This window comes from Physcomitrium patens, chromosome 3, assembly GCF_059467195.1.
Source record: "Physcomitrium patens ecotype Gransden chromosome 3, ASM5946719v1, whole genome shotgun sequence".
NCBI classification, from domain to species: Eukaryota; Viridiplantae; Streptophyta; class Bryopsida; order Funariales; family Funariaceae; genus Physcomitrium; species Physcomitrium patens.
The window spans coordinates 12,644,208-12,713,995 of record NC_143412.1 but is presented as its reverse complement, the minus strand read 5'-3'; the positions used below and the strand labels follow the sequence as shown (position 1 = coordinate 12,713,995).

At 37.0% G+C, this 69,788-nt stretch overlaps 6 protein-coding genes and 1 long non-coding RNA gene across 25 annotated transcripts; 4 read left to right on the top strand and 3 right to left on the bottom strand.

Moving 5' to 3' along the window:
- Positions 1-3,149: 3,149 nt before the first annotated feature.
- LOC112279424 (trans-cinnamate 4-monooxygenase) lies at positions 3,150-7,190 on the bottom strand. Its single transcript, XM_024513839.3, has 5 exons — positions 6,581-7,190; positions 5,997-6,277; positions 5,121-5,764; positions 4,868-5,001; positions 3,150-4,721 (listed from the first exon to the last, which is right to left on the bottom strand). Exons 2-5 carry the CDS (start codon positions 6,231-6,233, stop codon positions 4,126-4,128), a joined length of 1,611 nt encoding a protein of 536 aa, XP_024369607.1. The 5' UTR covers positions 6,234-6,277; positions 6,581-7,190; the 3' UTR covers positions 3,150-4,125.
- A 22,434-nt stretch (positions 7,191-29,624) lies between these two features.
- On the bottom strand, positions 29,625-36,192 carry LOC112280490 (uncharacterized). 6 transcript variants are annotated; one of them, XR_012217240.1, is made up of 14 exons: positions 35,304-36,190; positions 34,891-35,016; positions 34,487-34,589; positions 34,122-34,223; positions 33,778-33,911; positions 33,411-33,544; positions 33,108-33,289; positions 32,589-32,630; positions 32,111-32,166; positions 31,645-31,866; positions 31,354-31,465; positions 30,420-30,994; positions 30,118-30,304; positions 29,625-30,012 (listed from the first exon to the last, which is right to left on the bottom strand). XR_012217240.1 is itself a non-coding variant. In XM_024516031.2 (12 exons), exons 1-12 carry the CDS (start codon positions 35,633-35,635, stop codon positions 30,881-30,883), a joined length of 1,659 nt encoding a protein of 552 aa, XP_024371799.1. In that variant the 5' UTR covers positions 35,636-36,190; the 3' UTR covers positions 29,625-30,880. The 6 variants fall into 6 exon arrangements, 1 of the variants encoding a protein (XP_024371799.1); XR_012217243.1 differs by having other exon boundaries at positions 29,625-30,304; positions 31,354-31,442; positions 35,304-36,192; XR_012217239.1 differs by having other exon boundaries at positions 29,625-30,304.
- Positions 36,193-36,292: 100 nt separating this feature from the next.
- LOC112280491 (ADP-ribosylation factor-like protein 3) lies at positions 36,293-39,855 on the top strand. Of its 6 annotated transcripts, none has more exons than XM_024516033.3 (10): positions 36,297-36,729; positions 37,042-37,167; positions 37,550-37,594; positions 37,926-38,024; positions 38,246-38,306; positions 38,511-38,566; positions 38,858-38,903; positions 39,039-39,142; positions 39,240-39,303; positions 39,423-39,855. In XM_024516033.3, the coding sequence occupies exons 2-10, from the start codon at positions 37,165-37,167 to the stop codon at positions 39,506-39,508; spliced, it is 564 nt and encodes a 187-aa protein (XP_024371801.1). In that variant the 5' UTR covers positions 36,297-36,729; positions 37,042-37,164; the 3' UTR covers positions 39,509-39,855. The 6 variants fall into 6 exon arrangements, 5 of the variants coding, with proteins under 5 accessions (XP_024371801.1, XP_024371802.1, XP_024371804.1 ...); XM_024516034.3 differs by having other exon boundaries at positions 36,297-36,743; XM_073533029.2 differs by having other exon boundaries at positions 36,303-36,380.
- Positions 39,856-41,285: 1,430 nt separating this feature from the next.
- LOC112279314 (signal recognition particle 19 kDa protein) lies at positions 41,286-43,963 on the top strand. 5 transcript variants are annotated; one of them, XR_016502118.1, is made up of 6 exons: positions 41,286-41,416; positions 41,689-41,894; positions 42,281-42,380; positions 42,623-42,859; positions 43,417-43,496; positions 43,614-43,963. XR_016502118.1 is itself a non-coding variant. In XM_024513640.3 (4 exons), the coding sequence occupies exons 2-4, from the start codon at positions 41,709-41,711 to the stop codon at positions 42,763-42,765; spliced, it is 429 nt and encodes a 142-aa protein (XP_024369408.1). In that variant the 5' UTR covers positions 41,286-41,416; positions 41,689-41,708; the 3' UTR covers positions 42,766-43,007. The 5 variants fall into 5 exon arrangements, 2 of the variants coding, with proteins under 2 accessions (XP_024369408.1, XP_024369407.1); XR_016502116.1 differs by having other exon boundaries at positions 41,579-41,894; XR_016502117.1 differs by lacking the exons at positions 43,417-43,496; positions 43,614-43,963 and adding an exon at positions 43,194-43,407 and having other exon boundaries at positions 41,579-41,894.
- Positions 43,964-45,147: 1,184 nt separating this feature from the next.
- On the top strand, positions 45,148-50,597 carry LOC112280459 (putative protein phosphatase 2C 60). Of its 4 annotated transcripts, none has more exons than XM_024515981.3 (11): positions 45,148-45,465; positions 46,847-46,967; positions 47,418-47,487; positions 47,879-47,987; positions 48,368-48,530; positions 48,796-48,921; positions 49,094-49,217; positions 49,376-49,452; positions 49,584-49,636; positions 49,856-49,910; positions 50,099-50,597. In XM_024515981.3, the coding sequence occupies exons 1-11, from the start codon at positions 45,356-45,358 to the stop codon at positions 50,252-50,254; spliced, it is 1,164 nt and encodes a 387-aa protein (XP_024371749.1). In that variant the 5' UTR covers positions 45,148-45,355; the 3' UTR covers positions 50,255-50,597. The 4 variants fall into 4 exon arrangements, with proteins under 4 accessions (XP_024371749.1, XP_024371750.1, XP_024371752.1 ...); XM_024515982.3 differs by having other exon boundaries at positions 45,148-45,714; XM_024515984.3 differs by having other exon boundaries at positions 45,148-46,168.
- A 1,646-nt stretch (positions 50,598-52,243) lies between these two features.
- LOC141045130 (uncharacterized) lies at positions 52,244-54,018 on the bottom strand. Its single transcript, XR_016502114.1, has 2 exons — positions 52,651-54,018; positions 52,244-52,459 (listed from the first exon to the last, which is right to left on the bottom strand). It is a non-coding gene; the product is annotated as an uncharacterized LOC141045130 (long non-coding RNA).
- Positions 54,019-57,373: 3,355 nt separating this feature from the next.
- LOC112279312 (putative glucuronosyltransferase Os03g0107900) lies at positions 57,374-61,963 on the top strand. 2 transcript variants are annotated; one of them, XM_024513636.3, is made up of 4 exons: positions 57,645-57,824; positions 58,201-59,378; positions 59,822-60,464; positions 60,894-61,963. In XM_024513636.3, the coding sequence occupies exons 2-4, from the start codon at positions 59,006-59,008 to the stop codon at positions 61,351-61,353; spliced, it is 1,476 nt and encodes a 491-aa protein (XP_024369404.1). In that variant the 5' UTR covers positions 57,645-57,824; positions 58,201-59,005; the 3' UTR covers positions 61,354-61,963. The 2 variants fall into 2 exon arrangements, with proteins under 2 accessions (XP_090104944.1, XP_024369404.1); XM_090248818.1 differs by having other exon boundaries at positions 57,374-59,378.
- The last annotated feature ends 7,825 nt before the right edge of the window (positions 61,964-69,788 follow it).

The window sequence follows — 69,788 nt, the reverse complement described above, 5'->3', positions numbered from 1 at the left end:
TAGTCTTCTTGTTTTTGACAATAGCCATTCTAGTTAATATTATATTACTTTTTGAGTGACTTTTTAGTTTTCTTTAGTAACATAAGAGTATATTGAAGATTCTCTTTCTTTGAGATTCATGTCCCTGGCACCTATTTTATTTAGCTCCATTCAATTTTGTTCACATCTGTTTTGTCCTATTTTATGATGAAACTTTATATTGATGTAGATTAGAAAGATCTTAGATTTTTGAGATAGACTAGTTCTATTTCACGTATACTCCCTTTATGTGGCCATGTATCTATTCATTTTTTATTTAACTATAGAAAGTCTCTCTTACTATTAAAAACATGTAAGGTGCTACTTGACAACCTTGTCAAACTTTACATCTAATTAAGAAAGTAAGAATCATATACAATTCAACTTCATTCGTCCATTCATATACATTCATTCAAAATGAGCTTGAGGCCATCCATCCATCTATCCATCCGTCCAGCATTGAATAGCGCTAGTGATCTCCATGAATCTCTGAGCTGCAGCAAATATAAATTAGAGCTATGGGGCTCCAATCATGTGGAGAATGAGGTTTAGGAGTATGTCTACTTATTTGTCCTGCTCCTAAGAAATGTAGTCATGGCCTGCTTATCCTGAGCTATTTGCCAAACCCCCCCCCTCCATTCCAACTTTTGTCGGTAATAATGAAGGTCATGCCAAGGCAAATAATAAACAAATATAATAATAATAATAATAGTAATAATAACTCCTGGATTAGGTCAATGATGTATTTATGTGTATTTTGACAGAAAGCCTCATTGGACTTCAAATCTCACCACCACCTTCGTCTCAAACAAAAATATATGTATATGTAAAGAAAAAGAGAGAGAGAGAGAGAGAGAACGTGGCCGGAATTAGGGGAAAAAGTGAGTGGAAAAAGGAAAAAGCACGTCGAGCAGGAAAAGTGAAAAGAGATGGGAACGATTCACCGCAGCGTGGAAACGCTCAAGCTCCCCACGTTCCCCACGCAGCTTGTGGGTTGCAAGGCTCCATGTAAAAGGCAGCTATCTCCATGGCTGTTATGCAACCACGATGCATGAAGGCGGGAACGGAGGTTCAGCAGGGGTCGGGCACTTCATAGGAACAGATTCCGGAATCAGGGAATCTTCTTGCATTCCACTGATGGGCAAGCTTGGTTCCCATCATCTGGATAAAGGGTGGCATTTCCTCTCCGGACAACCCCCCCCCCCCGCGCATGCTGCTGACAAGATGCTTCGTTGAGGCATGGGGTCCCATTCACACCGGGCAGCGGAGCCAACTCTAGAGCCGGGCAGCCGGTCAGAGCAGTCTGAAGAATCTAAAGTGGCACGCTTGAGGAGGCCATGTTCCGCAAAAAATCTTAATGGCTTTTTGCATAAGAACATCTTGTAAAACTTAAATCTTTAACCCAATATATATATATATATATGACCACAAAATTCTAACCTACATCTTTCCTACTAATATTTTAGGGGCTCCCAGCATATGGTAGTCCATCAATAAACTATTCACAAAAGGTAAGGTAACCAGTCAATATTTATGTTTGTAAAGACTCAAGGATGACGGATGGACGAGGTATAAAAATCAGAGTGCAAGCTGGGTATCTGTTTTCTAAAATTGGCCATCTTCACTCTACAATTCTTTTGTGTTAATATTGCATTTGCTGTGTGGCCACAAAGCACTAACAAGTGACACAAGATTGAAACTTCTACAATTGGGGTGTAAATTTTGTTGCATTGGATATTATATGTTGTTTCATTTTACTGATTAAAGGCAATTTAACTATAAAACACATCAAATTAATAGACAATTGAGTTTCTCAAAAATTTGTAATAATTTTTTTTTGTCTAAATTTACTTTATATACATATATACATGCATCCATGTATTAAATTAAACGTCATTCAAAAACTCCATAATATCTTATTTTCTATAAAATTAGGATTTAAAAAAAAAAAATCATATAAGTAAGCACAAACAAGAGAGAGGATTGTATACATTAAATCTTGCAAGAAATAATATAAAGAGTAATTTTTTTTTCTTTCCTTTAAATTTTTTGAATATATATTTTTTTTAATTATATACTTTTGAATTTTTTTTAAGTGTTGTATCACTAAGCACAAGATTTTTTGTATCCTTCACAATTTTGTAAAAATTCTTAGAAATTAATATTATTTATATATCTTATAATAGTTACTCTTTTATTTATTTATATATATATATATATATATATATATTTTTATATACACACAAACATACATTCATATTTATATTTACATTTTGATATTCTTAATAGTAGTTTTATAATTTAAAGTCAATTTCAATGAATTCATATGTATAACCAAAAGACTAATTTATAATACTAGATTTTTTTGTTCAAGTCAAAAAAAATTGCATTTTGATGCATTTCTAATTCTTAATTGCAAAATACTTTCATTTGTTTTAAATTAGTACTTCTACAAAAGCATTACAATTTACCTTATTGCCTATCATGTCTTCTCTTTCAATTGTTCTAATTATAACCTTAAAGCTTGAAATGCTCTTTCATTGCACAAATGTTTTTAAAAGAAATTATCTATTGAATTGCAAACATTCTTTCAAGTACAAATAAGAACGAAAGCCTTCACAATCAACTGAATAATCTAAAAAAACATTTATCCATTTGACAAAATAAACTACTTTTTACCACAAAGATTTTCAAAATAAGATAATTGTACTGTAAATGTAATATATTGACAATCACATTCAACCACAAATTCTTCTACCCATTCCAAACATGATCTATTTTCCAATAAATTTGCAATAACTTTAATATTCTCAAGACATAAACATGTATAAACTTGTAATTTTTAAAAAGAAGACAAAAAGGAAAAAAAAAAAAAAAAAAAAAAGGGATTGTTCAAAATTCCCTAAGCAACATGATAAAACTCTTTTCCCCAACCATAAGTTTATGTTTTACAAGGACATATTTCGATGATTCAGATGCTGCCACAACAAATTTTATTTTAAATATTATTAGTCCCATCACTGTCATTTTCTTATAAGCAACCTTTCTTAGCAGAGTCTAGATACCGATCACGCTACACACCAAACCCAGTTTTTGTACAAGGATTGCCCAGGTGAACGAACACACTCATATTGATAAAGATGTGCTTAAACACAAACACACACAAGTACACTCACACAAGCAAGTCTAGCATGATTGCTTTCAGTTTCAAGCCCAGTTGGAGGACAACAGCAACTGCCAAACAGCTCTCACTGCTGCAAAATCACATGAAGACTCTTCAGATTTGACACTGGGTTACCTGATCTGTAGGCACAAGGGTTCTGCTCTCTAGAGATTTCAATACAATTTGTTGACTAGTGACTGTTCTGAAAACGGTTTGTGGGCAAGGTTCTAGAACATTCGTCAATGCCAGTCAAGAGTTCCAGGTTCAGTGTTACCAAAACTGGACTTCAGTGCAGAGTTTTTCAGTCTTATGCAAGGCATATGGCAGGACTGAGAGAAAGAGAGAGTACCACACCGGTAGTGTGTTGTTGCTGGGCATGTCTCAGATCATGAATTACTCTCCATACTGAGGTGGAGTTCGAGCTTGATAATGAGAGTAGTAGTGATGAGACTAGCGAGGTCATCTTCATGGTTCGCTTGGCTAGAGTTCCTGGTGTTGGATGAGCCAGCGGAATGTGCCAGAATCAGCAAGATTGTCAGCTCACGAGCTCGTCATTTTTATTGCGCCAGAAATCAATTTGACGCACACCAGTGTCATTGGGCTTTACATGGTTCAAAAGGGTGAAGGATGTGAACTGTGATGCTCGACAACCTGCTCAACAATCTAGCTCGTTGGCCTGTTGCATCAAGAATTCTGCATATCTCAAATTGCAGGTCCAGCAGACTTTCCTTCCACCTTACCTGCTACAGCTCACGTAACAGCAATGCGAGACTCTAGAGGGAAGGGGTGTTAACTACGGCGTCTGCTCTTCAATGGTAAATTTCTACATTTGTATTTCACGATGCTGCCTCTTTCAGCTGCACAGGCTGGGGAATTCCTAGAAAATTTCTGTACAGGTTAATAGACATGTATTTTGAATTTCTTCTTTGTGTACAGAGGATATCCTAGGCTCTCGGCCTTGTGACAACAGTGGAATGCGTGGCCATGTGGAGGCTGAACTGGCCTCCAGACTCGGTAACGTCAACTTTGGTCATCCCAGGAGGGGGAAGAAGGTCAATTTTTTGTACAAGGCGCCCCAGCACAATAGCCAACAAAGGCACGGCAATAGCAGAACCTGGGCACGACCTTCTTCCGGCACCGAAAGGAAGGAAGCGGAAATCTACAGTCGTAGCTTCTGAGGTCGCTGACAAGAATCTCTCGGGCATGAACCTCTCTGGTTGATCCCAAAACTTGGGATTGTTACCGATCCACCAGGCATTGACAAGAATCTTGCTCTCCGGGGGTATGTCGTAACCGAAAATCTTAGCCTGCTTCACGTTCATGTGAGGAACAAGTAGAGGAATGGGCATGTGCAACCTCAGGGTCTCCTTGACAACAGCAGTGAGAAACGGCAGCTTGCCACTGTGTATGTCAGGTTCAGAAACCAAGTGACCGTCACCGAGAACTTCGTCCAGCTCCTTCTGGACTCGTTTTTGGACCTCTGGGTGGTTTACAAGCTCAGCTACACCCCACTCGATTGATAGCAAAGTTGATTCTATTGCTGCACAGATGGGACACATTGGCACATTCATTGTTAGCCGTTGTCGGTGCAAGAGCAGGCTCGTTTCACTATACTTTAAGGGAGGTGGAAGTCAATCACGACTACAAAACCGCTACAATTTGAAGGACTCAGTAGTAGATTCGGACCTGCTATATTAATATTTTCAATAAGGTAAAGTACATTGTTCTCGCTGATCTCTCCCTTCTTTTGAGCCTCCAGGATATGGTCTATGGCGCACTTTTCTCCGGCACCTGCAGCCCCAACAGCATTCACCAGCTTCCTGCACTTCCAGGCAGTAAATTATGTCAGAGTCGGTTTCAGCTTTAAATTCAGCCAGTTTGTGTGAATACAGTACAATTCAGTTGTGTGTTTCTGCAGTGACTGAGACCCTTTGCTTACCTCCGCTCATCAACGAAGCGCTCTTTGAACAACGTGAGCCGTCTGTCTCGCACATCCTGGCACACCTTCAAGTAACCTCTCAGGAATGGCCGCAAGATAGGAATAAAATCAGCGTAGTTGTACTTAGAGTTTTGAGCTGGCAAACGGCAGCGTTCGCTATTCAAGCCTTTCAGCTTCAAATACAACGGGTCGTGCTCGTCTGCAAACCGAGAGTTGAACATCATTCTGTACATGATGTTGTACATCATCAGCTGGAACCGGTGCCGAAGGACAACTCCTGTGGTTGCTGACTCCGATCGAGCCTCCACGTCCCTAATGCAGTGGTCCACCTCGTCTTCCCAAGCAAAGTGGGCATGCTTGACAACTTTGTGAGTGACAAATGGAACTGTCATTATCCTCCGCATGCGACGCCAGTGGTCGCCATAGTTGGTAAAGACTATGTCTTGGCCTTTCCCTGCAAAAACGTCGTAGACAGCATTGCGGGTCCGAGATGCAAATTCAACACCATGAGTGTGAAGAACCTCCTTGGCAGCTTCAGGAGACGAGACGACCACGAATCTCCTCCTACCCATTCTGAGCATGAAGACGTCACCGTATTTTTGAGCCATTTCCGCCAACTTCCTATGCTTTAAATCGTTACCAACCTGCACAGCCAGAGGTGTGGAGGTATGAGTGTTGAAAAGTGACAAGTGACAGGGTGAAGAAGGGCACAAAAAGGAGAAGTCAGACATTCCTTGTGTGTACTTTGGAAACAAAACAAAAGTTGAATGTTTGTCGACGAGACAGACTGAAAACAAACAGAATATTCCAAGAAGCCTATAGTCAGTATAAAGGGTTTATAGGTTGTCCAAGTTCAGAGATGTATTGGAGACTGACCTGCAACCAATTTCCGACGATGGGAAATGCAGCTGGGCATGGTGGAAGATTCATGTTACGGCCCTCCCTTCTTAAGCTAACTACGATCACAATGAACACACCCAGAAGTAGGGCCTGCATCAAAAGACTTGAACTGAAGGCGAAGTCCAATAGTATTCTGGACTTAAAATCTACCTTGGCTACCACACCGAATACTAATATCACCAACAAGACTCCAATGCCCATTGGCTTCCCCATCACGATCCACCAGCCTTGAAGGAGCAACCAGAAATCGTCAATGTCTACAAAAACATGGAGCGAAGAACTGATCAGAAGAAATGTCTATAGTTTGCAATGTAGCTTGCAAACACTGTGCGTATGGGTGTGTTGTGTATTACTTCGCGACGTTGAATTGCAAGATGTTTATTAGTTACATGAGAAACTCGCAGGGCTAGCTTCCTAAAAACCGATATGCCAAGACGTCATTCCACGATGCAACAGTCAACAAACTTGCCATAAAAAAACAGCATTGCAACTAGAACATATTCTCTGCCAAGCCGATATAAACTGACAATTGCTACTAAATTGAACTCGAGGTCACCAACCTTGGGTTCTGCTTTTGTGCTGACAAGTGAAATTCTGCTCAGTTAAAGAAAGCTGCTTGCTACGACTAATGGAGGAGACTTCATCTCGGGTTTTACACCAGAGATTGACCAAAACTTGACCCAGAGATTCTCCATCCCAAACAAACGTGGTGATCCCAGTCCATAGCAGATACAATCTTCCGGCGCCGGAGTTTGAGTGCTCATCGGAACAATAAAGCGTGCTATCTTGTCATTTATACGTCCTAATCTTCGACATTTAAACTGGCAATGCAGGTGCGGCTGTCTACAGCTGCTCACTATTATAGGGGACTACTCATACATCTTCAACTCTTCAGTTCGGAGCGCCGACCGAGGAGTACCGATTTTCGGCCCCTGCACCGTAAGCTGGACTGGAGCTTCTGGTGATTAAAACCAGCAAGTGGTCGGTGCCCGCTAGGATAGCAAGCCGCCCACATGATTTGTAACTGATTGATGGGAGAGTCAGGAGATGCTTTAACAAGGGAGTGGAAGCAGAGCAAGTGCCATTTGTCACGCTAACTTCTGTAAAGGAACCCGTTCATCGATCTCATCATTGACCATCACTAAAACTGAACATGATGCTCGGCGGCTAGAAAGATTTCAAACGTTTCTGCTTTGGCTCACACTGCTAACTCCTTCGTTACACCAGCATATATGCACGCCTCGCAATACGCACACAACGTATTCCTTATTCTTATCCCCCACGTGTATATTCAGTGCCATCTTACGGGCGGGTACTGCTTCCCCTATTCGACGTTGTTTTGGTAGGGCCAGCCCCATCGTGTGATTATAAATAACATCTTTCCTGTTGCTAGTGAGTTATTTTTACAACACAAGTAATTCTCCCGAACCCGGAGTCCTAAGCCATGTTGGGTATCCAATTTTTAGGGGAAAGTAAAGGCATTTCATATTAATAGACTCTCCTAATTGTTAAGGTATCCACTGTTCACCTTCACGGCGGTTTACTTATCATGAATGCCCTGATTAAGAATCAGTATTTCAACTCAAATTGGTCATCGCAATGTTTTTACTGCCAACGTATCAACCAACCACCCACCCAGTGGAGATCAGTTCTCTAGGTACTTTTGAATGAGATCCATTCAATTGTTTCACAACAGAGTCTGTAGCAGTACATGGTTGTAGTGTGTTCAAATTTTCCTGCATAAATAATACTGCTAAAATCGAGTAAAGCATCATAACAAAAAGGGAAGGAACCCCTGAGTGTGATGCTGCCGACGCATATCTGGATAGTTTATTTATATGAAATTGCACTGGGCCTACTTGTGATAGCGGCGCCAGAAATCAACACTGGCTACGTGGAAGGCATGTAAATGTCACGTGTCTCGCACTGTCCACGAGTTGCTTTTTATAACCAGATGTTGTCGGCCATCAATTACGAATGGTGGTCGGTTACTAGAGAGAGATCCCAATCCTTCGTCACACAGGCCCCAGTTTCTCAACCTCGAGAAGTTAAATGAAAAAATAGACAGACAGCTGACTGACACAACATCACATCTTCTAGGATTCCAATTGCAAACAGTCCTGAATCTTTTTGCACCCCCGAATGTTACACCTCAGCTGCTGCACCCCCCAAAGCACACATGGGAGTAACGCACATGCTGCAAAAGCTACGTGCTGTGAAGACAAGCTTTCCAATGAACACGGGAGAATTTCTGCAGATTAGCATCCCAAAATGTGCTTTGCACATGAAGCATCTGTAATCTGGATTGCCTGCATTAATCCTTAAGGGAGGCACGAGCCTTTCAAAGCTATTTATACCGCACCGCAACCACTTTCTGGTAATAATAATCCCTCCTTAATCAATCACGGTTTCTACATGGCTGCCCAAATTAAGGAGCCTGAAGAAATGAAGTGCATGGCGGAATGAGATGAAGGCCTTGGTATTGTCAAGAAACCGAAACAAGATAACGACTATTTTTTGATATCGTAAGCAAAAATTGGACCTTGAACATTGACTTAACTTACTCACAAAACTGAAAACGTTCCCGCAGTGTCTCGTAATAGCGACAGCAGATTTCAGTACATGATGTTCTCTTGTTGTGACATTACTACACGAGAGTTACAGGCGGGAAGTTACACTTAAACAGGGGTGCAATTTTGCACATGGTCTTGAATCCGAGGACATTAATAGTGCCAAGGTTTCTCGGTGGGGAATCAATCTTGAACTGCTTTCTATACTGCCCTAGTGAGGACTTGGTCATGAGGGTTCTTAAGAAATCATTAGTGTGGGTGATAGGACGTTAATTATGCAAGATATACTTAGATCTTGTGCGCAATTCATCTCCGAAACTTCTCCCAAAACCCAGAACTCGGCACTGACTGAATTTGGGGATATTATGCATGTGCAAGATCTTCCACTGACAACTAACGTTACACGCTGTGTAAATATGCATTCAGATCGGATGTGGAATCTGTGCATAGATATTCCCTTTACTTCAAAACTTATCCTGTGGCTGACTCGACTTTCCCATCCTTCTACTTGGTTGATGCCCTCGAACTCATTTACCTGCACTCGTGTGTGTATATATACGCAAATACAGACACTAAAGTGCCGCTTTACCATTTTGTGCCGTGGAGTTCAACAGTGGCTGCATGCTATTTTATCACTTCAGGACCAAATTACCTTTGCTGGATGCCTCCTGCAGTCCTTATCGGTAGAAGGGGCTTGGGCTGGAAACTGCTCATCTGTGATGGTTGCAGTTGTCTTTGTTGTTGTGCGTTTTGTCATTTCTAATCGATGCAAAATTGATGCAAACTGCTTGTAAATTCTTGTTTGTGCTTAGATTTGTAAGAGTTGTTGTGAATAATTGATTGATTGTATTATAAACAAAATTATATTATGTTTGATTTAGTACTTTTGCTATTATATAATAGTTTTGATATTTAAAGGGGAATATTAAATAGATCCATGATTTTACTAAATTGATCTACACAATATGGTTATCATGCTGAATGTGGTTGATTTTCATTGGTTATCAAATTTTTGTTTTTTCATTTTTGTATTGTACTTGTTTACAATTTAACTATAGCAAGATTCTTCAAAAAAAATAAATTACAATGAGTTTCTTGAAAAAAATATATATTTAATGGGTGTATTATTTTGATCTTTAAATATATATAGATATATATATACATATATATATATATATATATATATATGAATTTTTTTGTGACTAAATTAGCAATATTTATCTCATTCTTCCACCATTCTCTTGTACTCAAGACCAAGCAAAATCTTATTTCAAATATGTCAATATTATTTTAATTTTCTTCTCAAACCTATCTAATACTAATTACTACTTGTAGGAATATTTTAAAAATCCTTTAAAAGGTCTTTAATTTTATGAATTAATTTAAATTTTATATTGATTCTATATCATTTTTTATGCCATATAGTTTTTTGATCAAAATTAATATTTCATATTCAAAATGTATATATTTCTACCATTTTATTATACAAAAATAGAACCCAAACCTTAAAGATAGTCCTTTAAATTGATCATTTAAAAGTTTTAACTACCATATTTTGATTAAGTTTTTTTCAATTAAAATATTTTTTTTCACTTCTTATTTTAAATTTTCTAATTAAACCAAACAGATTGTTTTTAGGGATAATTCTCATAAAAAGTATACAATAATAATTTGAATTGATAAATAGTCTATTTCAACACAAATAATTTTATTATAGACTTCTATTTCTTAAAATTTTGTATACAATTAATAACTTATATAATAAGACTAAAAACCTAAAAATAAATAATACTAATTAAATATCTATTTGGTTAGATGAGGCTATTTATTTTTTAAATACAAAATTAATACTTCTAAAAGTTTGATTTTTTTTTTTTGTGAATTGTGATTGTTTCATCTTTCTTAGCTTTAATTAAATTCTTATAACATAAGATCTTCACCTCTCAAAGTAAAAATCACCTCACTTATTATTTTGCATAAGTTATTATTATTAAATCCTAGCTATATATATACATATATATATATATATATATATATTTAATTAATAGATATAACTTTAGTTAATCTATTTTTACTTATTTATTTATTCTTCTAAATATATTATCAAATATTTTTGTAGATATACATATTTACTCTAATAATTGCATATATAATTAGGTAGAAATAGATAAATATAAATTAATTTCATAGTATCTTCTAAAAAAGCTTTCTAAAAGCTTCATAGATACAGTTTTGACTTTATACATATTTGATTGGTAGGTTAGAAACTTAGTCAATAAATTAATTACGTATCATATGTGTTAATAGCTTATAGAATAAGCTAATTATGTGGTATATATATAAATAACTTCCCTTGCAAGTTAAGTTATGTCTCTAGCAAAGTCAACACATGTTGGAAGTCTTATAGAATTTTCCTACATAGCTCTTAATTAGAGAGTATATATAGAAGCAAGAGTGAAGCCTTCTTTAATCTTACCAATACCTTTCTAATTTTTAGTCTTATTTCAAGACTTTCTAGTCTTTTTGTCTTTAGCAATAGCCATACTAATTCAATATATTACCAACTTTTAGTGATTTTTTAGTCTTTTTAAGTGACATAAGAGTGTATCAAGGATTCATTTTTTTGAAATTCATTTCATTCACAACTTGATGAGAGAGATAACTCATTATTCTTATCTTACTTTAGAAGTGAGTGGATTATTCTATATCTATAATTATATTTTGAAGGTCGCAAATTATCCACCTTTTAACAAATAATTTAGTTTTCTAATATTAATTATTTTTCTTAAAAAAAGTAGATTATCTTTCTTTATGGAAATTTTTATTTAACATTAGAGGTTGAAGATTACCTTTCTCTAATTTAACTTATGAATTTTTTAGGTTGATTTATATGGAAGAAAAAATCATGGATGCTATACTTGATCAAAGTCAAAATAGATTTGCAACTATTATAGATCTTCACAAGCTTGTTAATAATCCTAGGGTGGAAATTTTATGCATTACTATTGCCAACCATCAAAATAATAATCCTACACCTATAGAAGAAGTCTGGAGTCAATGTGAAGAAATTGTGCAATTGAAAGAAATAAGTTAAGATATGTGTCTTATAAATTCAACACATTTTAGAGGTTCTATAGGACATCGCCACATAGCTCTTAATTAAGAGTATATATGGAGGCAAGAGTGAAGCCTTCTTCACTTTTTTCAATGCCTTTTTAGTCCTTAGTCTTCTCCCAAGACTTTCTAGTCATCTAGTTTTTGGCAATAGCCATTCTAGTTAAAAATTACATCACCTTTTGAATGGCTTTCTAGTTCCATTCTTTGACACAAGAGTGTCTTAAAGAATTGGTTAGTGATTGAGGAATCCATTTTATTAATTCTACAATTACAGCTTTGACAAACATGTACAAAATCAAGCATAGAAAAACAACTCTATATCATCTTAGAGCCAATGGGCAAATAGAAAAGACCAATAGTATTTTATGCAAGATCTTAACTATGACTATTTTGGGGGCAAGCATGGATTGGGATACCAAATTATTTGTAGCCTTACAGAATATCATACATTGTATAAAGTGATAACCAATTTGACCTTGTTCAAATTGGTTTATGGGCAAAAAATAATCTTACCAATCAAATTAGAAGTCCAAAGTTTATGGATCACATTAGATGAACAACTGAGTGATAAAGAATTCGTGCAATATTGATTGGCAAAATTAGAAGAATTAGATGAAATTTGGGCTACTACTCTTTTAACGATGGAAGCTATCCATAAATGATAGAAGAGTTATTACAATAGTAAACTGCGACCTAAGAATTTTATGCCCAATGATTTAGTATTACTTTATGATAGTTATTTTAATAATTTTTTAAGAAAATTTTAACTCCAATGCCATGGTCTATATCAAGTAGTTGAAAGATTTTTCAATGGATCAATCTAATTAGAAGATTTTATGGGCCATCAATTCAATATACTTATCAATGGGAAACAATTACGATTGTATTATATTTAAAACCCAAGATGGATTTCAATTTTTCCTTGGAATTAATTATTGGTATAGGTGGATTAGGATGTAGAGGCAGGTGAAAAGCTAGTTAGAGATGTAATTAGTAATATATCAGATGAGACGGCAAGAGAAATAGAAAGTATAGATAACATGTTGTTCTTATCACCATTATGTAAAAGAATAGGAATGGGGCATCCATTCAAGGTCATTCTATGGTATCACTTTTTATTGGTATTTTTTGAGTTGTAATTTCTTGTGTTTCAAGAGTACTGGAGGGTAGCATTGATGGTTAAAGCTTGAAAGAGTGTGCATAATGGCAATTGAAAGTGCAAAGAGAGCTACGAATAGAGAGAAAAGTGGCCAAAATGTAAAAGCTAAATGTAATTTGGGACCACCATCCATAGTAATTGTTATCAATATGGAACCTATGAAGTTGGAGATTTGCTAGACGCCAAGAAGAATATGAGATTTTTGAAATGCACAAATGTTTCAGTTCTTATGAAGGTCAGACAGCTTGCCATCAATTAATGTGGCATTAATGGAAGAATACATTGCAAACTATGACCTAGAGGATGGATAAAGCGTAGCACAAGGGCACATAATCAGTATTGATGAGAAGACCTTAGAAAAGGTGTTGTATCTTCCAATTGAAAAGCTTGTGATAGAGACGCTTAATTCAAGTGATTTTAGCCCAAGAGGATTTTTCAAAGGTGGAATGTCATTGTTTGAGAAGAACAAAGGTTAGCGGAGAGTTGAGGTTATTATATCAGAGCTCATAGAATAGTTGCACTTCATGTTGAGGTGTTTAGGCTTATATCGATACAATATGTATATATTAAGATGATTATTATTTGCAGTAGTAGGGATGCTTGATAGGATGGTGTTAAATTAGATAGCTTATGTAGCAATCCCTATTCATGTAAAAATGGAAGTCAAGCACAAAATAGGGAAGTTTATAACATTTTTCTATTCCAACTATGAGTATGCCATGATTGCATTTACATTGAATCAAGCAATGCTAGTAGCAGAGAGAAATATATCCTTGCTAGTGCCTCAATAAGAGAAACAAATTTTATTGGCACTGACTCCCAATTTAGAAGATATAGTTCATGAAATTGAAAAATCCAATCGTATATTAGCACAGAAGGCAAATCCAAAAGTTGCACCAGAACCCGCTCCAATTTATTCGGTAGTGGAAGAAGAAAATGAAGTCTCAATTTTGATAGATATCAATTAGTTGGCATTTTTGCAAGGCTGACTACTGAAAGGCGTACACCTTAAGAATACTTTATTGAAGTAAATTTCACAAATACATTGCATGGTACGAGCATTGGATGTAGACGGTAGTGTCAAACAAGAATTCGAGGCAAGCAAAAAGGTAATATTAAAGCACAATAAAAGAATTTCAGAGAAAGAACAAATCATCTAAGAGAATGCACGATCTAAGTTGACATTGGAGCAAAGATTTTTACAGAAATAAGAAGCTTGGACAAAAAAAATAAACAAAATAAAAAATAAAAAATAAAAAAATAAAAACAAAAACAAAAAAATAAAACAAAACAAAACAAAATACATCTTATAGATTGTGGAAGGTTAATGGAAAGAATTGCTTAATAATCGCTAGACATGAAATTTAGAATGGACAAAAGTCAAGTCCCAGTTGCAAGTGGAATGGAAAAAAATAGAGTTATTGGCACAAGAAAAAGCAATATTGAGTAACCAATACAGATGTGAAATGGAGTAGTTGAGGGCTGAAATTGAGGCCTTGAATGCTAAGGTGACAAAATTGGTATATGATTTAGTCAATATTGGTCAGTCATAAGTATTGATGATGTTAATTTTTTGAAGTTCAAGAATAGATGAGTCAGCATCAATACCAATTGGAATTAAGAGATGCCTAAATCTTGAAATAGGAGGCTCAAGTCTATGAATCAGGAGAGTATAATGAAGATGTTTTAGCCTAGTTGAGGAAGTAGCCGATGGAAGGATTGAAAGAGAATGATAGTTTGTATTTTGAACCGAAATCAATGGAACCAATAATAGATAATGCGGAAGTTGATCAGTTGGGTGGGCCAGGGAGATAGCAATATTATACAATTTTATTAAGTAGTTTTTTTTAGATATGTATCAATTCTATATTTACAAGGACGTTGTAAAATTAAGAGTGGGGCTATGTAAAATGGGTAGAAATTTATTTTTATAAGATATTGGTAAAGTATATTAATCATTCCTAGATTAATCAATTTAGTAGGTCGAATAATTGAATTAGTTGTGAAAAACGGTTAAGTAGAGAATGACAATTAGAATCTGGAATTTCAGGGGTAGGTATATAGCAGTTGTAGAAGATATTAGAGGAGCCAGATTGTAATAGTCATAAGCCAAAATAAGTTTAGTACTATCTCTTATTTCTTGTTTATTTTGTTATTTTAGATTTTGATTAGTGTGAAGTGAATCTATGGAATAAATCAGAGATTGATTTATAAGATATTGAGTATGAAATTGAAGTATTGTGTGATTGAATTATTATGAAAAGATATTAGGAGTTTGTTATCAGATTTTGTGGGAGATTGTTCATGGATGGAAGATTATGATTGTTGTTTATTGAGAGCTATGTGTATTTTGACAGAATAAGTCTGTGATTACAAAAATTGTGTGAAGCTAGAGTGATTAGAATGGAAGTCTATTATTTCAAGTATTGGATGGAATTTATATGTTTTGAGCGGTCTTTTGAGAGTACAGGGTTACACATCATTGTTGTTATGAGTTGATGAAGGAGTATTGTTAGTGGAAGAAAGCATTGTAGTGTTCTTTGGTATTTTTAGTAATTCAGATTATGATTAATTGTATCACCCTAGCATATAAGCTCATGCGATTAGTCTTTCCTTGCATTCAAATCTCTCTCTATATATTTATTCTAAAAGAAATTTATAGAATAAATAAAATAATAATTATAAGAATACAAAAAATATGAACTTAATATTTTTTATGTATTACAAAAACGTATGAATGTAAGATTATATGCCAAGATGGAAAGTATATATTCCATACTACTCAAGTTGACTTCCTACAATACATCATTTTTAACAAAAGACTAATACTAAATCTAAAGAAGGTTCAAACTATCATACATTGAAAGATTTTAAGAATAATAAGAGATATACAATATATTTTAGAATTTGTCAATTAATATCAAATCTTCATCAAGAACTTTTCTCAAGTTATAGCTCTACTTACATATTTGACTTGTAAAATCAAACTCAAGTGGAATAAAGAAGCTAAAGCACCATTTAATACTTTGAAGAAGAAATTTATTTTAGTCTAATCTTATATTGCATTAACTTCTCTAAGGCATTCTTCATGAAAATATTTATATCAAAATTTGCTATAGGTATTTTTTTGTCACAAATGGAAGAAGATAATAAGCTCTACTTGATAGCTTTTTTTTTGAAATTTTTTTAGTAATTTAAATTAACTATAAGATCTACAATAAAAGAGTTTCTTATAATTATGGATTCATTTCAAGAATAGCATCATTATTTAGAAGATACTTTATTTCACTCATAATATATATGGATCACAAGAATTTTGAGTATTTCATATTAGCACATCTTTTGAATTCTTGCCAAACTCGTTAAAGCATGTTATTATCAAGATTTGATTTTAAGATCACTTATTGATCTAAAAAATAATGAGGTTTATCAATTGTCTTTTCTAAATGTTCTTATCTTATATCAAAAGAATAAGATGCAACTTTTGATCAATTAAAATGTTCTTAAAATTGGAGCATTTTCACCTTCAAGCAATAAAATCAATATTGGCTATTAATTCAACTTTTCTTAAGCAAGTTCAATCAAGTATGTTCTTTGATCTTCTTATTCATGATATTAAAAATTATTCTTTTAAGTCTCATAGTACTTCTAAATTTAAATTTAAGAATAATCTATTCTAATTTAAGAAACAATTATATATTTCAAAAAACAAAGCACAATTACATGTTTTTTAAGCTTTTCATGACTTTTTATTAGCTAGATATTTTGGATATAACAAGACTTTAGAACTAATATCTACAGATTTTAGATGGCCTCAAATATAGAAGGCAATCAAAGACTTAGTACAATCATATAATATTTGTTTAAGATCCAAAACTCTTCTCCATCAACCTTATAGACTTCTTTAGCTATCACCTATTTTGAAACAACCATAGTCTTTTAATTCTATGGATTTTATCATAGATCTTTTAATCTTAGATCTTTATAATTCTATATTTATGATAATAGATCATTTTATTAAGATATCATATTTTATATCATGTACAAAATCTATCATAGATGAAGTAATAGCCAAGTTTTTTCTTGACAACATTTATCACTATCATGGATTGTAAAGATATTATATTGAGTAAAGAGACGTAATTTATATGTAGATTTTGGAGAATCTTTTTCAAGATTCTAAAAGTAGATGTAAAGCTCTCTTTGACTTTTCATCCTCAAATTGATAAACAAACAAAATGGATGAATCAAGTTTTAAAGCAATATTTGAGGTTTACCATCAACTATCATTAAGATGATTGGATATTTTTTTTGCTATTGGTAGAATTTGTATACAATAATTTGATACATTTTCTATTTAATAAACTTTTTTTTTAACAATTATGATTATCATCTATGATTTGATACTTTCGACTTTTCAAAACTTGATAATCTTGTGGCAAAAGATTTGACAAATCATTTATCAAAGCTATATATAACAATGAATGCACAATTAAAGAAAGCTTAAAAATAACATAAGATCAATATGGATGCCTATTACAAGGAATAATTATAATTCAACATGGATAACAACATATCTTTATTTTGTTGTTATATTAAGTGTACTTATCATTGTGATAAGTTGGACTATTGTAGGCTTAGATTTTTTCCTATTTGTGAATAAGTCATCTTATTGCTTATCAATTGCATCTATCAAAATCTAAGAAGATCCATCATATATTTTACATATCTAAACTGTCTTTTGCATCTAGTTGTTCATGTAGTTTTATTCTTATTTATTGTTAAGTACATTCATTATTTTAGAAGGTATCAATCACTTTGGAATGATGTTATAGAATACTAATATTATGTTTCTTTGTTGAGTTACATCATTGGTGCATTAGTATTTTGTTTTTGTATGTTAAATTTTGTAAGAATTTTTCTTATAGTGATAAGAAGATATTTGTGAGATTGGAAGTATTATTGTAAGAGTTAAGAATGATAAAAGAATAAAATCATTAATTTACTTACAAAAGAGATATTTTGAGTTTCTAAGGTAGTAAAATATTATTTATTTAGAGAGCTTTATCTTTTCTTTGGTTGATTTTCTTTAATACACCTCCTCATTAGACATGATTTCAAGTGAGGATGAGAGCTTGAGAATAATTGATAAATTTAGAAGTCACAATTGCTACTATTAGAAGAAAAAAATTGAGCTTTTGTTGGCTTTATTAGATCTTTGGAATATTATTAGTTAAAGTGAAGAGCTTCTAAAAAATGATGCTATTATTAAGATGAAGAAATAAAAATATCATGAAGAAAAGGATTTTTACATGATTGCATCAAATTTGAATGATGCTAATTTTTCATATGTAATTACTTGTAATAGACCTGCAAAAGCATCAAAGATTCTTTAAAACATTCATGAGAGTAGATACCTTATCAACATTCTATGAACAAAGATGAAGTTCTCAACAATAAAGATGGAAGAAAGAAATGGCCTTATGGCTCATGTCTACAAAGTAGAAGGACTTGCAAACTAATTAGCAGTTATTGACAAGCTAGTTGATGATAAGAACATTGGGTTGATATTGTTCATGAGCCTTTTCAAGTCCTACAACTACTTCATTGTGGCATTGAAGTCTATTAACATGAAAGAGCTTACCATGAATTATGTCACATCAAGACTTATCGATGAAGTGAATAAAAAGAAAGAAAAGAAGCTTCAAAGCAATAATTTGACTTTATTTTTAAAATAATACAAATGTAGCTATTTTCACCAATGTGATAATTCAAAAGATAATATGAAAAATTACTATATTTGTAGAAATAAAATCATTTTGCTAAAAATTGCTACAAAGCCAAGAAAAAAATAAGAAGAATAGAAACAATACTAGTAATAATTTTGGTAGAAATGATTATACTTTCATAGTAAGTGAAAGAGCCTCTATGGCTACCATGTCCAAGTGGATTATAGATTCGGGTGCTACTAAGTACATGACACCATATAAGTATTCATTTAATACTTATTAAAAAATTTGAATAATAAATATTTGATTGAGAGACAATGGCATAGTGCAAGCCATTGAAATTGACTCTATTGTAGTAGAGATTATTATAAAGGATCAAATGAAGAAGATCAAATTGAAAGAAGTCTTACATATACCAAAGATGAAAAAGAACTTTTTTTTATGAACAAACTTCTATCATATGGTTGTAAAGTTTAATTTGAGAAGAATGGATGTTTTGTGAAGATATTAGATAGAAAACATGTTGCCAAAGGCCTAAGGAATGGCCATCTCTACTTCATTAATTATAAGAAAGTGAATGGAGTTGAAGTAGGGATATTTTTTGAATTTCTATAAAATCAAGATAAGTTTAGAATTTGGCATCGACGACTTGGTCATTTGAATGTCAAAATCATAAAGGAGCTCTAATCTATGGTAAGTGGCTTAGATCTTCATCAATTCAATTATAATACCATAAGACTTGCTTATAAAAGTTATATCTAAGGCAAACAACAAAGGACTTTATTTCCAAGAAGAGTTGCAATATGTGCTTGCAAATTTCTAGAGATTATATATTTTGATGTTTGTGGATCAATGAAAATGCCATCAATTGGAGAAACAAGGTACTTTGTCACATTTATTGATAATTTTTCAAAAAGATGTAGATTTACATCCTTAAAATTAAGAATAAATATTTTTATAATGTTTAAAGAATTTAAGGTACTTATGAAAAAGCAATGTGAGTGTAAGATTAAAGTATTACATATAGAAAATAAAGGTAAGTATGTATCAAAGCATTTTGATGATTTTTTAAAGATTTAAAGTATTGCAAGATAAACTTCTATTTTTTATACTCTTCAAAAAAATGAAGTTGTTGAAAGAGCAAATTATACCATTATAGAGATAGTAAAGAGTATGCTTCAAGAATAAAATCTTAAGCATAAATATTAAGCAAAAATTGTGGTTATAGCAGTTTATATAAGGAATAGATGCCCTATAAGTGTACTTATATCAATGATTCCACAAGAAGCTTTGAGTGGCAAAAAACCTTATATTTCAAATATAAAGATTTTTGGATGTATTGCTTATGTAAAAGTACCAAATTATATGAGATCCAAACTTGATGCAAAAGATACAAAATATGTATTTATTGGATATTATGAAGATACTAAAGCATATAAATTTATATATTTAGAAACCAAGAAGATCATGAAGAATTGTGATGTAGAATTTTTAGAGCATAAAAATGCTTGTGAGCACTTGAAAATGTATCTAAGTAGGAGTAATAGTATCTTTGTAGATATATTTCTAATTCCAATAAAGAAAGAAGAAGAAGTTGATGACAATGAAGATAGTAAAGATGTAAATGAAGATGAAGAGCCAAAGAAGATAGATCAAAATAAATTTGAAATTACCAGAACTAATAATTAAGACAATTAAAATGTTCAAGATGATCATGAAGACAAATATCAATTATTAATTGTGAAGAAACAAGCTTTAAGAAAGTAAAAGGTTGCAAGAGACTTTGGAGTGCAAGAAGGTGAATCTTTATTACTTGAAAGGAAATATCCTTTGAGAAATAGAAAACAACTTAATAATTGGTGGATGAATTATATTTTTCTTCAAGTAAATAAAAACATTCTAATATTGATTTTCTTATTGATCCATTGAATTTATATAATGCAATGAAGTCCACATATGCTGCAAAGTAGAAAAATGCCATAGAAAAAGAGTACAAATCACTCATGGATAATAAAACATGAAAAATAATTGTCATGGACACAGAAATACAGACACGAGATCTAAGAAGAAGTTCAACAAGAACTGGCAAGAACTAGATTAATCAGATGAATACAAGAACAATACCAGAGAGGTGAGCTAGAGCTCCAAGAGATGTGTTGTCAAGACTGAAGAACTCTTCAGCCTCGATTCCAATATATACTCCTATTTAGGAAGCTTCTCAAGCAACTTCTACCAACTAGAAAGCTTCTAGAAGGTTCCAGAGACTTGCTTCTAGAAGGTTCTAGAAACTTATCTCTAGAAGGTTCTAAGGACTATGTCCCTAACATCTTCTACTAACTAAGAAGCTTCTAGAAGGTTCTAGAAACTTATCTCTAGAAGGTTCTAAAGACTATGTCCCTAACATCATCTCCTCCTTTAGCTTCGAGGTCTCTGAGAAGTAATGTTGTTGTTAATCAGTACCAACGCAAGAAAATGAAGATCTGTCGCATAACGTCTGCTATGAACTCCAACTGTTGTTCACGAGGCAAGTAGTTCATCGGTCCTTGAAGCCAACAGTAGTGGCCCACTCCTTCAACTTCTGACCAAGCATGAACTTCTGTGTCTTCATTATGAAACTGTCCTGTAAACACACCTTCTAGCTGACCATCGTAAGCAGACTTGGACTCAAATACAATCACCAGTGATCAGTTACTCGATATCCTCAGTCATCTTCGTGGTGTAGGCGGTTCTTCATCTTGGGGTCGCCTTCGTGAGCTAGTCGGTTGAGATAATCTGACTGGCATAGTATCTATCTCTTGGCTATCCATATCAGAAGACCAAACTATGGCTACTGAAATAATTCTATTTTATCTTAGAGAAAATAACTACATCAACTACGAATTTTGGTGGTGCTCTCCCTCTTTCTTATATTCTTGGATGAGCAAGCTTCAGAAGGAAGCTATTGTCGAATCGGCTTAGGTTTATGAGGATGTTGTTGATGAAACTCCTGTACCTTTTGTAGTGCATTGGCGAGATTTTCAGCTGGCTCCCACGTTCGCTCATTAATATCGTAGCCGCACCAATGAACAAGATATTTCAACTTGCTCCACCTTCGCCGTGAATCCAATACCTTTTCAACCTCATATTCTTCGTGATTCTCGATGTCAATACTAGGTGGCGGACATTGCACTCTTCCAGGAAAAGACGACTCTCAATAAGACTCTAACAGAGAAACATGAAAGACTGGATGTACCTTCATAAAAGCCAATAATTCCAGACGGTATGCCACTAGATTGATTTGCTTCTAGATGATAAATGGTCCCAATCTTCGATAGTCCAACTTATCACATGGTCGCTTGGTCTTGATATTCCATCAAAGAAGCCATGCTTTATCTCCAATTTTGAAAGTAGGTGCTTGATTCCGAAATCTATCTGTAGACGCCTTGTAGGAATCTTAAGCAGAATGTAATTGAAGCTTCAACGTATTTTGAAGCTCTGATAGTTGTTTCACAAATCCTTCAGCTGTTGGATTGTTATTTATTGACGAACTCAATAAATCAAGCTTTGGATGATATCCATAGTTTAAAAAAAGAATGGTGTGTATTGAGTCGACGCATGGAGGGTGTTGTTATATGTAAACTTGGCTAGCGGCAAATATGTGGTCCAATCGTCTTGCTGATAGTTGATGCTGCATCATAAGTATTGTTCCAAGACTTGGTTCACCCGTTCCGTTTGGCCATCAGTTTGAGGATGAAAAGCTGAAGAAAGCTCGATATCCACCTTTAGTATCTCAAAGAGAGATCTCCAAAACTATGATATGAACTAAGTTCCTTGATCTGATATGATATCATATGATAGTCCATGATATCGATACACATTATCGAGAAAGAGCCTTGCTGTGACTTCACTAGACAGTGTCTTCTTGTAAGGGACAAAGTGTGTCATCTTTGTAAGCCGATCTACTACGACAAAGATGCTGTCAAATGAGTTCGATGATGGCAAGTCTGTGATGAAGTCCATGGAAATGGAAGACCATGGACAATGTGGAATTGATAATGGCTGTAGAAGTCTATAAGGGCGATGCCGAGGATTCTTGGATCTTGAACAAATGTTGTAGGAGAAGACAAAATCTTTCACATCCTTCCACATTTGCGGCCACCAAAAATCTCGAGAAATAAGCTCCAAGGTCTTATTGAATCCAAAATGTCCCGCAGCTAGAAAATCGTGGCGAGATTGAAGAACTCGGAGCCTTGCTGGTTCTTTTGGGATATACAACCGCTCCTCAAAGTATAAAAGATCTCCCTCTACCTTGACCTTGTCATCATTGGCATGCTGCTTAATATCAATGGCTACTGAATCTTCAATGGTTACAGCACGTATCTGATTCAGGAAATCAGCATCAATTGGTACAATAGTAGCGCAAAGTTGAAATTGCTCTGGCTTCAACAATATCGTACATTGTTGATCAAATGTTGTTTCTCCAGCCTTTGGTACAAGATACGATCTCGTCAATAAGGCATCAGATAGTCCTTGCTACTTTCCAGGTTGATAAGTGATAACAAAATCGAATCTAAATAGTAACATACTCCACCGAACTTGACGTCGATTTAGAACCCGAGCCGACATGAAATACTCCAAATTCTTGTGATCTGTGTATACGGTCACTCGGTGTGCAGCTCCTTCAAGAAAGTGACGCAATTCTTGGAAAGAATCCATTATAACAAGAAGTTCCTTATCATAGATCTCATAATTGATTTCAGCAGCAGAGAACTTTTGAGAATAGAATGCAATCGGATGGAGCTTCTTATCTTCTCCCATTTGTGAAAGTACAGCTCCCAAAGCAAAATCCAAAGCATTAGTTTCTAAATAAAAGGCCTTTGTAAAGTCTGGATGTACCAAGATTGGAGCAGTAGTAAATGTAATTTTTAGGTCTTGAAACGCCTTCTCCGCTGGAGGTCCCCATTCCAGCTTATCCTTGCATGTCAACCAAATGAGAGGAGCAGCAACTTGAGACTAATTCTTGATAAAGATCTAATAGAAGTTGGCAAAGCCAAGAAAGCATTGTACGTCTGTAACCATCTTCGGAACCTCCCAGGACACAATTGCTTCCACCTTCTTGGGGTCCATCTTCAAGCCTTCCATAGTCGCAACGAACTCCAAAAACTCCATCTCTATTTGGTGAAATAAACACTTCTCCAACTTGGCATATAGTCCTCGCTCGCGTAGTTTCTCCAAGACCAAACGAACGTACTTTTCATGCTCTTCCTCATTTTTGGAAAATATCAGAATATCATCCAAATAGATGACAACAAAATCGTCAAGGTGCTCTCAAAAAATATCATTCATCATATATTGAAAGAGCGCTGGAGCATTAGAAAGACCAAAGGGCATGACATTATACTCAAAATGGCCATACCTTATACGGAACGCTATCTTCCACTCATCTCCTTCCTTGATTCGTACAAGGTTGTAAGCTCCCCTTAGATCAATTTTCATAAAGATCCTTGCACGTCCAAGTTGTTCAAAGAGACCAAAAATCAAGGGTAACGAATAACGATTCTTCTTTGTTATCTTGTTGAAGCCTCGATAGTCCACGCACATCCGCAACAAGCCATCTTTCTTCTTCACAAATAAGATGGGTGTTCCAGTTGACGATTTTGAATGACGGATGAAGTTCTTGGCTAGATTCTCGTTGATGTACTTCCGCAACTCCGCCAACTCCATCTACGATAGATTGTAGATTGGGCCAAAAGGCGGTTGTGCTCCTTCTTGTAAGTCTATGGCACAATCATATGGTCTGTGTTCCAATAGCATGTCGGCATTTTTCTTTTGAAACACATCTTTAAAATCCTTATATTGCTCCGGTATACTTGCTGTCGAGATCTTCTCTCCGATAGTTGGAGCCGCATAAATGACAAACAGTGTGCCTCCCTTGGACAATCTTATAAATGCTCTTGCTCTAATAAATAAGGATTTCTCTATTCGGGGTTTTCTACTTGGCTTGCTCTTGGGTGGTTTTGTGGCAAAGGTCATCTTTCGCAACTTCCAATCTATGGATGGGTTATGCTTTTCTAACGAGGAAAGACCAAGAATAACAGGATTTGATGGAGTTCTAATAATATTGAAAATAATATGACTACTATGGCCCTTAAATATCACTTCTATAGGTTTTGATTCATGGATGACACTACTAGACAATAAAGGTCGTCCATCTATGACCTCAACATGAACAGGTTTGGATTTTTGTACTAAAGGGATCTTATGACACTTCGCAAATTCTTCGTCTAAGAAACAAGCAGATGCTCCTGAATCTAATAATGCTAAGATTCTCAGTTTCTGAGGGCCAATAAGCAAAGGAATTGTAAAGCAAAGGGCAGGTTGAGTGGAAAGAAAGGAACCTGGTTGTTGTTGCGATATTTCACTGCCCTGCTGCACGGTTCCTATTGTGGTTGGGCATCCTCGTTTTCCTGAACAAACGTGCCACTAGTCCTCATAATATGTTGATTTTGCTTCTTGGAGGAGTTTCCAACTTTGTGGCCTTCTTCATCGCAATACAAGTATAGACCTTCCTCTATATGTCGCTTTTTTTCTTCTAGGGTAAGGGATTTGACACGTACCGCATCAATTTGCATGTCTTCTATCTCTGAATGTGAATTCACGCCACTTGCCAACATAGTTGGGGTGTGGCGAACCGTATGTTGTCTTGAACGTTGGTCTTGGCGACGTTGGAATAAGCGGTTATCGCACTTCACAGCTTGGCTAATAGCTTCGTTGAGCGTTTGTAGATCAGGAAGAGTTAACAGCAAATCCTTCACATCATCCCTTAAACCCCAATAGAATTGACTCATCAACGCTTCTTTGTCCCAATTGATGTCACATGCTAATTGCTTGAAGTCCGATGCATAGACTGATGTAGAGCGCATCCCTTGTCGTAGTGACCGGATCTTTGTTGTAGCCCATCAAACCTTGTCATGTTCACCAAATGCTTCCGCAAATGCCTCCAAAATGGTTTCAAAGTTGTTTAGTATGGACGATCATTTCTCAAACAAAGGTGCAAACCATGATAGAGCTGTAAAATTGTTATCAACCTGATTTGATTGACGAATCCTCAAAACTTAGAATGCGTACCATCGAACTTGTCTGGAAGGCTAACTCAGGGCTCTTTATGTTGTAGAACCAGCGGTGCTTGTCAAACCTGAGGCAAAGTTGCTTCTCCAAGTGCAGAAGTTTGAGGCTGGTGCAACCTAGATTGTGCCATCCCAAATGCTCCATCATTATGAAGCCTTGCCACGACTCCTTCAATCTCTGCAGTTCTTTGCGATAACGTAGCGAAGGCATTCATGATAGCATCCAACTTGGACTCCAAACTTTCCGTCATACTAATGTCTTGGCCTCCGGCCATTCTAAGAGAAGGACAGAAATGACTCTACAAGAAGACAATATTGGTTTAGAGGAAGGTACTCCGCAACCTCTAAAATGCCTTAAGAGCTTCAAAAAAAGAGGTGATCCTTTCTCTCGAAGAAGAATAAGACTCCAATATTATAACAAAAGAAGTATCAGTTTAGAGGAGGATAATCCGCAACCTTTAAAGTGCTAGTACACTTCCAAGAAGAGGGATAATCCACACTCTAACAAAGAAGAAACTAGCTCTGATATCTGAGGTGAGTGAGGTCTCGACAAACTGTCATGGACACAGAAATACAGACTCAAGATCTAAGAAGAAGTTCAATAAGAATTGGCAAGAATTAGATTAATCAGATGAATACAAGAACAACACCAGAGAGGTGAGCTAGAGCTCCAAGAGATGTGTTGTCAAGACTGAAGAACTCTTCAGCCTCGATTCCAATATATACTCCTATTTAGGAAGCTTCTCAAGCAATTTCTATCAACTAGGAAGCTTCTAGAAGGTTCAAGAGACTTGCTTCTAGAAGGTTCTAGAAACTTATCTCTAGAAGGTTCTAAGGACTATGTCCCTAACATCTTCTATTAACTAAGAAGCTTCTAGAAGGTTCCAAAGACTTGCTTCTAGAAGGTTCTAGAAACTTGTCTCTAGAAGGTTCTAAGGACTATGTCCCTAACAATAATTCAAATTCTATCAAATTGATTTTTAATTTGTTGTAAGTATGTGTTTAGAACCAAAAAGGATACAATAGATAATATTCTAAGATATAAGAATAGAGTAATTACCAAATACTACTCAGAAGTTGCTCGTGTTGATTTCAATGAAATATTTGCTCTTATGGCCAAATTTAATACCATTAGAATTATTGTGGTAATTAGAATAGCAATGGAATTGGAGATGCATCAAATGGATGTGAAGATGGCTATCTTAAATAAAAGATTAAAAGAAGTCATTTATACGAATCAACCTCAAGGATTTGTTGAAGAAGGCAAATAACACCTTGTTTATAAGTTTAAAAAATCTTTATATGGACTCAAGCAATTACCATGGGCCTGATATCAATGTATTAACACATTCTTCTTGAATGAAGGATTTGAAAGAAATAACGCTAGATCAATCTATTGAGCAACCATCAAAAGAATCATCAAAAGGTCAAAAATAGAATATATTTTTTTTTATTGGAATAGAAGGTATTTTATAGAATTATAAGAGATAATCAACAATTACAAGTCATGGTATTACAAATTATAAATAGAAGCAACTTCAATGGAATGTGACAATCAAAGATGTCTAGCATTTATAAAGAATTTAAAGTATTATTCAAGGATCAAGTACATAGATATTCAACATTATTTCATAAGAGAATAGATTGAAATAGGAGTGATTGATATGAAGTATTATGCAAGGGAAGACATGCTTGTTAATTTGTTGATGAAAGCATTAGTAAAGAATAGACATCATATGTTGATTAAGGCATTAATATTGAAAGTCTTTTACTAATAACAAAGTAGAAATATAAAAGTAAGTAAATAAAAGTAAAAATAGAATAAGTTATATTGTATAAGATATTATTTTAGGTAAGTTTTTAGTAGTCAAAGAATTGACCCTTGGTATATAAAATGGCCAAGAAATAAGGTAGATGAATAGACAAAAGATCTAATGGATATTGAGAATATTTAAAAAGCATATTTTTATAGAAGATAAGATAGCTATGGATAGTCTCAATAGAATGTTGAATAGATATATTCATTAAAAGATGGATGTTGTCTATTAAGGCAATATCTACTACCTATAAGTAATGGGTGTTGGAAGTAAGAGACATCTTATTCCATATTCTTTTTATGAACAACCTTGTTGATACTATGTATTGGTGACTTTAAAATTCTCTTTCTTTAATAAATATCTCAAAAAGAAGATAAGTGCCACTATAAGTCTTTTATTTAAATGCCACTATAAGTCTTTTATATGTTCAAAAATATTCATACCAATTCAACCTACAAATTGTGAGAAAACGCTTGAAAACTACATTGGTATTACTTAGCAGCCAACTTGAAAGTTGATACAAATGTTCCATGAGTGATTTCTCCTTTTCCAATTATTAACTTCAATTCAAAATTTGTGAGTAGCTTATTCTTCAAGTCTTCTAATACCATGTCAAATTTTCCTTTGATCCAATTTATAAATCTTCATATATTATAGAAACGCTATCCAATTTTAAACTACCAACTTCCAATACCTTCTTGTATCAAAACCCAAATATCTCCCAACTACATTTTTAGATTATCACAAAATTTTACATAAACTTAGCACATCTAATTAACCAAGCACTATTAAATTTTGAACTGTAGATGTGATACCAATTTTATGAACTATCCAAGAGTGTTAGCCTTAATTGTATTACATAAATTCCAAGTCACTAATATAAACCTTGACTTTGAACAACAATTGCAAATTCAAACCAAATTCTACAAAAAAAAAACCTTATGTTTCTAGAATAAGCTCCAAAGTAGCTCTCCAATCCTAATTATTGATCTTTGAATGCCCTCCTATTTTGTCCTAGGTGGTCATTATTTTGGCTGGAGGTTTGATTTTGACCTTGTTTCACAAACGACCAACTTTTGGATATCAATCTAACTTATCTTAGGAATTTTTTAGCCCAATCCTACCTTCAACTTAAAAGAATAAAAGAGTCTCTATAGCATAGAAGGTAAAATTACTAACCAACCTTTAACCTAGTAACTATTAAGACAAAAAAAATAAACTAAGAGGCTTTTATAAAATCCATATTTAAATATCTTAAATTATTATTGAACCAAGATAATTAGATATTAATTTAAATTTTATTTTTGAGTATATTTTCACTATATAATCGTATTACAATATGACATCACTCCTTATGAAACTTGTTCCCAGAAGAAAAGATAATATCATGGACATACATATTTATTTTAGTAGTTATTTATATAATTAAGTAGAAATAGATAAATATAAATTAATTTCATAATATCTTTTAGAATAGCTTTCTAAAAGTTTCATAGATATGATTTTGACTTTATATGTGTTTGTAGTTGATTGATAGATTAAAAACTTAGTCAATAAGTTAATCACATATCACACGTGTTAATAGCTTATCGAACAAGTTAATTATGTGGTGCATATATAAACAACTTGTCTTATAAGTTAAGTCATGTATTTAGCAAATTCAACACATATTGGAGGTCCTATAGAATATCACCACGTAGATCCTAGTTAGAGAGTATATATATAGAGGCAAGAGTGAAACCTTCTTTACTCTTGTCAATGCCTTTTTAATCCTTAGTCTTGTTTCAAGACTTTCTAGCCTTCTTGTCTTTGATAATAGCCATTTTAGTTCAATATATTACCATCTTTAGGTTTTTTTAATTTTTTCAAGTAACATAAGAATGTACTGAAGATTTCTTTCTTTGAGATTCATGTCCTTTATAGATACTTCTAATCACATTGTTAAATACTTTTATCCACATTGCCAAATATTTCCAACTAATAGTCCATAATGATCATAAACTATTAAATGTTAGTAGATTGGATCCAATGATTTTAAATTTATTCCCAACAATAATTCAATTTGGATTTTGATTGTAAAATTCCAACCACACCCAACACAAACTTGCTCAAGGTTCACCTTTTAGTGTAAAAAATGTATATAATAAAATGCTTCCATCCACGGCTATGGAATAAGACCTCTTTCTCCACCCTAGAACACTGAGCTCCCATCTCTGGGTCACCTCAACCCACCGCCAGATATCGTTATTGAACAATTACATGCGGTGCTTGCCTTCACGTTATTATTTATCTCTACATGGAATATGCCATTTATTAACGGAAGTTGATTTGGGGCTGCAAAGCGCTGTTAATGGGTGGTGGACGGTAGTTTATATTGTGGGTTATTCACGTGGTGTTGGATGGTTGATGATTTTGTTTTTAGATACATTTTCTCGGGATGCACGGAGTTGCAATTCATCACATGCTTCGTAAAAATATGGAACGATGTACCCGCCTGCACCACATTGGTTACCATCGACCCCTCAAAGTAAATGGTCGGATCCTGGACACAGTCCTAGTTTTTCTCAAGATACTATGTTAAAGTTTAAAGTGTATCCACCTGAACCTTTGAGAAACTATGTGAGTGTCAGGATGTGTTGCTTCTGGAAGAAGATGAACGAGGAAGGAAAATAGAATGGTGCCGTTTGCTGGATGTATATTTCAGAGGAAAACTTGCTCCAAGGCTAACTCCTCCAGTGCCTTGGGTATGGCGATGTATGTGGTTTCTCCTGCAGGCCTTGCAAATACTGATCACCCAATCGGTTTAGAAGATTATACGTTATGTTAAATGGACTGACTCAAGGAACTGACGAGTTCACGCAAATCCTAGCTCCACAAGGATCTGAAATAACTCAAACTTACAGAATAAAAGGATTAATCCAGTGCCAACAGTGGCAAGTAAATCGCTTAAGATATTTTCTGTTCCCTGGGATAACCTGTGACACAAGGGAGACTCGAGCAAAAGTTTGAAACAAAATGCCATTTATTAGAAGGATCTGCGTATCAGTGAATGCCACAAATTGAACATTGCAATAGCTTCACAAGACAAGGACTTCGGGTGGCAGTGTCTCTAGTTCCATGATAATGGCAGTACTTACATTGTAACAAAGACTTTCAGCTTCTACCCACTGTTAGGTGATACTCGGACAAATATCATACATACTAGAACTTAGACTAGAAAATGTATCCTACGTTACCGAGGTATTGAAATACTGAAGTGTCAAGCGTCCACAGGTAGGTAACCGAACATTTTCATTCTTGAAAGGCGTTCAAGTTCTCTCACAGGATGATTAGCATTCTACATTTGAACGCAGAACTTGCGTCTAAACTGCTTGCACTTGAAGTCCATAGCGCAAAAAATAATCTCGAAATTCCGTCCATACTACAATTCCATCACCGTTGGCATCTAATTTCTTGTACATATCCTCCACCAGTTCCTACGACAAATCACACGATTACGAAAAACCATGCGTGTTTTTAATTAGATGCTCAACAGTTAAACAATCATTAATGCTCAGGAGCAAGCGTCTCTGTGCTTGCATCGAGACGATCTACAAGGTGAATTGAGCCAGCTATCCTCTAAATTTTAAGAAGCAAAAAAGAAATAAAAGAAAAGAAAATTTGACAGCACAATATCATGGTAATTAAAAATCTTACAATCGTCTGAAGGTACTCAGTACTGATCAAGCAAATTCTATCAGTTTCAAGATCCAGCCTACTATTCAATCAGCATCTTTCTAGTTCAAAGAAAAGTGAAAAGCAAACTCGACGTAGAGAAAGTCATATATATATATACCGATGACACGTGTCTATGGCCTGATTTGATTTCGGTGAGGTCCTCCATCATGGAAAGAAGTTCATCCTTACTCAGTTTGGAGTCTGAGTCTGCATTATACCGGTCCCACACCCTTCAAAATTCACCAGCAGCAGAGACAAATTACAAGCTGTGGCCACATTATTCTCTCAATGTCGCTCACCTCCAACTTAATCACAATTACCTGAAATTTCCTAGTTTGCATGAAATTCAGTCACAGCTATGTTTGGCTAACTGGCTACAATTATTTTAAGTATGTGTTTATAAACACACCTTCTTAAATCGCCTTCCAGGAGCGTCGCACTCTCGAGGTGACAGATAAAAGCCTTGCCTGGATCAGCCCATGCACTTGACAGATAGTCACTAGTTTGCATGTGGTTCAACCTCGACACAGTTCGTGCAAATGCAAACTCCTCATCACTCTCCACGTATTTTGAACCCGTTGAAGGGATGGCAACTTCCACTTTCCCTTTTAATGTTGCAGAGTCCTCTGCCCTGCCAAAACATACCCTCTTCAAGTTCTACGTTCGTTGATAGTTGCTATTTTCAATTCAAACATGAATGGTATAACAAAGTCCACCTAGTCACCCAATCGACAATGGTTTAAATCTAGGCAGTGATATGGATTGAAGAGGATATGGGAGAGAAAATAAATGGAGGCAGCGGCCAATTTTGGCCTGTATTTCATTTAAAGGCAACATACAAGCAATGTCGCATAACATTAGGGTTAGAGCTGTACCTTGGTTGATATAGAATGCCAGGATCTGTTTCTGCACTTATGATCACCTTAACTTTCTGCACCAACGAAAACGGCCAGTTAGATTTCCTCACTTCTAAGTGAAAATACAGAGGAAATCTGTTGACTATGATTGCTTGCAACCAAAAAATATTCATCCGTGCATGATTATAACTTCAAGAAGATGAAAATTTTCGATTATCTAAAGAAAATATGCAAATAAAATCACTGGGTTTAAACAAACTCCATCAGGAAAAAGCGTTTGAAAGGAAATACAAATTTCGGATTGAAAAAAACAAAACAAAACAGTTTCTCTCTATCCACCTCGCGACAGCAGTTCTCCATCAAGGTTTAAGCAAACAGGTATTTGTCAAAAGTTCATTCCAAAACCCGAAAAAGACAAAGATGTTCATGCATTTATCGGATCACAACATGATAAGACAATTACTTGGCTAATCCATAAGAGGCTCATTGATAATACCTGCTCATAGAAGATATCCACCAGGGTAATGAACCTCCTTACCTGCAACAAATTATCCCAAGTTGTAACCTACGGAGTTGTTGGGTCTAGATATCAGCAAAGGGCCTTAAGGCTGTTTCAATGAGATGAGATGAGCATGCCTCACAAAACATATGTGAAAAAGGGATTCAAAACACGATACTGTGTAATTTCCACAAAAACTATGGATTTACATGGATGTAGAAGTGACACTAAGTTTCACGGATTCTCATTGAAACCGTCTTTCCTAGGTCTTCCAGCAGCATCCCGAATGGTAATGAAACTATGAGAACGTCCTCAACCGCATGACACACTTCGACGCTCTTTGAAAAAGCAAGTTAACGACATACAGTCCTGCCTGTGCACCCTAATGTAATGCTGATTGTCTAAGGATCTGACTAACCAGAAAGAGACACGGTAGTGTCCCAGTCTTCTAAGTATTTAGGAATTGGCGGGACAAGAGACTGGCTCTAAAAAGAATATGCAGCGATCGGGGCGTACGAGTTCAGAGTGGACCCTTGTTAGACGTGGAATGCCTGATATGAAAACAGTATGGAAAGAGGATGCAATTGCAAGGTAGTCAGCTGCTCCCTTGGCCGCTCCGCAAAGCTCCTTGAAAGTAAATGCAGCTACACCTCCAGCTGCTTTCGGAACTGCCAAAAGACTCAAAAGAATGCACCATTCTGATTATACCCACCCAGCGGAATATTCAGAGTTAGCAATGAAAGCAACCCACACCACCGTTTAGCTTGTCCTGAACCATTTGCTGAAGACCGCAATAAACTGGGTATTTGAAAGAAGCACCTTCGATGGTGCGACTTCCTTCCTTCAAAATCGTGCGACCAATGGCGCGGTCTCCAGCGAGTTGCTGAAACCCAAGCTCCATTTTCTTAGCCGTATTGTCGTCAAGTGGCTGATGCCAAACTTTATCTAGAGCCCTGGATGACCCACTCAAACCTAGTGTCCAGTCAAGTACCGAAGAATAACAATCACCTGAATCAGCTAGAATAAAAATGCAGAATGGGATGGCAAACTCTTACAAGAGAGACTGGAAGTTTTAGTGGCAATCTGTACTTCAAATGGATTCCTGAAGTAATGAATCAGAGAGATGGTCAAATAACTAGTTCATGAGAAAGAAAGAGTGGAGAGATACATTAGTAATGAAAGTCACCTGGAACCTTCAGGGCGAGTACCGATTAGACGATAGTCAGAAGCTTGGGGGCGGAAGGCGTACACTTGACACCGACTCTTTATCAGCTCAATGCATGGTAGAAATAGTTCCCTTTGAATACCGTTTTTGTACAACTGTAACCAATTCAGGAAAGACTAAGAGAGAGTTTGTTCTCATGCATTTTTTAGACGATAGTTCATCCTTCAATAGTTGAATTTGAAGAATAGATGATTTCAATGCACGTTGGTTTACACCCGAGATTTAACATCAAACGATGACAATTTTGAAGCCGAGAATTGCTCGAGGAGAGTGGAAAGTAAGCAAGAGTAATCAAGGGAGCAAACCTCAGCAGGAGCACGATTTGAAGACGCCACCATGATTCCTCCACCTTTGAAAAGGTTCTCCAACAGTCGTTTCAGAAGCATGGCATCAGCAATGTCAGTGACCTATAACAAAGTATAAGTAACCAAACCGTCAAAAATAGAACCCCTAAAGTCAATGATTAACAGCAGATTTGCAGCGTCGAGTATCTTCGTAAAGTCATAATGATGGCACGTTGACTCTACGAAGACGCCATCTTAATTCAAGAAGATAAAGATTAATTCCATGAAGATTCAAGATTATAATGTCTGATTTATAAAAAATTAAAAATGAAAATCTGAATCTAAGAATGATTAAAATTTGTGTAGGTATTCAAGTAGTTTGCAACCTGAAATTCATCGAAGCAGAGCAACCAGCCTGACTTCAAGACATCAGAGGCAAGCACTTCCACTACGTCAACATCCCTTTGCGAAGTTCTCATATTGTGCAGGCTGGTAGAAGAACAGGAATCGAAACTCTCACAAAGTCAACGGCCAAGCTTAGAAAAGATCATGGTGATGTCCGCAAGTGTTTTCAAACACAATCTAGGGTGTGGGAATGTAACTGGTCAAACTCGGACAGGGCAAACACAATCGCAAGGTATTCATTGGCGGAATTGCTTATTAATCGATAGGAACATGGACTAATGCAGACTCTGCATATCTTCACCTTAGACACCCAAACGTGCAAGAATGTGACTTTCGAAACAAAAATCCGATAAATTTAAAGCGGTGAATCATTGAACATTCGTACCTCTTGTGAATATCAAGCATGAACTGATGGAAATGAACCCTTCGTTTGTTTTGGATAGGACTACAGTGGAAGAAAATATCCGCCACTAACGATTTTCCTGTACCCACCCCTCCATGGATATAAACCCTGCAACGCATATTGAGTGTATCATTAACAAAATGGAAAAGAATGGTAAAATCCACAAAGCAAAAACTCGGACAGATGAATGCCGAAGATCAAAATATCATGAAGACCATTATCAGTCAAAAAGGAAGTCCGCCTTGGGGTTAACCGTATTCCAGCCGAACAAAAAAAAGGTAGGGTTTGATATAGAGCTTTTGTCATTAGCTGCAATAAGATAAATTCAGAAAACATTACTGGTACAGCACCTAATGCAGAAAAAATTACAGGACCCAACAGCCTTCACATCATACCCTTGAGGAGCCACCTTCGGACGGGTCAACCCCACAGCTGAGAAGAACTTGTTGCCCACCCCTGGAGTTGACTGCTCATACGTTTCGAGCTCCCTGTGCAACCGCTCCAGAGGCTGCAACGCAGCCACTTGACCTGCGTCTAATTTGATGGTGCCGGCCTTTACCAGCTGATGATACGCATCCAACGGATACGTTCCCCTCGGAATTCTCTCCAGGCTTTCCACAATCCCTCCATACTCTCGTAAACGCATGTTGAAGACACGACCCATGGACGGTATGGCAACGGCACACAGGTGACCAAATGATCGATGTAGGCGGCTCCTTTGCCTCATGACATGCACGCCTGTCCTTCCAGAACAATCAAAGAAACCCCTCTTGGTTGAGGAGCATTGGCTTGGAGGTCAAGTGCTGCGTCTCCATAGCTATAGACACCAAAGATCCTGCCGAAAGTAAGGACCCACCGGCTAAACTTCCGAACAGGTCCAGGAAACGAAGACGAGATGCCACAGCTACGTCCAGAGCAAATAACTACGTCAATTGTACCCCATAACTGAGACCGCTGATGCTAACTCCTCATTGACAATTGTGACGGCTGTTGATGTCATAACGCAGGCGCTGCACATTTCAATATCAACCGCAGGAAACGGCGAATTCCTGACATCGGAAATCACGCATGGACACTGAAGCCTTCAGTCACGTCCACATTGCCATGCATCTGGGCAGCCTTTGGAGCTCGTGTTGACGTGAGGTTCAGACTAGCATGCATCGATGTTGAATCCAACTTCATGGGATTCGGACCCACGATCGGAATCAAGCTTATTTGGAGATGCGGGATCAGATCGAGTGAGACGATGGTGATCGCGGTCGTGGTGGTCTGTATTGCTCGTGGCTTCCTTCGACGTCGAACCCAATGGGCGGTTGACTCTGTCGGCGGAGATGAATGCTGTTCACAATTTTTGGATGACATTCAAAAGACAGATTGGGTCACATAACAGTTGGTGAGAATGATTCAAAGCTTGAGAGCTCAGCGAGTGCTCAGATTGCCTTGGAGCTTGTCATTTTTCATGACATTGTGTGGTTTGTTTCACTTGAATCAGATTCTTTATTTGCTTGTTCTCCTCCGTTGTGATTCTACTACGTCAATGGAGACATAACTGTAGTCCAACTGCATTTCCTGTGGGTGCTTCTTCCGCGGAATATAATGCCGTTGCCATAAATACATGTGAAGGAGTTCCTGGACCTGACATTCACATTTGGGTTAAAAGCCCCCTTACCATTGTTGTTGAATGTTGTTCAATGTGAAACTCCTAAGCCAGACCTGACATCTGGTAAGAGTAATTTGGGGATTGAATTGGACCCAATTGTCAAGCTCAACTCACACGAAGAGCAATAGTGACGCCCACGTGAAGGAGTATCGAAGAGCTCTGTATGAAGCTTTAAGTAACATTATCTTTACAGTTTCTTCAGTCCACTGCAAAACATTTGAGGGGAATGCACAAGATTTTGTGCTTGTTTTGGTGATTGTATTTGAATTCAAGTTTTGCTTTCAAGCTAGGATTGTTGGGGTGTGGGGATGCTCATTAGATTAGAAAGAAAGACTCTTGATGATGGCATGAAGTGATCGGTTCTTGGTGATGCTAGGATTGGCTCAAAACAATTATAGTTAATCAGGGTTTGGAAATTGGTTTTTGAAGAGGATCACGTGGATTATTTGATTCTGGTGCTTTGATTGCTGCAGCAAACAGATCTCATGGCGAGCAACTAACCCCAATAGTTTCGACTGACCGTGCTTTGCCCTAGCTCCTGCACTGCTCTTGGTCACGATTCGAGGGCCGCTGAAGGGGTGCTTTTATCTGCGGCCATGGTATTCTCCCAATACCCCCTACTATGGTCATTTTGCCATCTTGTTTGCTCTCAGTGATTTGCCTGAGGTCGATTACTCACAAAAAGTTAAGCAAAGTATGAGTGATCATGCCTACACAAGTTTCCTGGTTTGGTTTTCTCGTGATAAGAGCCACAAGAAAACCTCAGGCAGAAACGTTGTTTGAATCTTCTTCCAAAATTTAGAGTTACTTTGCTCACTCCTATCTCTTAAGGTTTGGTACATGATAATTTCATCGCCAACTTTTCCTTCCCAAAGCACAATATGATTGTCTTTTTATGAGGCTAGTATATTTGGAGGTAGTCTTGATAAAATTTCATGATTTGTCTATTTGTCTGGGATGGTACTTTAATTGAATGTGCAGGGATTGTTGTCTTCGCTGCGGAGGCTTTACAGATCGCAGGCCGATGTTAGTAAACCTTGCAATCATTTTTCATCACATTCCTCAAGCTGGTATAGGTTATCAGTGTCATTGGAAAGTCTCCTTTTCTGTCACAATGTTTCCAATCCACAACTTTCCAAGAATCCAAAGACTTGTATCTGTCATTCAGAACATATCCATGCTCGTAGTGATTTGAGACATAGCTAGGTCTTTTAATGTAGCTCTGATTGTAACCTGGTGGAACTTGACCCTCAAATACCCATTCGAGAAAGGCTCGATTGTGGAAAGTTATGTGTTTGTCTCTGCTGAATAGTTGATGATTGTTGACTGATTGACTTACATGTGTTCTGACCCACAGGAAGCGAGGATCTTGTTTTTGGGCTTGGACAATGCAGGAAAGACCACCATTTTAAAACTGTTGGCAGATGGAGACATCCAGACAGTGACGCCTACGCAGGTTTATTTGCCTTAAAATCTGTGTACATGGCTCGAATTCCGGCTTTCTGCTTGAATGAGTGGATACATATGATTGATATGATTCTGTAGATGAATTCTCCTCTTCAGAATTGTAGGATTTCTTTTTGCACGCTATTGCAGCCTAAGAAGTTTTTAATGAAAGGCACATTGAACTGACTCTGCACAGGATCATGTCGCTTCGTCTTTTCCATATGTTGACAGGGCTTCCACATTCAGTCACTAATCTATGAAGGTTTCAGGTTAAATGTGTGGGATATAGGCGGTATGTGCCTTCGTCATATGCTATTGTTTGAGTTTTGAACAACGTCAGCAGACTGCAGTAATAGTTCCCGGTTTCGGAATCTGTGTGGAAAGTATCCATGTTTTTGGTGCATCAACCCAACCTCAATCGTAATTGATTAGAAGCATCTCATCATCTTCTTCACAGAACAGTATTGCACGCACCGTGATAGTTTTGTTTTGGCAGGTCAAAGGGCAATCAGACCATACTGGCGGAATTACTTCGAAACAACAGATGCCTTGGTAACCAACCTTTCGTGTCCCGTTTCTCCTTGATATGATGCTCCCAAAGAGGGACGCCATCTTCAGTTCAGTTAGTGAAACTGATTCAAAGTGAGATCTCTATATTGTTCAAACTAAAATTCCCTAAGAGTGGCACTATGAGTACTTGCGTGTTCAAGTTTTTCTATTTCATGGTTACGAGTAAAGTGAAAACAGAGGAAAATGGAAGCCCCCTGCGTAATGCCCTCACGGTGTCCTCACTGTCTGGAGGGAAAGCTTCTAATTTCTTAATTAGGATTTACGGTGGTGCAGGTATATGTTTTCGACTGTGCTGATAGGCACCGTCTTAAGGAGAGTGGTACATGTTCACACTAATCACCCAGCCTGGTAGCTTCAAGCGTTACAAATAAACTCAATCTTTTTCTAAGTACCATACTGTCTGAGTTTCAATTACTCTAAAAAAAGAGATAGCTGGGGAATGGGTTGAGTGCAGGGGATGAGTTGAGCCTGCTCCTCGAGGAAGAGAAGATAATTGGCGTCCCACTACTCGTTCTGGCCAACAAGCAGGATCTTCGACATGCACTTCCAGCTGATGAGGTAAACTTAGAGCGCAGATATATCTTCAGTCTATAGCAGCTGATATGGACTACACTGTGGCTAGTAGCATTTCTCAATTCACATCCTCAGTGAGCAGGTAGCAGCTGGCTTGAATCTCGTGGCAATACGAGACCGAACTTGGCAGATCCAAGGATGTTCAGGTACACCCATATTTCATTTCCATGTGAATGAAGAGTAGATGATTGTATTCTCAGTACTATTATCGATCATCACGAGATGGATTTGTGTTCACTGACTGTATCTTACCATAATGTTGCAGCCAAAACTGGAGATGGGTTGCAAGAAGGTATGGATTGGATACTTCAGAGAGTTAAAAACAAGGGAGAAAACAGACATGCTCGGTGAAACTTGCAAACCATTCTGGGAGAACCGTATCAACAGAGGCAGCAGATGTTCATTTTAAACACCTAAATTTCACATGCGCTTCAGATTTCAGGTTCTAGAATAGCTAGTTAATGACTCCAAGCTATGAATGAATCACAGACAAGGTACGGTATGCCACCTAAAACTTGCGTAAAAACCTTCATGCACACTTTGAAAGCAAAAGACTATTAGTATGAAGAAAATATTATTAGCATGAACAAAAGCCACTATTAACCAAACAAGAACTTGGAGCGATGAGTTCGAGTTTGTTACAGAGAGTTTGATTGTTGGTATTTTAATTATTTATTACTTTTCGTTTTGTGTATACATATCAAAGAGAGATTTTGCAAATAACCATCAGCAAACGCATTGATTGAATGAGCATTGAAATGGTTTTATTAGAGATTGTAATGTCAACAATATCATTTTTTCTCTTTAATAGGTTTTTACTGTAGAAAATTGGAATGTTATTTATTGAAAATGAAAGAACACACGACGTTATTTATTGAAAATGAAAGAACACACGACGTTATTTTATTCACGTTGTGCACTGCTTTTGTATTAAGGTAGAATTAAAGTTGAACATTATAATGCAATTCAGCAAAACTAATAAAACATCATTACTGAAATTGATTGACACATAAATTTCTTATTGTATTACAGAATTTATCTGATTGTATACATAACACACTTATAGTATTCCGTTAATTCCTGAACTTTATGATGCGAGTCAAAATATACCATTATAGTTTACTCTAAACATGTTCTATTCATAAAAATACCTATAATTTCTGTCAGTATGCATCCTTAGGCTACAAAGAAGTCTATCAAAAAAAATATACATTTTTACTTCTTAACTGAATAGATTTACCCTTGTAATTTGGTTATGAAAATTTTTGTTCATGAATGTAATCATGTTAAAAAATTCTTATTAAGGGGTTTAATCTTTATTTTTGCAATGTTTGAAATGTTGTATGTTCAATACTCTTGTAAGTTTGACATTAGTGGTATAGTATAATGTACCTAATTTTTAAGATTTGTTGGCAATGATTTATTGTGTCAATTTATTTAATAATAAATTTATAATATTTTTCCAAATTTAAAAATCCAGTTTTTACCACATCGTTTGTAATTTTTTTATATTAAAATTTATTGTCTTCTTTGGCTGCAGGTAAAACTAATTTTACACAACTAAATTAATACATTCTTTTTTAATTTCATAGAAAAAATTTAAAATAAATTATTGATATTTTAATAATCTAAAAACGTTGGAACAGAGAGAATAATGAACCACCCAACAACCTTGAAAGGAATTTAAAATAAAATAAATATAAATATAAATATAAAATAAAAAAAACATCCTTCAAAATTCTTAGATGTAATTAATATGGAAAATAATTTCAATTAATTTGAAAAATCATGCTGAAGTGCATCTCATATGAAAGAAGACCTAAAACATAACAATACATGTCATAAAATTTATCCTCAGTTTATTTTAATGCCTAAGATTTATTTGTGTGTGCGCGTGTGTGTGTCTTACAACCAAAGTGGACGACATTCGTTGGTGGACGATTTTTGAGGGACCAGTTCTCATTCGTTCGCCCCAGCCACGAAGCTCTGGGCGTTTGACTCTTTAAAGTAGAACGTGGTGAAGGTGGAAGAAAAAGCGAAACCCTAAAGACGCGCTAGTCTCAGTCCGACACATCGGTTGGTGGGCAAAGGGAGAGAGATCGAGCGAGATGCTTTGGAGTTTCGCCATCGATTTTGCCATTCAGCTTCTCCATTTGGTCTTTGGAGCGGGAGGAGGTTTGGGCACTTGACCATGCGGAAGTGTGTGTAATTTGAAGAGGATCGTGGTTGCAGGGAGTCTGTTCGAACATTTGTAACGAGGTATCAGCCCTAGTTATGTAGGGTTTTGATCTCTTGTTGATGGTTTTAGGGCCATGTTCAGCACATTTCGATGTAAGATGTTGGTCATTCTTATGTTTCGTTACGCAGGATATCCATGGTATGGTATCCCATTCTCATGCTAGACTCTGTTGTATTTTGCAGTGGGAGGGAGCATGCTGTAGAATCTCAGTTTTGTAGCGATTTGTGACGATGAGATGCTAGTGCGAAATTGAGGACAGGTACTGATTGGCATCAACAGCGGAATCTTTTAGGTTTCCAGGGGTAGACAACAATGGATGGGAACTTGAAAGCAATGCCAGATACGTCCAGGTGGGTGGTGATTTACCCTGTGTACATCAACAGTAAGAAGACCTTAGCAGAGGGACGACGCATTTGTGCATCGAAGGCGTGTGAGAACCCTACTGTAGTAGAGATTGGTGATTGTTGCCAATATCTGAGGCTTCCCTGTGCCATCGAGGTCTGTTCACTCATCTTTCATTTTTGGTAACGTAAGTTGATAGTACATGGAACGATTTTTTTTTCTCAGCGGCTTCAGGCATTGAAGGGTCAAAGTCAGGCAGGTGGCATGTCACCAGTATGCAAAGTAGCTCTTATGTTAAGACCTGCTGCAGATTTTTATCCATGCAAAAATCCACACTGCAGTAGTTTGTTACAGTTTCTACTGTGGATGTGTTTGAATTTGCGATAGATAGTGTAGTAAAGATGTTATTTTGGGGCGTCCAAATAATCATCATGCGCTATCGCTTGAATGAGTCTATTTTGAGTAGTCTGTACAGTTCTACCTTCTGATGACTACTGTTGTGTCTGCGCTGTCTCTTAACACTGATGTTTTCCGGGTTCCAGATAGATAAAGCGTACTCGAGAGATTTTATGCAAAGAGGACGAGTAAGGGTGCAGCTGAAACGAGATGATGGCACTCTCGTTAACTCAGCCATTCCCTCACGTAAGTCTTTCCATCTCAGGTTTTCCTTCGCTGCTAAACCAGTTTTAACCTATTAATATCGTTCCTGACTTCCTAGTTTCAATATTGTGGTAAGCCGTTCATTCGTTTTTTTCTGTATGGTATTGTAGTTCATAGTGCAATTTTTCCAAATCATTCTGTGTTTCAAAATTCAAGTCATTTTCTCTTTTACTCTAGACTCAAGTTTTCCAGCCACCGCCTTTGCTTTCTTTGATGGTTCGCAGGCAAAACTTTGTTTTTAAAAGTAGCGGAACTTGTACCAAAGCATCACGGCCGTAGCAAAAAGCAGGACCATTCTGGCTCAACTTCTACTTCAGGTGGTGCTCAAGCTTCCAAATCTGGAAAGAGTGGTAAGAAGAAGAAGTGAATCCTTTCAACAGAGTTTTCTTCTCTGGCATAACGGGATCTTCTGACCGTGTTGCAAAATCGCCAACTTTTAGAAGGCTTGCCACTACTATTTTGTAAGTTCCAAGCGCTTCTCTTTGGCCAATGTCCTGTTATTAGTTTGGCGCACGAGGATCAGTTTTCTGCTTCCTATTCTTGTGTATCCAAAGTGGCAGATATGTATCATTTGACCAATCAATTGCGAATTTGCACCTCCTTCAGTTACTTCCGTCGACTGGGCTCTGCATTTTGCTGTTTCGAATTCTTCGATGAGAATTTCTTGAAGTTCTTTGTATACATCTCGTGATGATCTTCATAAATTGTAGTAATTCTGGTTCTCCAAGATTTATAATTCGAGGCCATGCGATCAACCTAATTCGATTAGGCTTGCTAAACCTGTTAACTCAGCAGGATACATTTCTTGAACCTGACCAGGAGTCGGTATATCTTTTAGACTGTGCCTTACCTTTGTATTATACAATCCAGACACCAAGCTTTAAAGGATTGTTGATCTTGACTTTCACAGAAGAACTTGAGATACTAGTCATTCCTTGATTGTACTCCTCATCTGTCACTTTTTGAGCCAGTCTTGGCTTGTAATTTCTCCTCAATTGGATCTTCTGTACTTGGCAAGATGCAACATACACGTCCACTGGCAACGACATTTTCAAGGTGTTCAACTTTTAAGTAGCCACCTCGATGGCCCGTTAAAAAGTAAGATTTGCTAATTTTGTCACAAAATTTAGCATTGTCCAATTGTTGAGTTGAATTGAGCACAGTTGACATTGCTAAGGTGTTGAACATGGACACGTATGTTTGAATCTATTGCAGGTGGCCTTGGATTCCGCTGTCAAGGTGGTTTGCCAAAACCTCAAAGAAACTCAATTAGTATTTATTTATTCATGTAGATCGCACACGGATTAAGTTTAGTTGGAGTTCACTTGATGGTTAACAAGCAGAGAGCAAACCTAATTAGATTTAACAAGAATCATTTCAATTCTACCAAAAAATTTCAAATATACATGTTTCTAATTTTCAGGAACGGGGTATTCAATATTTTATAGAAAATAGAAAATAATCCTTTGAGCATACACGGATAAGTACAATTTTTCAAGAGATGGAGCTATTAGTGAACTAATGTAAAGATCCGCTTCAATGTAAAAAAACCAAGATTGACATCAGTTTCGGACCCTTTGCATCTACAAAACACGTAACTCGTAGAGACAACCACATAAACACCAACGTCTATCTATACAACACTCTTTTTTATTAAATCTTTGTGTCTAGTACATGACTTGCTTCAATGTAATCCTCATTCACTAGCCTATGTGATTTTATTTGTACATTACTTTTTTAAGTCAGTAAGCCTGCATGCGCCCTTCGGCACAATGGAACATTCGAATCCTCTACTCATACAAGTGCATGAGCACCTGATTATATACCAGCCATTTATTTGTTTATTAGTACTTTGCTTACGTCAGACCAAATCTACGGAGTGGTTGTTGGGCTTCGTCACACAATTGTACAAACTTGTTAATTTCTTGGATCAAAATTTTACCTTGTGATCAAATTTATATATTATGTTTGAAATTATGCAATGTTAAATCCAATAAATATATGTTTAAAAATAATAAGTTATGAATATTTTCACAGTAGTGAATCAAAAAAATTGCAGAACTGAACTTATCTCAATGTAAAAATGTTTATAAACAAATTTTCATTTGCAGTATCACAGTGTTAGAAACCCATGCTAATATTGAAGTTGTTCACATCACCCAGTTTTTTTTTTTTTTTTTTTTTTTTTTTTTTTTTAATTTCATGTAATGGAATAAACACCGAACCACACACGATTTAGAAAGAGAAAACCTCAAATGTAAAACAAATAAACAATCAAAAATCACACACTCAAAATGACTATTGTAGCATTGCAAATATCAATATTCTATTGTAAAGAATGAATTTTGAGCTGGGTAGGGTTTGAATATTGAATCAAGCCTCGTTACAATAGCACCATAAATCACATATATTTTTTGTTCTACACACCTCTCTGAAACCAGCATTTGGAGATACTTGTACCCAGATATTAGTAAGGTGACTCACAGCCATTCCGATATGAATGGTCGACGATGACGTGGAGAGATGAAACCTTCCAAGTAGATTCCGATCCGACGGCGCAACTTCGACGAACTCAACCCTCGTCGATCGGGAGGGAGTAGAATGACGACGGAGGGTGGACGAAGAAGTTGGGAAGGGCACGGATGGACGAAAGAGGGACGAAAGAGGAACGAGATATGGACGGAGGTGGGACGGAGTGGGCGCCGACGAACCTGCGCTCGGCGGGCTTTGTCTCCGTGCGGGGCTCCTCCCTCACACTCTCTCACTCTCTCCATTGCTGTTTTCCCTCCACAGCTTTGCTCCCTTTCGGCTACTCTACTCTACTCTACTCTTTCGCCACACCATTCCCAACCCCGTCGTCGTCGTCGTCTTCATCGCCATTGGCTTTACCGTCTTGTTGCTGCACCTGGTTTGCTTGGTCGACTTTCCGTATCGTTTCTTCTCCGTTGTGGAACCACATGCCACAAATCTCCTCATCCGTGACTCCCCGATACCATCTCAAGTCACAGCGGCAGAAGCAGGAGGAAGAAGGGTGTCGGTTTAAACTTTCGCTTCTTGTCCTCGGAGGGTGTGTACACGCGTAACATTTTCGCTTCTAGAGAGTCCGTTTGTTACTCTCATCGACGTCGTCATGGGCACCGACTTTGGCTCTGGTTTATTGTTGTTGCCCTCTGACGTTTGAATCGACCAGCGGAAGGCTGCGGAGCACACAGCGAGGGTAGCTGGAAGAGGCTAGGGCAAGGCGCGTTTGAGCGGGATTAGTTGCGTGCTTCGTCAAGGCACTTTCAGCTCGGGAAGGTCGTTGAATTCGTTAATGGTGCGGGGGAATATACCCTAGCTGGTCTTTAACTAATTTAGTTTGTTTTGGTTTCGAAACCTGTTTTGGCTACCTTTGGTGCGTGGGAGGAGGTGTCGTGCGGCTTGGTTGGGTTAGGGAACACGTGTGGTTTCGGGCAGTGCTGGAAATATGACAGGCCACGGATGGATCGGGTGTATGTTAGTTTATGAATTACTGTTAACCATGTGAATGGGGGTGAAGAATTGTAGTTCGCGATCGCTTGCGGTGTGGTGGCCGGCAGTGATATGCATTTACATAATTCAATTTTTCGTTGGATTTGTACTTCTCTTTGGGGTGCTATTACACGTGATTCATGTCCGAATTTGTGATACTCACAAAAAAAAAAAAACAAAAAAAAAAAACATGAAATGTAAAGTCGAGAACTGCTTTACAGTGGAATTGTAACAACCAGCACAATATCTTCATGCAAGAGGTCTGTTACTTTCTGCTCGGATCGTCCCCTTGTGGCAGGGTTTAGTTTTTTGGCTTTTGAGGATAATTACAGTTTTTTTTAAGACACATGTTAGTAGACGGTTCACAATCGACAGGAACATTGTCTTCCATATTTTTTGAATTGCTATACGATCATGCTGTGTTGATAAGGAAGAGCTCGACGATAAACAACGTCCCAAGGGGCATGTGACGCGAACCATTTCTCTCTAGTACATATTGTGAGACCAAAAAGTAGTTTTGGCCGGGCTGTAAATATTCCAATGGTGCTAATTTTCTATCTCTGTTATCTATTAGGAGTAGTTTGGGGGAGAGAGTAGATATCTGAGTCTTGCAATTTGTGGAGAGTTTAAATGGAGAAGGTTGTGTTAATTGTGCACATGTGCCCGAATACCACTGGCATGACCTTTTGAAATGTATTCAATCATGAGGCTGCTCTGCTATAGGATAGCGTCCTGGCGAGTTTCCCTCTTAGATGTTTGTGATTTGGTCCGAATGCTTTTTTTTTTTTTTTTTTTTTTTTTAATTTTAATTTTTTTATCTCAAGGTGATGTAGACAGTTCGCGCAATGAATTTTGATGCATTGCAGACGTTCAAGGGATTGAATTGTTCTAGTCCACGAAATGTTGGTGCTAATCCTTTCTCTTGTCTTGTCGAATAGTACGATGGGGATTTACTTGAGCACACCAAAGACTGAAAAGATATCTGAAGATGGAGAAAATGCGGAGTTGCGGTTTGGCTTATCTGCCATGCAAGGATGGCGCGAAAGCATGGAAGACGCAGTACGTTCTCCCCTAAATATTTAAGAACGAACGCTTTGCAAAATAGTTCAATTCGAAAATGTTGGTCTTGAAAGTGATTTACAGCTACGTTCAAAATACTTATGTTATCACAGTGATTATTTTCGATGCTCTTCGGCGTCGACGATGTCGCCTGATGATCCGAGAAGTTCCAGGGCGAATTATGTGAATTTGCATTAAAATTTCGCAGCTCTCTCATACTTAAGGCCACCAGTGTTCCTGTTCTTTGCATTCAAAATTAATTTCAGTAATAAATTTCATGTAGGATTAATTCTTCCACTTGCTGGTGTAAATTGGAAGAGGAGAAAGAAATAGATATGAACAGAACATTCTTGCAAACGCGTGAAGCAGATAAAGTACTGAGATTCAATTGTGTCAAGTTACTTTATTTCTGCACATATCTGCTGCTTATATCTGCTCTTCCATGTGCAGCACACGGCTATTTTGGACGTGGATGAGAAAACATCGACGTCAATATTCGGCGTTTTTGATGGACATGGAGGTGCGTAGTAGGAGCTTCATATACTTATTAAGTCTTAGTGTGGAATTCGTAAATTTATGTATGGGATCGAAGAATTTTTCAACACCGTGTGCTTTAAATGGGCATGGAGAGCTTGGTGAGCCACTAGATTATCGTGCAACATTATCCTACGTAGAGTATGATTCCTTCTGCGTAGATTGAATTAGTCTTTTGCATCTCTCGGCGTTTTCTTTAAACCTTGTTTTGCATGTACTCTTAGTTCCTGTAATGTTGAATGGTCGTCGAGTAGTTTCCCTAGCGAAACTCTGCTGGGTGTATCCAAATCTTTATATAAGCAGCCGTTCAAATACGCCGTGAAGCGGTGGGTCTTGTGTTATTATGATCTCTAAGATACAAATCTATTACCCTGCAGGGAAAGTGGTTTCAAAATTTTGTGCAAAGTACTTACACAGAGAGGTGATAAAGTGTGACGCGTATGCTAAGGGCGATTTAGGTGGAAGTCTAGAACATTCTTTCTTGCGGTAAGTATTGCTATTTAGTTATTTATTTTATGTGGTAAAAAGGAAAAAAGAAGAAATCTTCATTCCTATATAAAAACAGCATAAGTAACAAATAGATTTTGATTTTTGATTTTTTCCTGCCGATGTGCGTTAATAAGAACCCTATGTGCGTTAATAAGAACCCTATGTAAGAATGATATTAATCGACGTTTTATTTGTTTATGTTGCAAGTTATCCGATTTAGTTAACATAGCAGCGCTTTGGTTATATGGAACAATACCTGACTTGATGCACCTGAGGAAGAGTTTGGAGATTTCGTGTACTGTTGCTGAGTTCCTCTTTGTATCATATCCAGTCCACTGTTCGTGAGTTAACAACAGGACATTTTCTCGTCTTGCCAGAATGGATGAGATGATGAAAGGGGCAAGAGGATATAGAGAGCTCATGCTTTTGGAAGAGAAAAGTGGTAAGGCAGGCAATAGTCATGGCTCCGCTAATGACGAAAGTGACAGGTTCAATTCTGCCATACAAACAGAAGGCAATGATGGTAACTGGACTGAAGTGGTGAATTCCTACAACCCTGCACCTTGATTTTTGTGAATTCAAGTTTATTGGTAAATCTCATTATCTTGAGAAGTTTTGTTTGTATGTACTACTGTAAGAGTTGCTTTGAATTACTTATAATTCCTATGCTTAATGAACTCGTTGAATCCCGCATTAAGCATTAAGCATACGAGTTACCCTAAATAATGTACTTAATTGTAAGGTGCTTTGCTCTGCTGTAAATTTCCAGGGGTGGGTTGTTCATGGGATTTTGTGGTTGCTGTAGGGTCCTAATTCAGATTACAAGGGCCCCAGCTCAGGCAGCACTGCAGTGGTGGCTCTGATTCGAGGCAGGAATTTGATCGTTGCCAATGCAGGAGACTCACGATGCATCATATCTCGACGTGGACAGGTCATCACTAACCTAGCTCTGAATTTTTACCAATTTAATTGCAAAATCGGAATTTAGCGTTTGCTAGTACCAAATTCAAAGTACGAATACCATGTCTGCACGCCAGTAAACGGTGTGTGAATTTCTAACGACTCAACATAATCCTTATGTTTTTCTTTTTGAGATATTTTAGGCTGAAAACCTCTCGGTAGATCATAAACCTGAGCTTGAGCTTGAGAAAGAAAGAATTAACAAGGCAGGAGGATTTATTCATGCTGGACGTGTCAACGGTAGTCTAAATCTTACACGAGCAATAGGTATGGCATTTGGATCATCCTAAATGCCTTTCTTTCTCCTCATTTTTCAATTTTGCCGCTCGTACTAGCTGTAGTAATTAGATCTAAAAGACTATTTATTTATTTCTGTGAAGAGCATGCTTTTCCTTGATTGCAGTCTTAAGTCGTTGCGCATGCAGGGGACATGGAGTTCAAGTACCAAACAGATCTGCCGCCTGACAAGCAGATAGTGACTTGCTGTCCAGATATTCGACAGGTGAACTACATTTGTTCGTGCACCACTAATTGTTGCACATGAAAGATAAATGTTAGATCTTGTCTAATTTAATTTTAATTATTGAGTCATGCATGTAATATTTATGAGTGATGTTTTTGGGGTTGGCACAGGTGGATATTGGACCTGGGGATGAATTCATCGTACTAGCTTGTGACGGAATATGGTGAGTTACAATTTTATTGTACTTCTCAGTGGAGAGCAGTAGACGTTTATCTTGAAAATTTACTGTTATGAACGAGAATAACCTTTTGAACTGCGATGCAATTCCTTAGGGGTCTTCTTTTTGTGGTTGGTCACTTGTATCTAGGAGCGTGAGTATAGGTCCAGCATTTGCATGAGAATTGTTTAGAGGATGATTTATCCGTGATGCATCTGTGTGCAGGGATGTTATGTCTAGTCAAGCTGTCGTGGATTTTGTCATACAGAAATTACCTACCGTAAGTACTCATCATGCTTTCAGTGAAGTTCGCATAGTTAATTTTATGCAGTTGTCATGTTTCTTGCATTTCATTTACATAAATTCAATTCTATGTTTCTTCCCTTGGATGTAATTTCCTTGTTATTTAGATGATTGAATGAGAGAGGTAAACGCTCACGTTAATTCTCTTCCATATCTTTATGCCAGGCCAAAACATTATCATCAATATGTGAGGATATACTGGATCACTGCTTGTCCCCTAGCACTCGTCAGCAAGAAGGGTGCGACAACATGAGCATCATCATTGTACAACTAAAACAATCGGGAGGTGTAGCCTCTGGCTCAGCAGATCCAAGTTTATGACGCTAGTTTGATACCGTTCAGACCCCTAAAAGTATTTAACTCAAACCATTCTGTAGGTGCTTTTTGTAAAGTTTTCCTAGGAAAATTAGGTCCCAACAAAACATAGCTTGAATTTTTCTCAGGATTTTAGGGGAAATCCTGAACTCAGAGGGCAGCAGTGTGTTTTTATCTTGGCTCTATTTGGGCTCCTTTGATTCATCAGAACAATTTCGAAGGATCAGTGGACCCCACAAAGTACACTACTTGTATGACTTTTCACAAGTAGAATTTGTACCCCTCTCAACAAGTGCACTGTGAACAAACTTGTTAAAAAGTAATGTTTCTGGAAGGTCTTTGAATATCATTCTTCTTGTTATGATAAGTCCAGTTCACAGTCTGGGAATGTGTGTGTATTGGAATTTAGTATTTAAGAGCGCTTAGAATCAGAACTAGCACAAGGTGATGCAAAAGAGACCCCAAACCCCTTCCCCCCTGACTAGTTATCTCTACCATGGTCTATTTTGTCATTTCCAAATTGGAGTAGTCGCAAAGATTGAATCATGGGAGCATGATGGGTCAATTTAATATTCCTCTACACATACATATATACAAATACTTATATGTTTATATAATACGTATATAATAAGCTTAGCAAGCTTTGTGTCACTTGCAATTAAGTTTTTAGGGATAGCTGTCCTATAAAAACCATATTCACAAGATTTGCAAATTAATCTTTTGTTCAAAGATTTTATATATGATTTCTAACAAATGTCACATAAAATAATTATAAATATATTATTTAATTTTTATTAAAACTTAAAATAAATAAATAAATAATTTCTGTTAATATTTAGAAATTTATGTTTGTATAGCCAATATTTTAATGACGAGTGCTACCAAATCTGTTAACATTTTATCATGATTGTTTTCAAAAATATTGTATCATGATAACATTAAAAATTAGGATATAAATTATTTAGTGAACAAATTACAATACATTTAGAGTTAAAATTTATTACATATACAATGCCACAATATAATGATCACATTTGTATCTCATTGATATAAATGACTTCTCAATTACCTTCACAATAACATTGTTTACCAAATCCACTTGGCCTAACTGCAACTCAACTGATTTTCCAATATGACATGCAACTACAATGTATTTCATTTTCCATAGATTGTTTTGTAAAAGAGTTATTATTATTATTATTATTTAAAAATTAACATTACAATAACATTAGAGTTTTAACAAAAGACTTGCAAGGACTTTCTCTTTTAGATAAAATGGGCATTTTTAATTTTTAAATTTTTTTTCATCATAAGAGAATTAAGACTATAAAAAGAAAAGAAAACAATACTAGAGGATTTTGACAAGGGACTGGGTTGTATGAACCCTATGTGGTGGAGTTGTAACCCACCTAATAGAATTTTCTGACACGGAGAGACCTAGCTAGTTTATCTAATGCATACTCTTGGAGATGAAATGGGTGCTGCAAAATGAAGTTGCAAGACTGCAGACTTGGTGAAACCGTCCACATTGTTTATTCATTTATTGACGAGTGAATAGCCACCAAGCACTGGATTGGTGGCACCCTCATACCACCCTCCAGATGAGCAACGTCATTTCTGCGGTTTTAGCTGTTCAGAGTGATCACTATCTAGGAAGCACTCTCCAGTATTGTTGGATGGATGCAATGTATCAATGGACAAGTTCCTAATCTGTCTTCTCTAATGCCAAACGAGAGGATTCCACTTATCATTCTAATCAACGCTGTAACCTTGAAAGCATCTTTAGACTTGAATGCATTTGTGTGTTCTACAGCTTGTGACACCACCAACTTGCCTACCAGTAATGGAGCAGAGTGGAGTACATCTTAACTCATTGGTCGTGCAGACACTGGTCGGCCAGATTGCTCGGACTGCTAAGGACTCACATTAAAACCAAAAGATGACCAAGTTTTTATTTTATTTTATTTTATTTTAGTTTTTTCAAATTTTGGGAGCGAATCCTTATCCCATGCATCTTTTGACTTGATATCAAACACTGTACAGCATTTCTTCATTTCTCAATCCATATGGGCTGCACAGATAATGAGCATCTAAGTGTACGAGTAGCTCTACGTTGTTCAAATACTGGAAAAAATCTGCATCATGGAGTTGCCAGGTGTTGTCCTTTCCACCAAAATTTTCCGCAGGACTGGTCGATTAATTCTCCACCGACTGCACTTACCAAGATCAAAGTCACTAAAAAGAATTTTTTTTAATCAAAGTTTTAAAATTGCAAATTCCAGGGTAGGAATTCCCAGAGGCTACAACCAAGAGCAAAGATTTTGTGAACATATCGATACAAGGAGGTCCTGAAACAGCCAGCAATAACGACACGAGCTTAGAAAACATTGTCACCAACTTACCATAATCTGTGGTCGGTAAGGGCTATCTTCTTCGCCGCTCTGCCGGAACTTGGGAAGCCACTGCTCACTAGCATCGTACTTCAATTTGCAGCAGAAGTATAACACGACAACCACTAGTGTCCAGTAGGACATGAACAAAAAGTAAAGGAGGGCACTGAGGGCCGCAACAACCACTAGGGTCCAGTGAGGCAGCTTCTCAGGTCTAACTGAAGGCATTGCCATGGATTGGAGCATGGCCAGCAAAACAAAGAGGACAATGCCCACAATGTAAACCCCTAGTACAGTTGGAAAATTCGCCTTAAGGATCTTGAAGCTTCTTTTCAGTGATGCAAGGCCATAAGTCTCAGGCTCCAGAACGGCCACTTGTTGAACCACTTAGAACAGACATCCCAAAGACATCGAAACAATGTATAATAACAGCAGCTTGAAGGACGAGAGCATTCCTGGGTTTATGGTATCCTTCAATATCAAAGATAGGAGGCTAAACCGTAGTGCCAAAACCGAGTAAGTCATGATTAAAATCAGCAGAAACCAAAGAGTGGTGACGAACTGTTTAAACAGAAGGGAAGGGACCGAAAGATGGATTTGATTATGGAAGGGTCTGCTTCATCGCCAGCATAGATGTACTCCACAGTTTTGGAAATGGAAGCCGTGGCAATGCTGACAAGCACCCAAGTTGATGTGGACACAGCGAAACTCACTATTAATATGTCCATCCATAGGGAAGGGTGTGGCGAAGCGTATTCATCCGGCCCAAAGGTTGCCTTCACATTCAGATAGCCTTCACACTTCAGAAACGTGCGACAGCCACATTCTTATTTGACACACTGTAGGAGGTTGCGGATAGATAGCGCTGCAAATTCAGCGTATAAGAAAGAGAGAGAGAGAGAGAGAGTGGTACCTTAGGGGAGGTGCCGCTTACAAAGAAGCCGAAATGCTGGTGGTGGTGATGTGGGTGAGGCATCCACCTGTGAATGGCCGAACCGCCAAATTGGTGAAGAACCCAATGTGAAGAGATCCTCGAGATTGCGATCACCTCCACAACATGAAGCAGTGCGACAGGTAAAAGGAATGTGAAGATGAAAGGATGCAACAGACGGATGTAGTTGCTCAGAAGTCTCCCTGCCTCCTTCAGAATGGTTAGGACGCCACATCCTGCTAAGTTGATAGGATAACTCTCTACCATCTTGACAGTCGACGTGATCGACTTCCACGAGGATCTGTCTCAACCTCAATTGAATGCTCTAATCAAATGATGCACTACACTCGATTAGAAGCTCTCGCTCAGCTAGTTTTTTGTAGTAGACGATCTTATTGATCAGACCGCAAACCCTCACAAGTTACATGCCTCTGATATCTCTTTGCAGAACTCCATTGTGTTCACATCCACCTAAATTGAGAGCAGCGGAATTAGTAAGATTCTTTTCTCTGCGGCCAACGTCCCTAACACAATAACCTCTAATTTGTTAGGCTTTTTCATTTGTCCACACGATGCCCAGGAAATCTGGAGAAGGCCTTGCAAATCACTTATTGATTATGCATCCCGGTCCGAACTTCCTTGCGAGCTTCCTTCCTGATTTACTCATAAGTCCTTCAACATGGGGACTCAAAGTCTATCTGCATTCGCCCAGTGCCATTTGTCGAAGCCAACATAAGATTACAAGTGTCCTTTTGAATCAGGTCTGCGAAGTATTTAATTCATGTCATAAACTTGTACAAAACTTGAGTGCTCGACAGTAAGACTGTGAGACTATCGGCCATCACCAAGACCCTCGAGTACTATTTTTTCTTTTTTAACATCCAATCAAAAAGCTGATCCAGCGAAGAGAGAACATACATCGAAACATCCTCCTTGATGGCGAAATTGCAAGACGTGACCATCCCATGCGGCATTCATTTTTCATGAGAGTCTGTAATATGAATTCAAGTTATACATTATGAGCAAGATCTCAGGTAGCATTGAGGAAATACACCCTACATATTGCAAATTCTGAACGTAAATCAGTTGAAGAATCTTGTAAATACTCACTGGGGTGATGCTAATATTACAAGCTGAGATTCAGTCTTTCGGGAAAGACCGCACTGTGGTTGTATCATTAACTAAAAGTGATGGAGAAGTTGATGCTTCCAAACGGTCATGAGATAGTGATGCGCGACACATTTGGGAAGACATCTGTGACAATTATCAGGCAGAGTACTTGATGAAAGCAAGAGAGGTGAACTTAACATGTTTTGCCTTGACCACCGTCCCACTGCAGATTCTTAAAACAAACCTTACTCACATTTCATAATAAACCGAAAATTCTTCTGCTATTGAGTGAATATCGAACTATTCTTGCCATCAGTCGGACTTGATAAATTCCTGTAGACATACGTGCACTCCACCTGTCTCAGATCAGCATGAAACATGTTTTTCAGTGTTTCAAGATTTCATGGCAGCCCCCTGCTTAATTGCTGACTACAGAAATATCTACACCAATATCACCCGCTGAGGTGAACCGATGTAAGAGCGCGTTTGAGTTGTGAGGAGAAGGCGAGGGCTTAACGCGAAGGAAATAGCATATAGGTGCCAGACAAAGTTGATCGCAATGCTGGACTGGGCGTATCAAATGTCCATCGCAAAAACTTGACTTCTTGCAAAGCTCCGACTAATCACATAGGCATGGATCACACCGATTAAGAAACAGTGCAAACATGCTACCGAAATGAATGAAATCCTAGTTAACAAGACCGGGTTCAGCACTACAGAAATGCATCCATTTGGAATGTGAAGCCTCGGAAACAGATTCGAGGACATGAAAATTTCGATTCATTATCTCATTCGAAGAAATCCTGCACAAGTCGATCTTTAATTCTTCCATGCGACAGGACGAGAACAATCCGACTTGAGGTTGCCACGGGACCCAACTCGTCTCTTATCGCTCCCAATGGAAAGAAACGTGGTTAGTTTCGCTCTGCAGTTGCTTGAATTCGGACAAACGTTATTTTGGGTCCGTGGCGCATGAGATTGCTGTTGCGGGTGAGCTTCGATTGTCTCATTCAGGTCGCAAAATTGACGCAAAATTAGCGCAAAACTGGGTGTCGCACTGATGGTCGCGGTAGAAGGGCCCTCGTCGCACAGGAGGAGGGGACTGTAAGTGGGCCAAGAGTGGGAAAGGAGTTTCTAAGCTGTTTCTCCTCAAGTGAAATCCAAACCCCCGGTTATGGGTCAACTTATGGATGAATGAAAAGTAACACATCCATGAATGAGTGGATGGCAGTCGTCCTTCCTTCCTTTTCTGTTCTTTATTCTAGTTGTCTTTCGAGATTTGTCAATGGACATACTTATTAACGCTTGTTAAATTTAAAACCAACAACAATAATTTAACCTTTATCTATTTATTTATTTATTTATTTTCATTATAAGATTTTACTTGTAAGAGCATTTATACAATCATATTAGTTTTTTGTAAAATCTACATAATAATACAATTTGTTCATGAAAGACTAGCAATTTTTAGCAATCTAATATTCAAATTTCTTAAAATACTACTTATGGTTGTATGGATCTAATTTATATTAAGACTGATGTTCAATGTAAAGATTCTAACTATTATTACTCCCAATTCTAGATTTTATTGGCTTCTATGATTACTTCAAAATTACTCATAAAATAGTACAATACGGTTATATCAAATTTGTTATCAACATTACAGACACTTTTAGATGAACACCACTATTTTACATGAAAATAAAAATTTGAAAATAACCTGTAGGAACATCATTCAATTTTTCAAATTTCAATATTTCGTTACTTAGAGGATTAAATAATATCACATCATACATCAAAATATCTATTCTGTATAATACACGGTTCTTTCCCTTGCTTATATAAATTAGAGAGTACTATTATTGTTCTGGTTGTTTGTTGCAATACAATTTTACATAATTATGTATTCTAAAAACTATAACTAACTAAATAAATAAGCATACAACATTCAGTTCATCCGAATCAATTAAAGGTATTTTAATTATTATTAATATGTTATTCAGAACTATTTTTCCCACTCTTAGAATTTATTTCATTTGTATTGATTGCCAATTTAAAAAATGTACTTGTATGATATATCATAATAAGTCTGTAAAGAGCAAAGAAATTATCACTAGATTTGTGGTATTGTGTCAATGTTATTGTTTATAGTTTTTGTACAGCATTATTTCACACTATGATTGTTTTAAAAATGAATCAAAAGCAGAAACACCAAAGGTAACCACACCAAACCAACTCAAATGTCAGAACTCATGAATCCATTATTTGTTTGAAGTTTGTCCTCTAAAAAGCATAAGGGTTCAATTCGAATCCTTCATGAATGAATGAAAAATGAGCTATAGATGAATGTGGTGGATGGTGAAGCAAGTGGCCACGTCATGATCTCTCTGTCGCCAGGTATGCAAGAGGCTCCAGCTGGGCACAGCGTTCCAGCTCATCTACAGCACAGCGCGAATCATTGGAAGAATAAGTAGAAGAAGAGGAGGAGAGTGAGAAGAAGCGAAGGTTGCTTTGCGAAGCAGCTCCGACGACGGAACATGAGAACCAAAATGGAATCGCCGATTGTAATGGAATTACGATACTGAAGAAGCATCGAAAGCGGAAACAAAGAGATTAAAATTCAACAAAATGCTCATGCGGGCATCTGTAGAGCGTGGAGTTTTTTAACTTTGTGGTAGAGATAACTCAGAAACGAAGTCCTTATCCTGGAATAAGTTGACAATGTCAGACAGAGCATGGTGATGCGGCCAGAAGCGTGACGAGTCCTTGTCATGGCGGGCCATGGCTGCGTAAAGCTGGGGAATCCAAGCGGTACACGGTCGATAGTTATTGTCAAAACGTTGCAAGAGCAGACAAAACTTCTTCGCTGAAGCTACGGCAACAGTGGAATTTGAGACGAGTCAATTGGTGGTTAGCGGTGGAGGTGGCCTACACAATGCCCCCCCCATGTTCATGACAGTTTTGTGCTGCGAATAGCAGGTCAACCTCGAGAAGTTACTCCTTGTTTGTAGAGTAATCTTTCTGACAGTGCAGCAGAGAGGCTCGTTCTCTAGTGATAGATGCTGTAGTTGAAACCGTTCACAATCGTCTTCCAACAGCTTGTACAGATACAGTCTTCGCACAGTAAAGATGGTTATCGATTCACGTGAGTTTGAGACTGTGATGTTTTGAGCTGCGTACGATTAGATTGGAGAGATGTTTATTTTTGTGCAAGTCATTGGCAGTGTTGGTTAAATTTGGTCCTTTCGAGAGGATTGTTCACTTTCGAGAGGATTGTCCTTTCGAGATGGTCACTCTGATCTATTACTATTGTTATGTGATATAATTGCAAGACAGTGCTAGAGTGAAATTAAATGTGAAGGTGATTGTATCAATTCTATGTGATGGTTGACTGGGCAGGACTTTTGCCTCAGTGACGAAGAAACGCTCAATCTTTCGATTGTATCTGCACAAGTTCCCTGTTTAAATAGGATAAAGTAGATTTTAAGTTGGACTATGCGTGGTTGAATGCATCTCCACAGGAAGACAGGAGGAAGGTGGTTCGTACACCTGTGCATGTTACCAATACACAGGGCTCTGTCAGTCTGCACATATTGTCGATTGCACACAGAGGATTAACAAAAGGCAGTTTGTCCTCAAGGAAAGCTGCTGGAGTGTACAAGATCTCGTCGTCTCGCGTAGCAACCTGAAGTTGGGTACCGATGGGCGGCACTATTCTGTTTCACGAAACACGCAAGTGAGGATCAATAGAAGTTTTTGTACAGCGATGACACTCAAGTACAGAAGTTGGAGTGTCATAGAGATAGCACGTGCATGTGCCACCAAAAGGAAATTGAGTGCACGGAGATGGAGGAAACAGGAGGATTGTCAGAGTGATTGTTTTGTCCCAATATAAATATGATGCAAGTACTGACATTTTCTTCTTTATTTTTCTTCGATCTCCTCTCACTACTTTTGATCGAAGAAAGACCAGCGTAGGACCTTCGTTTTTGAGGGAGCAAGCGGCCGCAAAGTTGCGATTTAGCTTGGACGTGTTCAGCACGTTACAAATCTGATGTTGGAAGTTGTTGTTGTGGTTCCCCACTGACTGTCAGTCTAAAACGTGGTGATAGCGAGCACTGTTCCCCTACTTGGTGAATAATCCATCTCCTTCCAGCAGAGACTTAATTGAACGGTGAGGTCAATCAGTTGCGCAACGTAAGTTTATCTAGAAATGATATTCATTTGCTTCAAAGCAAGAAAGCAATCGCATCGAACTCTTTATCAGCAGCTTCATTCTGCTACGGCATAGTGAGCCTACCTAGAAATCTTCTTGTCGTAGTTGTCATGCATCGCGTTTCAGTGGTTGAATGGAAGGGAAATGGGCACAGAGGCATAGTAAGTTACGGCACGGTGACTTCCTTTTCAAAACATTACAAGCACGAAGCGACTGCGATGTCGCACTCATTCTGGAAGAAGCGACGCTCTATTTGGCTGTCTATTTGCATCTTATTTACCGTCTTCGTCCTCTGTGTCTCTGTCCTTCCCGCTCCTATGGATGTTTCGGAAAATTTAGAAACTGGACCTCTGGAGTTGCTAAGAAAGGGATTGCCGATTGAGAAGAAAAGTTATGTGTTACATGAGAGAATGGATGGATTGGAGAAGAGCAGGAAAGAGTGGCAGCTCAAACCTGATCATTTCACCTTTTATAATACTTTGAGTAAGTATTTCTGACCTGCTTGCATCCTGTCTTGGTTTAAAAGTTTGATTCGATTACAAAGAACCCAGTAATTGTGCAACCTTTCTTCTGTTCTGAAAACTTTGTCTTAGAAGGCAGATATGGCTCTCTCAGTCCGCATGTGCACCTTGAAGTCCTTCTCAGATCCTCTCCAGGTCACGGACATTGAGTTTAATGCCTATTGTTCATTGGCGGTTTGCTTAATCTCGATTTTTCAAGTTCCCGTCGAAAGTCGACAACTAAACGTGCCACATAGAGATTCCTAACTTGCATAACTAACGAAGGCGAGTTTGCATCCTCATTTGCTGGACTCTTGATCGGGTTTTTATGTTTTGAAAATTCGCCAGTTACCGAATTCTGGGCAGCATTAATCCAAGAAGCCTCAGTGAATCTAATATTGTGATTGTGGACATAGTAATCTTCAGGAAATGTCCCTACCCCGTTCAATCCTTTGAACCTCACCAACGGAATTCGAGTTTATGTCTACGACTTGCCGCAAAAGTTCAACAAGGATTGGCTGGTTGATGAACGCTGTTCCAATCATTTGTTTGCTTCTGAAGTTGCCATTCACAAAATTCTTCTGAGCAGCCCTATCAAAACCTTGAATCCTTACGAGGCCGATTTTTTCTTCATGCCTGTATATTTCTCGTGTAAGTTTAGTTCGAAGACGGGCTTCCCTCGGCTCGGGCATGCGCCGAAACTCATGGAAGATGCTGTAAATCATGTGTCTTCTATGATGGAGTTCTGGAATCGCAGCGGTGGGAAGGATCATGTTTTCGTCGCTGCACATGACTTCGGTGCTTGCTTCCATTCTCTAGAGTCGGAGGCAATTGCACACGGAATACCAGAGATCGTGCAAAGCTCCTTGATCCTGCAAACCTTTGGAGTGCACGGCTTTCATCCTTGTCAAGCAGCAGAGAATATTCAGATTCCTCCATATATTTCGCCCTCAACAGTATTTTCGTATGTCAAAAAGCCCCCAGAGGAGCAAAGAAGGAACATATTTGCATTTTTCAGAGGGAAAATGGAGATTAACCCCAAGAACGTCAGTGGCCTGGTTTACAGCAGGTACGTATCTACATTTCTCAGTTCTTCTGTTGGATGTCAACCTTCCTAATCCTTGGTTCCTTTGACCTTCACAAGAGTTGCCCCCAGGATACTAAAGATTGCCACGTGATCCAGACCTTGTCACGAAACTCTAACATAGTTCTACATGTTTATTTTTAAAGAACCTTCTTCGTTGTAAGGTATGAGGAAAGGACTGAGAGACAATCCTTTCATCAGTCTATGTTAGTGCCATCACCGACCAGGGTTATACGTTTGTGGATTGAATGATTAATGGAAGGCCTTCATAGACCCTCTGATTCTGTGTGTCAGCTATTGCCCTTGTTAACTCTCTCTGACTGATGGTTGCATATTGGTTCAATCGATGAAGAGATGAGAATGGTGAGTATCCATTTGAATATGCTGGTTTGAAGTGATTGCACCTGTTTGCAGAGGCGTGAGGACATATATTTACAAGAAGTTCTCGCGGAACAGACGTTTTTTCTTAAAGCGACATCGAGCAGACAATTACCAACTGGACCTGCTTCGATCAACATTTTGCTTGTGTCCCTTGGGGTGGGCACCGTGGAGTCCTCGAATTGTTGAAGCTGTCGCGTATGGCTGCGTTCCTGTGATCATAGCAGACAACATCCGTCTGCCATATTCACACGCCATTGACTGGAGTAACATGTCGTTAAACATTCGTGAGCATGATGTACATAAACTTTACAAAATTCTTCTCAACGTGGCGGCAAAAAATTTATCCAGCATACAGAAGAACCTCTGGAAGGAAGAGAACCGGCGTGTGTTGCTTTTCATGGAACCACTAGCGAAAGGTGATGCTACATGGCACATGTTGGATCGCTTGTCGACGAAAGTTGACCGATCTTTTGTCAAGCACGAAAACTTCTGACCAAGATGTTAAGAATACGTTATCGAATCGGACACAAGCTACCTGTTGAGTGAAAGATTAAAGAGAGATCGACCTTTTTGAAATTTAAAAGGGCTGTGTTGTATTCTACACTCTTACAGCCCTGTTCGTCATGACTCACGAGGTCCAAGACGTGGATATAATCTGACTTTATCACGTCGTTACAACCACTTTGACAAGTTGAAAGCAGTGCTGAGAAAAATGACCCGATAATGCTTGCTGAAAAGGACCAAGCGAGTGCGAGACCAGGATGCGAAACAAGGAAGTGCGAAGAGAAATGGCGATTCTTCGGCAACGATCTGAGCCAGCAACCAGAGATGCATGCTCCCAAGCACAAGAAAACCTTCTTCCAATGCATCCTTAAATTTTGAAATGATCTATTCCCGAAAATGCCACAGCTTTCACGCCAATTGAACTAAAACCCGAAATTTCAGTTGACGTAGTATCAAAAATATATTAAATATTTCTGCAAGTGACATGCACAAGATTTCTAACGAAAATTTATTTAGAAAATAGATTTTTTTACTTAGATCACCTATTTACTCCATGTATAGTAACATTAATAAACAATATGTATTTTTTGGGACTCAAATTGTAATTCATTAGAATAGAAGTTTTTGATAATTTAATAAATAAATAAAATTATGATAAAAAATAGGTTGGGATTTAACTATAAAAATCTTCAAAAAGACCAAAACTAAATTAAAAAATTTAGTAGTTGTTACAACAAAGTATGATAAATTTCCAAATTATTTATGTAAATAAAAAAATAAAAAAATTAAAAATATTAGATAGAAAATATTCTATTTAAAAAATTACAAAAATCTTAAATACAAATAGGACTTTTGATTTTACAAATATTTCATATAGCTATTCAAACTTACTCTATAAATTTGATACTTTTAGGAAGTTATGTTACAATTAATTTACAACTTGACACTTTGGCCATAAGTATTTTGGTTTTAATGAATCTTCCACAAGATCTCTTTGGTAGCTAGGATATACAAAGACAAGAGTGACGCATTTTAAGTTACTAATTTGAATAAAATCTCCTATATAATTAAAATACTACCGAAATATTCTTCAAAATCAATCTTATAAATATCCTTTTTGTATTTTAGTCTTACTTTTTTATTCTCTAGTTTCTTAATTTTTAGCTATAGGTATTTTATTTTTTTTATCCTCTATTTATATATATATTTTATTTATTTTTATTTATTTTTTATAATAAAATATGAATCCATTGTATTTTTTTTTTTTTTTTTTTTTTTTTTTTTTTTTTTATATTTTTTAGATTCATATCTTTAAGAACAAAGTATAATCTTTTTCATTCTTTACTTTTTAATATTTTTTATTTAATTATATATCTTTTTTTATATTATATAAGTATTATTATTATTAATATTATTTTTTATTAAAAAAACTTCTTGTTTATATTTATATTTATATTATAAAATAAATTATTATATTATTTTATGCTATTATATATAGAGAGTTGTTAAAGCCACAATTCAATTTTGTTAAAGCTACATCCTTTAGCCATGTTATAATTAATTCAATTTAACGTCATTCCAATCTATATGATATGCTCATGACTATGGTTCAATGCAGATGAGATAAATCATCATATTTTAAAATGTATCCAGTCATTTAGCTTAGTAACTATGAGTGCAAAAGTAGTTCCATCCTTTGTGCCTAAGACTCACTTCTACTTGAAATTCTCTTAATAAATACGGAGGATAATCTTGTACTTTGTGTCCAAGACTTTCTTCAAAAAGCATAAGAAGAATAAACATACACTAGTATCAAGTTTGTCATCCGATGTATGAAAATTGATGTTTCTTGTCTTCCTCTCTTTTTCTCAAATGATTGAAGTTTATTGCTTCTTCCTTTAGGGCTTTATTTGTTTAGAGTTGTATTGCTTGAATTTCTTAGGGTAGAGGTGTGTACCTTGGATCCATTAAAGATTGAAAATTGAATGATTAAGGTTGTGAAGGAACCTTAGGAGGTATAGAGATGATTTTTTTGTAGGACATTTTTGATTTGGTACCCAAGCAATGCATTCTAAGCATTAATAATATTACTAAGTATTGATATGACTTTTTCAAGATTTGCAAGCTTAATATGTTTTTATATTCTAAAGTTTATTAGAGATGTTTTTATTTTTTTCACCTTATTTCATCAATGACATGAGCCAGACCTTGTAGCTTGGAATCTAGTAGTAGAATTATTAGAGTAGAATATTATAGCAAAATTATAAGTAAGAAGTTTAGATATATTATCATATTGATAATTCAAATATATTTGAGGCTTAATAATCCCATCATTTATAAAAATATCCTTTAAACTAATACAATGAAGAAACTCAATAACAATCTTCATAGTTATATTAGCTAGGATAATGGAAGGTAAATTAGCTTCTATATAAGTATTTTTTTGAGTATATTATAAATATAGTTTTTTTCACCTTGTTCATGGTTGCAACATTCTTATTCCATCTCTTGATCACATAATCTATAGAATAGATATTTTTCATTAAGTTATAGTAGTATATAATAGATAAGTTAGACAAAACTTACAAGGTTACAAAATAAACACCTCCAAGTCTTAATGAGTGTAATGAGGTTGCTTTGATCTATTTTGAATTTGAAAGATTGTCTTCTGTTTAGACTTTCTAAGATAGTTGGCTCAATGCTACTACAAGACCTTGTATAGATCATCACAAGTACATTACTAATGATTACAGAGATTGTATTACTTTGGACAAAGTTTCTATCTATCTTTACTAAAGATTAAATAATTACATATATTTATACTATAAAGAAAATAAAAAAGGTTTGAGTATTGCTTCATGATTTTTTTTATTCATTATGTTAACAAATTTTATAAGATTATAATTGGAGCAAATTTAATTGATATGATAATAAATTGAGTGACTCAATCAATATATAAGTGGATACCAATAACTCTATCATACATAGTTACTTATAAGTTCCGATATACTTTTCATTTGATTTTTTTTGGATCATGAGTTACTTTTTAAAATTAAACTTAGTTAAAAAAAATTCTCATCATAATTATTGCTATTATCTTCTTCTTCTTCTTTTATATTTTTTATTGATTTGTTTTGTTTTATTTTTTATTTTTTTAATTTAAATTGTATTATGTTACTTTGTAACTATAAAGTTTTTTTTTTACAAGATCCAACTTTTTTTTTTGCCTTCTTTGTCCTAAAATTTTCATGGACACAGAAATAGAGACTCAAGATCTAACAAGAAGTTCAAGAAGAACTAGCAAGAACTAGATTAATCAGATGAGAACAACACCAGAGAGGTGAACTAGAGCTCCAAGAGATATGTTGTCGAGACAGAAGAACTCTTCAGCCTCGATTCCAATATATACTTCTATTTAGGAAGCTTTTCAAGCAACTTCTATCAACTAGGAAGCTTCTAGAAGGTTCCAGAGACTTGTTTCTAGAAGGTTCTAGAAACTTATCTCTAGAAGGTTCTAATGACTATATCCCTAATGTCTTCTACCAACTAAGAAGCTTCTAGAAGGTTCTAAAGACTTGCTTCTAGAAGATTCTAGAAACTTGTCTCTAGAAGGTTCTAAGGATTATGTCCCTAACATCACCCCCTCCTTTAGCTTCGAGGTCTGTGAGAAGTAATATTGTTGATCAGTACCAACACAAGAAAATGAAGATCTGTCGTATAACGTCTGCTATGAACTCCAACTGTTGTTCACAAGGCAAGAGGTTTATCGACCCTTAAAGCCAATGGTAGTGGCCTACTTCTTCAACTTCTGACCAAGCATGAACTTTCGTGTCCTCATTATGAAATTTTCCTACAAACACGCCTTCTGGCTGACCATCGTAAGTAGGCACGGACTCAAATACAATCACCAGTGATTGGTTACTCGGTATCCTCTGTTATCGTCATGGTGTAAGTAGTTCTTCATCTCGGGGTCGCCTTCGTGAGCTAGTCGGTTGAGATAATCTGACTGGCATAGTATCTATCTTTTGGCTATCCATATCAAAAGACCAAACTATGGCTACTGAAAAAATTCTATTTTATCTTGAAGAAAATAACTACATCAACTACGAATTTTGGTGGAACTCTCCCCCTTTCTTATATTCTTGGGTGAGCAAGCTTCAGAAGGAAGCTATCGTCAAATTGGCTTAGGTTTATGAGGATGTTGTTGATGAAACTCTTGTACCTTTTGTGGCGCATTGGTGAGATTTTCAGTTGGCTCCTACGTTCGCTCATTAATGTCGTAGCCGCACCAATGAACAAGATACTCTAACTTGTCCCACCTTCGCCGTGAATCTAGTACCTTTTCAACCTCGTATTCCTCCTATTTCTCGATCTCAATACTAGGTGGCGGACATTGTACTCTTCCACGTAAAGACGACTCTCGATAAGACTCTAACAGAGAAACATGAAAGACTGGATGTACCTTCATAAAAGCCAATAATTCCAGACGGGATGCCACTAGATTGATTTGCTTCTAGATGATAAATGGTCCCAATCTTCGATAGTCCAACTTATCACATGGTCGCTTGGTCTTGATATTCCATCGAAGAAGCCATGCTTTATCTCCAATTTTGAAAGTAGGTGCTTGATTTTGAAATCTATCTGCAGACGCCTTGTAGGAATCTTAAGCGGATTGTAATTGAAGCTTCAACATATTTTGAAGCTCTGATAGTTGTTTCGTAAATCCTTCAGCTGCTGGATTGTTATTTATTGACGGACTCAATAAATCAAGCTTCGGATGATACCCATAGTTGGAAAAGAATGGTGTGTATTGAGTCGACGCATGGAGGGTGTTGTTATATGCAAACTTGGCTAGTGGCAGATATGTGGTCCAATTGTCTTGCTGATAATTGATGCTGCATCGTAAGTATTGTTCCAAGATTTGGTTCATCCGTTCCATTTGGCCGTTAGTTTGAGGATGAAAAGCCGAAGAAAGCTTGATATCCACCTTCAGTATCTCAAAGAGAGATCTCCAAAACTTTGATACGAACTGGGTTCCTCGATCTGATACGATATCATCTGATAGTCCATGATATCGATACACATTATCGAGAAAGAGCCTTGCTGTGACTTCACTGGATGATGTCTTCTTGCAAGGAACAAAATGTGCCATCTTTGTAAGCTGATCTACCATGATAAAGATGCTGTCAAATGAGTTCGATGATGGCAGGTCCGTGATGAAGTCCATGGAAACTGAAGACCATGGTCGACGTAGAATCGACAATGGCTATAGAAGTCCATAAGGGTGATGCCGAGGATTTTTGGATCTTGAACAGATGTCGCAGGAGAGGACAAAATCTTTGACATCCTTCTACATTTGGAGCCACCAAAAATCTCAAGAAATATGCTCCAAGGTCTTGTTGAATTCAAAATGTCTCGTAGCTGGAAAATCGTGGCGAGATTGAAGAACTCGGAGTCGTGCTGGTCCTTTTGGGATATATAATTACTCCTCAAAGTATAAAAGATCTCCCTCTACCTTGAACTTATCGTCATTGGTATACTGTTTAATATCAATGGCTATTGAATCTTCAATGGTCACGGCACGTATCTGATTCAAGAAGTCAGCATCAATTAGTATAATAGTAGCGCAAAGCTGAAATTGCTCTGGCTTCAATATTGTGGTACATTGTTGATCAAACGTTGCTTCTCCAACCTTTGGTATAAGATACGATCTCCTCAATAAGGCATCAGATAGTCCTTGCTGTTTTTCAGGTCGATAAGTGATAACAAAATCGAACCTAAATAACAACATACTCCACCGAGCTTGACATCGATTTAGAACTTGAGCTGATATGAAATACTCCAAATTCTTGTGATCTGTGTATACGGTCACTGGATGTGCAACTCTTTCAAGAAAATGACGCCATTCTTGGAAAGAATCGACTATAGCAAGAAGTTCCTTATCGTGGATCTCATAATTGATTTCAGCAGTAGAGAACTTTCGAGAATAGAATGCAACCGGATGGAGCTTCTTGTCTTCTCTCATTTGTGAAAGTACAACTCCCAAAGTAAAATCCAAAGCATCTGTTTCTAAATAAAAGGCCTTTGTAAAGTCTGGATGTACCAAGATTGGAGCCGTAGTAAATGAGATTTTTAGGTCTTGAAACGCCTTCTCTGCTAGAGGTCCCCATTCCAACTTATCCTTGCATGTCAACCGAGTGAGAAGAGCAGCAACTTGAGAGTAATTCTTGATGAAGATCCGATAGAAGTTGGCAAAGTCAAGAAAGCATTGTACGTCTCTCACCGTCTTCGGAACCTCCCAAGACACGATTGCTTCCACCTTCTTGGGGTCCATCTTCAAGCCTTCCGTAGTCGCAACGAACCCCAAAAACTCCATTTATATTTGGTGAGATAAACACTTCTCCAACTTGGCATATAGTCCTCGCTTGCGTAGTTTCTCCAAGACTAAACAAATGTACTTTTCATGCTCTTCCTCATTTTTAGAGAATATCAGAATATCATCTAAATAGATGACAACAAAATCGTCAAGGTACTCTCGGAAAATGTCATTCATCATATGTTGAAAGACCACTGGAGCATTGGTAAGACCAAAGGGCATGACATTATACTCAAAATGGCCATACCTTGTACGGAACGCTGTCTTTCAGTCATCTCCTTCCTTGATTCATACGAGGTTGTAAGCTCCCCTTAGATCAATTTTCGTAAAAATCCTTGCACGTCCAAGTTGTTCTAAGAGACCAAAAATTAAAGGTAAGAGGTAACGATTCTTCTTTGTTATCTTGTTGAGGCCTCGATAGTCCACGCATATCTGCAATGAGCCATCTTTCTTCTTCACAAATAAGATGGGTGCTACAGTTGACAATTTTGAATGACGGATGAAGTTCTTGGCTAGATTCTCGTTGATGTACTTCCGCAATTCCGCCAAGTCCATTTGCGATAGATTGTAGATTGGGCCAAAAGGTGGTTGTGCTCCTTCCTGTAAGTCTATGGCACAATCATATGGTCTGTGTTCCGGTAGCATGTCGACATTTTTCTTTTGAAACACATCTTTAAAATCCTTATATTGCTCCGGTATACTTGTTGTCGAGATCTTCTCCCCGGTAGTTGAAGCTGCATAAATGATAAATGGTGTGCCTTCCTTGGATGATCTTATAAACGTTATTGCTCCAATAAATAAGGATTTCTCTATTTGGGGTTTTTTACTAGGCTTGGTCTTGGGTGGTTTTGTGGTAAAGGTCATCTTCCGCAAGCTCCAATCTATAAATGGGTTATGCTTTTCCAACCAGGAAAGACCAAGAATAACAAGATTTGATGGGATTCTAATAATATTGAAAATAATATGACTACTATGGCCCTTAAACGTCACTTCTATAGGTTTTGATTCATAGGTGACACTACCAGACAATAAAGGTCGCCCATCTATGACCTCAACGTGGACAGGTTTGGATTTTTGTACTAAAGGGATCTTATGATGCTTTGTAAATTCTTCATCTAAGAAACAAGCAGATGCTTCTAAATCTAATAATGCTAAGGTTCTCAGTTTCTGAGGGCCAATAAGCAAAGGAATTGTAAAACAAAGGATAGGTTGAGCGGAAAGAAAAGAATCTGGTTGTTGCGATGTTTCACTGTCCAGCCGCACGGTTCCTATTGTAGCTGGGCATCCTCGTTTTCTTGAATAAATGCACCCATACTCTTGAAAATACGTCGATTTTGCTTCTTGGGATAGTTTCCAACTTTGTGGCCTTCTTCACCGCAATACAAGCATAGACCTTCTTCCATACGTCACTTTTTTTCTTCTAGAGTAAGGAATTTGATACGTACCACATCAATTTGCATGTCTTCTACCTCTGTATGTGAATTCAAGCTGCTTGCTGACATAGTTGGGGCGTGGCAAACCATATGTTGTCTTGAACGTTGGTCTTGGCGACATTGGTCTTTTGTTGTTCTTGAGCTTCTTTTAATTTTATCTTCATTGTTGCATATAGCTCTAACAAATAATTTGCTAAATCTTCTACCATAAGATTAACTTTTGGAAAGTCAAAGCATCAAGTTGTAGATAATAACCATAATTGGTAAAAAAAGGTGTTTGTTGAATAGAAGAATGTATCAAATTATTATATACAAACTTTACCAATGGCAAAAGAGTTGTTTGATCATCTTGATGATATTTGATTATACACCTCAAATATTGCTCCAAAACTTGATTCACATGTTTTATTTGCTTATTAGTTTGAGGATGAAAAGCCAAAAAGAGCTTTATATCCACCTTTAGAATCTTAAATAGGATTTCTAAAATCTTGATACAATTTGAATCTCCCTATCTAATATAATATCCTTTGATAATCCATAATAGCGATAGATGTTGTCAATGGAAAACTTAACTATTTCTTCACTTGAAATAGATTTTATACATAATATAAAATA

What these genes read in the sequence shown, in the direction of transcription:
- LOC112279424 (XM_024513839.3), bottom strand. Translation starts at nt 6,233, where the DNA reads ATGGGGAAGCCAATGGGCATTGGAGTCTTGTTGGTGATATTAGTATTC. An exon ending in TCGTCGGAAATTGGTTGCAG is followed by an intron (nt 5,765 to 5,996) that starts GTCAGTCTCCAA and finishes CTGGCTGTGCAG; the next exon opens with GTTGGTAACGATTTAAAGCA. An exon ending in TGAAAATATTAATATAGCAG is followed by an intron (nt 4,722 to 4,867) that starts GTCCGAATCTAC and finishes CCATCTGTGCAG; the next exon opens with CAATAGAATCAACTTTGCTA.
- LOC112280490 (XM_024516031.2), bottom strand. Translation starts at nt 35,635, where the DNA reads ATGAGGCAAAGGAGCCGCCTACATCGATCATTTGGTCACCTGTGTGCC. An exon ending in TGGATATCTTCTATGAGCAG is followed by an intron (nt 32,167 to 32,588) that starts GTATTATCAATG and finishes TCGTTGGTGCAG; the next exon opens with AAAGTTAAGGTGATCATAAG. An exon ending in CTGGAAGGCGATTTAAGAAG is followed by an intron (nt 31,466 to 31,644) that starts GTGTGTTTATAA and finishes TGAATTTTGAAG; the next exon opens with GGTGTGGGACCGGTATAATG.
- LOC112280491 (XM_024516033.3), top strand. An exon ending in GCACCGTCTTAAGGAGAGTG is followed by an intron (nt 38,904 to 39,038) that starts GTACATGTTCAC and finishes GGTTGAGTGCAG; the next exon opens with GGGATGAGTTGAGCCTGCTC. An exon ending in ATGCACTTCCAGCTGATGAG is followed by an intron (nt 39,143 to 39,239) that starts GTAAACTTAGAG and finishes CTCAGTGAGCAG; the next exon opens with GTAGCAGCTGGCTTGAATCT.
- LOC112279314 (XM_024513640.3), top strand. Translation starts at nt 41,709, where the DNA reads ATGGATGGGAACTTGAAAGCAATGCCAGATACGTCCAGGTGGGTGGTG. An exon ending in GGCTTCCCTGTGCCATCGAG is followed by an intron (nt 41,895 to 42,280) that starts GTCTGTTCACTC and finishes TCCGGGTTCCAG; the next exon opens with ATAGATAAAGCGTACTCGAG. An exon ending in TAACTCAGCCATTCCCTCAC is followed by an intron (nt 42,381 to 42,622) that starts GTAAGTCTTTCC and finishes GATGGTTCGCAG; the next exon opens with GCAAAACTTTGTTTTTAAAA.
- LOC112280459 (XM_024515981.3), top strand. Translation starts at nt 45,356, where the DNA reads ATGCCACAAATCTCCTCATCCGTGACTCCCCGATACCATCTCAAGTCA. An exon ending in TCATATCTCGACGTGGACAG is followed by an intron (nt 48,922 to 49,093) that starts GTCATCACTAAC and finishes GAGATATTTTAG; the next exon opens with GCTGAAAACCTCTCGGTAGA. An exon ending in GCTGTCCAGATATTCGACAG is followed by an intron (nt 49,453 to 49,583) that starts GTGAACTACATT and finishes GGGTTGGCACAG; the next exon opens with GTGGATATTGGACCTGGGGA.
- LOC112279312 (XM_090248818.1), top strand. Translation starts at nt 59,006, where the DNA reads ATGCATCGCGTTTCAGTGGTTGAATGGAAGGGAAATGGGCACAGAGGC. An exon ending in CACCTTTTATAATACTTTGA is followed by an intron (nt 59,379 to 59,821) that starts GTAAGTATTTCT and finishes AGTAATCTTCAG; the next exon opens with GAAATGTCCCTACCCCGTTC. An exon ending in AGTGGCCTGGTTTACAGCAG is followed by an intron (nt 60,465 to 60,893) that starts GTACGTATCTAC and finishes ACCTGTTTGCAG; the next exon opens with AGGCGTGAGGACATATATTT.